Source organism: Zea mays, chromosome 1, assembly GCF_902167145.1.
Source record: "Zea mays cultivar B73 chromosome 1, Zm-B73-REFERENCE-NAM-5.0, whole genome shotgun sequence".
Lineage (NCBI taxonomy): Eukaryota > Viridiplantae > Streptophyta > Magnoliopsida > Poales > Poaceae > Zea > Zea mays.
In genome coordinates this window covers 17,773,313-17,835,703 of record NC_050096.1, presented here as the reverse complement: position 1 = coordinate 17,835,703, position 62,391 = coordinate 17,773,313, and the positions used below count along the sequence as shown (strand labels likewise).

The 62,391-nt window shown below is 45.0% G+C and overlaps 2 protein-coding genes and 2 long non-coding RNA genes across 5 annotated transcripts; all 4 read left to right on the top strand.

The window, feature by feature from the left end:
• The first annotated feature begins 6,376 nt into the window (after positions 1-6,376).
• On the top strand, positions 6,377-6,979 carry LOC103631810 (uncharacterized). The gene is made up of 2 exons (XR_555499.3): positions 6,377-6,525; positions 6,630-6,979. It is a non-coding gene; the product is annotated as an uncharacterized lncRNA (long non-coding RNA).
• A 2,907-nt stretch (positions 6,980-9,886) lies between these two features.
• LOC103631809 (uncharacterized) lies at positions 9,887-11,072 on the top strand. Its single transcript, XM_008653452.4, has 2 exons — positions 9,887-10,485; positions 10,632-11,072. Exons 1-2 carry the CDS (start codon positions 9,971-9,973, stop codon positions 10,816-10,818), a joined length of 702 nt encoding a protein of 233 aa, XP_008651674.1. The 5' UTR covers positions 9,887-9,970; the 3' UTR covers positions 10,819-11,072.
• A 2,728-nt stretch (positions 11,073-13,800) lies between these two features.
• LOC103650390 (uncharacterized) lies at positions 13,801-14,496 on the top strand. The gene is made up of 2 exons (XM_020547100.1): positions 13,801-13,962; positions 14,046-14,496. Exons 1-2 carry the CDS (start codon positions 13,858-13,860, stop codon positions 14,331-14,333), a joined length of 393 nt encoding a protein of 130 aa, XP_020402689.1. The 5' UTR covers positions 13,801-13,857; the 3' UTR covers positions 14,334-14,496.
• Positions 14,497-20,415: 5,919 nt separating this feature from the next.
• On the top strand, positions 20,416-21,660 carry LOC109942749 (uncharacterized). 2 transcript variants are annotated; one of them, XR_002265504.3, is made up of 4 exons: positions 20,416-20,573; positions 20,677-20,769; positions 21,410-21,511; positions 21,597-21,660. It is a non-coding gene; the product is annotated as an uncharacterized lncRNA (long non-coding RNA). The 2 variants fall into 2 exon arrangements; XR_002265505.1 differs by lacking the exons at positions 20,416-20,573; positions 20,677-20,769 and adding an exon at positions 21,118-21,132.
• Positions 21,661-62,391: the final 40,731 nt, after the last annotated feature.

Here is a 62,391-nt window from a genome sequence, read left to right as displayed (position 1 = left end):
TCAAACTGACAGGAACTTGTTTGCAATATGATTAAGAATGAGCATTGGGAGGTGGATATGGGCCAGGCTGCCCGGCCTACAACCCAGTGCGTGGCCCATGTTTTATAGGAGCAGTTATTCAAAAATAAAAAAGCGAAATCAGCCCAATAGCCCTCCCTCGGCTCACCAACCCTGCCCCGGTCCCGCACGGCCTTTAGCGTTGTAGCTTAAGTTTGTGCTTTGTGTGGGTGTGCATGGTTTTGTACCGTGTTAGGCTGTTTGTCTCTATATATGTGTGTTCATGTGGTCTGATGTTGAGGTTGAGGCTAGAGTACTAGTGTCGTAGGCTTAAAAACCTACTTGTTTCCCCGGCATAAGCCAATCATGGATAAGTAAAAAAAAAAACTATGTCAATTATGCAATTCTTATGACTAATAAAAAAACTATATCTTTCCTATTATTTTGATATTGCAAACTAATTATGAGCATATATTGATTCCTGCTGCAAAATTAGGTAGGATAATTCACCGAACACCTATTGATGATTCCTAGAAGTAGTACGACGCGAGGGGGGGGGGGGGGGGGGGGGGGGGGGGACGACGTCGGGGATGCGGGCGAGCAACGTATGAGAGGAAGAGGAGGAGCAAGGGAGAGCAACGTTGCACATCCCATTATATGTTCAATAACTTTTGATGGCTTCAGGCAATTAACTTTTGGCGGCTGTCTAGGTGCATGCCGTGGAAAGTTACATGGTCTTCTGAGGGTTATAGAGTTATCTATCGAATGTTATACTAATATGATGTTTGGTTTGAGGAATCACTCCATCTAAATTGAGGTAGTGCATTATAAGTTCATTTCTTAAATTGAGTATGATGACTTCATTCCTCATATTAGTACTAAATAACTAACTATGAGGGATAAGATGGTGATGGATTAATTCATTCTGTTTCACAAATCAAACAAAAATAGTGAGGAGTGAGAAGATAACGGACTATCTCATTCTTCAAACCAAATACCTCATAAGTTTGTACGGCTAATCCTAGAGCCGTCGAAAGCGAGGCTGTTTACCGTTCTATAGAGACGAGAGTGGTGGGATTTGACATTCTCGTCCATCATTTTTTTGTTGCAACTGCGTGCGGAGTTTGTAGGCCGGCAAGCTCAGTCGAGGTGGAATGAGCGGCATGTGGGCAGCAGGGTTGGATTAGAGCAAGAATTATATATGCAGGACAAGCTTGGAGGACACCACGTGATATATGCAGGACAAGCCTGCAGGAGGACACCGTTGAGCATGATGGCGTTGGTCGGAGTGTTAGAATCTATACTGCCTAGGATCGATTCCTAAGTCCCTAGAATACCAATCTGACTGTAACTGAAAGTAAAATCTTGATGACGTGTAGATCTGATCTACTATCTACCGAGAGGAACGGGAAACACACCTTTATTGTTGTTGCTATCTTCATACCGTCGCCCTGAAGAGAAGCAGCAGGCATCGGGATCCGAGCTGCTGTAGGTTGTCGCGTTTCCAAACACTCCGACGCCTAGGCAATGGGGGCCTATGAGGACTAGGGTTTTGGGGCGAGGTACTAGCGTTAGTTTTTCCTGCGACCCCTTAGTCCTATATATAGCGTCGTGTGTCTGGGGGCTCCAACCGAGGTTAGCGTGGGCCCTCCCGATCAAGGGCCCGATTAAAGGAACGATAGTTGGGTTAAGTCCAATCCAGTCTCTATTGACCGGCTGTAGAGGACACACCCAACAATCTCCCCTTTGTTCTCTACATTCCTTGTACTCAACTTTTCTGGATTCCATCCCTCGACAAGTTTACACATAGAGACCAATGCGTGACAATAACCGATTAAGTATCATCGCACTCATTGACTACAACATGCTTGCCTGTTTTAGAACGAAAAGAGACTTTATTTGGTTGCAATCTGTAGCCCCTTTGATTCAAGATCATAGGTACTCCCTTAAACCCATGCCGGCTGCGTGCTTACTAAACACGCTGGGTGGAAGACCTTTTGTGAGCGGATCCGCTAGCATCTGCTATCTTCTGTTATGCTCATCTTTTATGGTTTGATCCTGAATCTACTCCTTAACAACATAATACTAAAAGTCAATGAACTTGGCAGCGCCACATGACTTGCTGTTATAGGAGTACGGTACCGCTGGCTCATTATCGCAGTAAATTCTCAGTGGTCGCTCTATGCTATCAACCACTCTTAATCCGGGTACAAATTTCTTTATCTTTATTGCCTGCCCATTTGCCTCATGCATGGTTACAAACTCAGTGTGCATTGTCGACGATGCTCTCGCTGTCTGTTTGCAACTTTTATAAGAAATAACTCCCTCAGATATAGTAAATTTATACCTCAAAATAGGGAACTAGATCTTCTGTTTGTTAGCATGAGGCCATTTTCGTACCTTGGAGGTACATTAGAGCCTTCTTAACTGCCTAACAGTGTTCTATGCTTGGGTTGATCTGATATCTCCCAAGCATCCCGGTAGTGAATTCTAAGTCAGGGCGAATATATATATTTGAGCATACAAAATGCTTCTGATAGTAGAAGCATGTGGTACTGACTTTATCTGATCTTTCTGACACTGAATCTGGGGACACTGATGATTCCCAAACTTATCACCCTTGACTTTTGGCGCAGGCGCGGCCTTACACTGATGCATACTGTACTTCTTTAGTACTTTTCTATGTATGACTTCTGTGAGAGTTCTAATACTTCATTATGTCTATCTCTGTGAAATTCTATTTTAAAACGTAAGAGGCTTCTCCTATGTTTTTTTATATCGAAGTTCGAGGAACGAAAACTTTCTGTTTCCGCTAGTAGATCTTTATCACTACTAGCTAAAAAATATGCCATCGACATACAGAACAAGGAAGATATACTTTCCTTAGACTTCGCATAAATGCAATTGTCTTCCTCGTTTTCCTCGAAACCAAGACTTTCTGATAGTCTAATCAGATTTGATGTACCACTGTCTGGAGAAATGTTTTAATCCCTAAATGGACCTCCATAAGTGACATCCCTTGATTTTCTTTTACTGCTCATGACAAAACCCTTTGGTTGTGCCATGAACACGTTTTCTATTAACTCTCCATTTAGTGATGTTGTCATAACATTCATATTATGGAGCTCTAGATCAAATGAGCCACTAGTGCCATAATGATCCGAAATTAATCTTTTGTTAGGACAAGTGAGAAGGTTTCATGGTAGTCAATGCCTTCTCACTGTGTGAACGCCTTGGCCACATGTCCTTGTCTCTTTCTATATTCCCTTTGGAGTCACGCTTGGTCTTCTAGACCCACTAATTTGCGCTTCTCATAGCTATTTCATATGTAGTGGGATCACCTTCTGCATCGATGTCCTCACACATATAAATCTCATCGCTTTCTATGTCTACACTTGTGTAAACTCTATAATCATCAGGAATCACAGATCGTCTAGACCTTTGAGACCTTCATAAACTATGTTTCTAGTTCTGGTTCGTTCTGGGGCTCCTGCATTAGTGCATCACTTGGCGTGACACTACTACTGTCATGTGAACTCTCCTGTGCAACCGACTCAGAAGAGCCAGAATGTGCAGAAGGTGTAGTGACTTGCTCTGTAGTAGTTGCACTTGGTGATACAATATTTGCAGCAGGGGTTTCACCTCGAGTCGTTACAACCGTTGGTGGAACCACAGCGGGTATCGAGAAGTATGGTTCTTCAACCATCGGAATCGGGACATGCGTCCTCTTTCTTGAAGGTCAACCTCTCTGAGTACCTTACTCCCCTTGATCATGTCATCTTCTAGGAAAATGGCATCTCTGGTTTCTATAAACTTGGTTTGTCTGCCTGGGCAGTAGAATCTGTAACACTTCGATCTCTCAGGATAGCCAATAAAATGGTAGCTAGTGGTTCTCTCATCTAGCTTTTCCTGCCCGGGATTAAATATTCTAGCTTCTGTTGGACAACCCATATGTGGAAGTAGTTGAGCGTGAGCTTTCTGCCAGTTCACAACTCATATGGAGTTTTAGCCACTGATTTGCTAGGAACTTTGTTGAGTATTTGCATAGCGGTTTTTAAAACCTCCATCCAAAAACCCAATGGTAAGTTAGAGTAGCTAAGCATACTCATTACCATGTCCATCATTGTTCTTCTTACGCCTTTAGGCAACCACATTCTGTTGCGGTTCACCAGGTGTTGAATACTGAGCTACAATACTGTTTTCACTTATGAATCTCACGAAAGGATCCTGGGACCTGTCCATACTCAGTATGGTGCCCTCAGTACTCCCCCACACGATTTGATATGACAATCTTTGTGTTCAAATCGTGTTGTTTTTCTACATCAGCATTGAACTATTTAAACTTGTCTAAATCTTATGATATGTCCCTTAAAAAAAGGGTAAATATAATTTCTAGCACTCTCGTACTGTGCATGCAATCTTTGCATTGCACTAAGTCTGTCAAGTCTAGGTGATGGAGAATCCGTCCCTTAACGAGACTTCTTTTCCCCCCCTCGAAATATGGCCCAAACGATAGTGCCATAATTTCGACGAGGTTTCTCCATAACATTGTTTTCTTACTCCTGCCGATGTTGGCTAGTTTGTTTTCTGGTGTATCTAGCACCACTGTGCGAAGATAAATAAAGCATGTCTCGTCAGATGACGAGACCAACATCTTTATTATCAAAACTGAATAACACAGTCTCTGTCACCGAAGTGATAGTGGATGTGCTGATTGTCTAATCACGGAACTGAAGTTAAGTGTCTGCGTGCTTTCCGTTAACCACTGTAACTGTTTTTAGCCCTCTAGGAGCCTTAGGTTTATACGGAATTGCATTCTGTAGCATCTATTGCAGGAATTCTGAACACTTTCTATTGTATGCCCTGTCTTCTTGCAATAGAGGCAGGTCTCAGGGGATCTGAGAAACAGTCTGATTGTTGCATATAGAAAACATCGTGATCATGTTTGATCTTATTCTTGAACCTTTCTTAGAGGTCTTGTTATGTTTGAGGATTCTTGGTTTGGGAAGATTGATAGAATCACTTATTTGACTTATCAACCTTTCCTCCTTCTAGACAAACTATGTCACGAGTTGATCTATATAGCACTTGTCCATTTAGACAGGTGTTTTACTGATCATGAAATGTCTCATATTCTGGAATAGCACCCTCAATAGGATCCTGGATGAGACTCTTATTGTGATCAAGTACATTACACTTGGATCTTTTTCAGTTGACCTTATAGATGCTATACTGCGCCATCTTAAGGTCATCCTAAGGTGAGCCTACTGTAGGCTTAGTGGGTTTCTTAAACCACAGTGAGGAATCTATTTCATTCACTGTAGTTATCATTTCAATCTTTTCCCGCCATAAGTGACAATAAATACCACATAGCGGTTTAATCTACCTTATCTGACCAACTAGTAGGCCAATATGTGCACTTTTGCAAAGTAAAACAGAAAATATTTAGGACATCTGAAGTAAATACTGAAACATAGAACTTGCATGAATTAAATATTCGACGTTGGTCAAATAATAACCATGTCTGGTCTACAAAATTTTTCTTGTTCTAAAATTCTAAACCATCGTTGGATGATCTAGAAAACTTAATTCTTGTATAAAATGTGGCAACAATATTCGACGTTGGTCAAAATATTCAATCACCACAAAAAATCTGACTTTCTATGCACTTAAAGATAATTAATCCACATAGGCTTCATAATAAACAATAAGACATAGAAAAAAAATAATAATCTAGTTCTAAAATTCTAAAACCATCGTTGGATGATCTAGAATATATATACTTCTTGCTCAAAATGTGGTAATAATATCTAACGTTGGTTAGAATATTCAATTACCGCAAATTTTCTGAATTCTATGCAATTTAAACAATAAATTAATCCACGTTGGTTTCATAATTAACTGAAAATTGCATAAGATACTGAATAAAATGCCAAAGTACGCAGCGGAATAAAAAAATAGTCCATAAATATCTCTGTATTTTATATAACTGAGAAAATATTTCTCAGATTTTCTGAATTTTCTTCACTATTTCTAATTTCTATTTAGTGTTTCTATTCCAGGAAATAAATAAATAAAATTTAATTCGCTGGAAATTAAATTTGCCAAAATGGCCTAACTAGCCTTACGGCCCAGCTCTGCGTGGCCCATGCCTGGCCACTGTGGCATGGCCTCCAACGGCCTAGGAGCCTGGCCGCCGGGCAGCCCACACAGGCAAGGCGCGCCAGGACACAACCTGGGCCTAGGCCACCAAACCGGCCCATGCGCGGCACCCTCCAATCCCGCCTCAATCCTGATCATCCGTGGGCATCCGACGGCTCCAGATCAACACAGGTACTGTAGGCGGTCTATAAGGGGCGGAGATTTCGGGCTAACTGAAACCCTAGCTATTTTCTGTATTCTCTTCCTGCCGGCCGCCAGAGAGATCGCCAATTTGACTGAGTCCCTTTCGTTTCTGTACGCCGTCAGGGAGCTTTCTCCGGCCGCCGTTCTTCTCGGTTGCCAGGGAGAACCAGCCGTTGGCTGAACGTCAGATCCTCTCTCCCTTTTTTTTCTTTGTTTCTAGCAGCTGGCCGCTAGTTTCTCTTCAACTCATTCTTTTATTTTTTTATTTTTATTTTTTTTTCTAGCAGCTGACCACTAATTTCCTAGCCGAGCCCAGGCAACTGACCGTACGACCGTCGATGAATCGGCCGGCAGCCATACTCGGCTGTTCAGTCTGCGCGGCGAAGCGGGGCCCTGCGGGCTCTCCCGCCGGCGTGCGCGTCCCCTAGTGCGGGCGCGCCGCCGTCGGTAGAGCGGTCAGCGGTGGTCCCTGCAAACCCGGCTAAATCTGTTGTTACTGTGACTTTCTGTTTTCTCGCCCGGATCTAGCCTCTATCTCGAATCCCTCTGAGTGAATGAATGTATGAAATGAAACTATATGTAATTTTGGGATTGAGTATGGAGGTCTAAAGTGTGGATCTGGTTCCCTTTGCGTTTTTCCCTGTGATTCACGCTTGGATCCAGTCACTGGATTAAACGAACATTGCTCTGTGCAATTTGACCGATCCAGATTTTAGGGTTAATTAGATTAAGGTTGAACCCTAACTCGTTCTGCGTTTCTGTTACTTTTCTTGACTTTGTTCTTGGTCGTGGATCGTTGGATCCCGAGCCATTGTGATATCTGTTGACCCAGATAAAACCAATTAGGGTTAGGTTACTAAAACCCTAACCCTAAAACGTTGATCTGTATTTACTATCTCGGATTCCATGCCATTGACCGAGACCAAGTCTCTGACAGTGGCAAAAAAAAAACTAGATTTATGGTTAGGTTAAAACCCTAACTCGAGAGAAACAACCTCTTTCTATCTATTCTTTCTGGATCTAATCTGTCTGTTCTCGAAAAAAAAGAGTTCAATCATATTGAACCGAGACCTTTCTGTGATCTCCTGATGCGGATTAGGAGTTCTAAGGTTCGTAGGACTGCCTCTGATACCATTGTTAGATTCTATACTGCCTAGGATCGATTCCTAAGTCCCTAGAATACCAATCCGACTGTAACTGAAAGTAAAATCTTGATGACGTGTAGATCTGATCTACTATCTACCGAGAGGAACGGGAAACACACCTTTATTGTTGTTGCTATCTTCATACCGTCGCCCTGAAGAGAAGCAGCAGGCATCGGGATCCGAGCTGCTGTAGGTTGTCGCGTTTCCAAACACTCCGACGCCTAGGCAATGGGGGCCTATGAGGACTAGGGTTTTGGGGCGAGGTACTAGCGTTAGTTTTTCCTGCGACCCCTTAGTCCTATATATAGCGTCGTGTGTCTGGGGGCTCCAACCGAGGTTAGCGTGGGCCCTCCCGATCAAGGGCCCGATTAAAGGAACGATAGTTGGGTTAAGTCCAATCCAGTCTCTATTGACCGGCTGTAGAGGACACACCCAACACGGAGATCCACATTATTGGCATCATATCGCTAACTCCATCAGGAGAGGCAAAGAGGGCGGCCAAGAACACACTATTAAATTAAAAATCGAAAGGTGCAGGATGAACCACCGTGGCGAAGACGACAACACCGAAACATGTCTTACATGTGTCACAGGATACATACGGAGTATGCGTGGCACCAAGAAGACCATGGGCATGTTTGGTTCATCTTTTTTCTGACCAGCTTTTCTGAGAATCTGGCTGTGGAGAGAATCTGAGTATCATTACGATTACGTGTGGAGAAAGATAAAGTTATTCATAGGGCTCAGGATCTAAAAAGTGACGGATTCCTACTATTAAAACGACTCAATCGATTATGTGTTTATGTTGATTTTGGATGATTTTTGCCCCCAACGAATTTTATAGAAGATAGCTGAAAAGCTGAGCGTTTGACAGTCCACATCAGTTTTTTGTGACCAGAAGCTGCCAGAAGCCGAAATAAACAGGGCCCATGTGTAACCGCAGATCCCTTTCTCGTACGAGTATTTACTGAGCAAACAACAACACCGAAGTACGTATTAATTGTTAATTTTTTTTTTTTGCTTTCGTTGGAAGTCGACAAAACCTACCGATCGATCGAGTTGACCGGCGGTGCTGGTGCATGAGCTAGAGGCCCGCACGTAAGGATGGCAATAGGTACATACCCGTCGGGTAGTATTATTCCATACCCGTATCTATCAAAAAAATCTATCCGTCGGGTTACCCATATATACTCGTGGGTATAAAATCTTACCCATATCCGTACCCGCGCGGGTATTTTTACCCGTCGAGTAACCCGTACCCGCTAGGAAAGTCTTAAATTCCAATATATCAATCACTCAAAATATTAAATAAACATATAGAAACGACTTCAACTTCACATATAACAAATCATATGATTACATAACTTGGTATCTAGACAAATGATAGCTAGAGAAGAGTTTTTATTTTAGCTAAGATGTGCTCTATTAGATGGCTATAGTTGTATTGATGTGGGTATATTTTATCCATGGGTAGACGGGTATGGGTAGTTCCAACCCGTACCCGTACCCGTCTACCCAACGGGTAGAGGTTTTTTCTCATTAACATACCCGTGGGTAGAGAAATTATCCCGTACCCGCCTTCATATCAGGTGAAACCTGTCGGGTATTCGGGTTTCGAGTACTCATTACCATCTCTACCCGCAGGCACTGGCGAATCCACTTCGTTGCCAACGTGTCTCGGAGAAGACTTCGCTTTCAATTGCAAGCACGTGCTGCACGAGGACCTGGTGGTGCGCGGCGCACGATGTTCATAGGGAGACGCGGCCGCGCGCCATGGACAGAGCGACCGCGAGCATCGCATCGGATGCACTCGTCTGCAGGGCGAACCGCACACGCGCTTCCCGTTATAATTATTTCTCGGTGCGTCAATACCATACGCGCGCGCGGTGGAGGAGATTGAACGAAGCAACAGAACTTTTGTAAACTATCCTCCCCTAGACCCTAGCTACTACCTACGTACCACTCCGCCGAACTCGAACGTACGCGCGCCTCACGTGGCATGCCATAGCTTTCGGGCGCTCTCGGTAGGAGTCAAATGAAGCACGCTTTGGGCCGTTTATTTTATAGCTCAGTCGATGGATAATTCATAATTCGAACAGCCGCAGTGGCCTGCCGTGTGGCTACCATCGCGTGGGCATTTGCTTGCGGTTGCAGCCTCTTCAGGATCATGACAATGAAAAGGCGTCCCGGTCGAAAGGACGCTTTGTTCTTTGTCTCGATCGCCAGAGTGGAGACGGCAGATAAACACCATGTGTAGCACGTGCGGCATTCCTTGCCATTACAAAACAAACATTCCTCACTCGGCCAGGACGCACACGGCGGGAGCCCTTTTTTTAAATAATTCGAGGCTAGTTAACTAAACTTTAAAACTGTGTCCACAGTCCACACCACACCACACACACAGGAGCTAATAGAACACGTTTGCATTGTGTGTGTGTGTGTGTGTCCACAGGCCACAGCACGAGCGATGCGCACTAGTATAAATGAGCGCAGGGCATCCCCCTCCCCTCCCCGGCAGTGCAGCTGGAGGAGCACCTCACCAGTGGACATTGCTCCAGTCCCGCGTTCGTCTCCTCCCGCGAAATACCTTCCTTCTCCGGGTACACAGAAGAGAGTCCGAGACCGCTAGCTACATTAACGCTAGTCCCGCACACGCAGAGTACGTAATGATCCCAAGAGCGCCAGGTCTCTTCCGCCTCGAGGAGGGAGTGGGTGCCCGTGCCTCGACCTCGGCGCCAGCGGCGATGGCGGCGCCCGCCGGCGACCCGCAGCTCGTCGGGCTCCGCCTCATCATCCAGCCGTCGCCGAGGAAGCAGCAGCTGCCCGCGGTGCTCAGGAAGTCCGCGGTGAGGATTGTTAACCCGGCCACGGCGAGCGCGGTCAAGTGCCACGACGACGACGACAGCGGCCGGCGGGTGTTCGCGGGGCTCGAGTTCCTCAAGCGCTGCTCCTGCTGCCACAGGGACCTGGACGCCACCATGGACGTCTTCGTGTACAAGTAAGATATCGATAGACGAGTGACGACTCATCATCCCTCTCTCTCTCTCTCTCGAACCCGGTGCCGCGCGCCGCAGTCCGCAGGCAATCGGTTACTCGTGTGCAGGGCAGGGGGTTTCAATTTCAATTGTTTCTTCCTTCCCGCAGAGGAGAGCAAGGCTTTTGCAGCGCCGAGTGCCGGTGCCGCCACATAGCCAAGGAGGAGCGGCGGGAGATGGAGATGCTGCTCAGGAAGCGCCGCGACGCGTTCCACAGGCGGCACGCGGCGGCGGCGGCGCCCAAGATGCAGGCATCAGATCGGCGCATCACGCTGCAAATAACCGCCGCACGATGATATATGTGGGTGCAACTTTTTTTTTTTTGTTGTTGCCCTCTTCCGTCCGCTCTACGGTGTACCACTACATACATAATAGGAGAGGAGGCACGATCTCTCTCTGTGAGTGTGGAGTATGAAAACCGAACAACACTGGCAGCTTGCAACGGGTAGCTCATGCTCACTTCCTGAAGAACCAAATCTTTTTCAGACCAGATATATATCAAAGAATATGATTTTTTATAATATATAACGTAGATAAGTGTTTTCAAGTTCGACGATTTGCTGATCGTTCTGGCTGATGGACTTGGACGATTAGTCATGATTAGTCGAATGGCTCGGTGATTAATCGTGATTGGTCTAAACCGACTTAGACGATCAATCGCGATTATTAATTGGACGACTTGAAAACATTGATGTATAGATCCTAGAATCTATTTGCATAGTAAATTTAGTTCGAGATACAAATATTGCTAATGTTTTCTAGAAACATATTCAAACTTAAATAAAAATGTTTAACAAGCAAACATTTATATATAGTAGCACATGACCAACCAAATGATGCAATCAGCCATGAGAGCAATATTAGCAACGAACATAACTTGAATTCTCAAGTAATCTAAAACTCGGAAGCTCATGAAACTGTTGGAGCAAAACGTGGCCTCATACTAAAACACTAGAACATGTGGATTGCAAAGCAAAACCTTGCGGTGTGGTAAGATAAAACTATGTGATATGGTTTGTGAAATCAGATAACACGTTTTTTTTGCTCTCAAGTCCAAAGCATAGGTGAATCTCACCATTCCGTAGTTGAGGATAGCTGAGTTTATAAACGGAAGACCCAATGAGGCGGCAAAAGTGGTGAATGAGAGCCAATTAAATTTTGGTGCTAAAAACTAAAATTGAGCACTTAACATCAATTGAGATGAAGATGAAGACATCACTCAAACTAAAATTACATCAGCCAAACAATGATCTTATGATTTTAAAATGTTCCTAAATCTCACACGAAACCAACAAATTGAACAAATCTCAAATCATACACATAAAAGTCCAAACCGGCCTAAAATTGTGTCCATATCTAGTGTTGTTTCCATCAGCTCGATTTTTCAGTTTTTTGGATGCGAAACTGAACCAAACGGACTCAGTTTGAGCTAAAATTTTACATTCACCTTGACAACTGAGTTTCCAAGGTATTCATAAATTTTGAACTCAAACAGATTTGTAAATCAATCGTAGATCAAAAAGCACATATTAGACTAGGGTTTTTTTTGGGTGTTTTCAAAACGAGTTTAGATAGGACTTGCTCAAACCATATGATTGCAGAGGTCTAGAGAGTGATATTTACCCCAAGGAAATCCTAAAACAATCCCCAACTAAAGAAATAAATGATTCTTTCAAAATCCAAAGGAGAGGGGAGGAAATGAGAGCAAAGATAAACTCGAATAAAAAACTACACCGCAAATAAAACTGAGTACACGATTCAAACTACTCTTTGGATGGATCTGTCCACTCTTCCTTCGGATACAAATTTGAAGATTACAAGCACACATATGAGAGCAAAACACATGTGGATCTCGGCTAAACTAGAGAATGAAAAACTAGGGTATTCTAAATAAAAACACAAGAGTGCCAGCCCAAGAGTTAGCTATCCAAAACAGCTCATCCATCTATTTATAAAGGGTTATTTCACTAGTATAAACGATCTCTAGATACATAGAGCCTATCCACTTAGTCAGGAGCGAAATAGACCAACTCCTGGGATTTTGTTCTGAATACCTTGCGTTCCACACGGAGTTGCTTCGCCTTGACACACCCTTTACGATGACGCCACGTGCCACCTCCGATTTCCGGCCGAACCGCACCATCAAGCTTTGAGGCCCAAACTCAGCAAAACCAACAGTTGGGTAGTTTTGAGGCTCAACCATTGAAACTTTCATGAGTAGCGCACCGCATGCACGACCCTACGTTCTGGACACATGTCCCACCAGTCCTCGACTACATCGGTGACACGATCCTGAGAGCACCTAGAAGGGAGGGTGAATAGGTCATCCTACAAAAATGATTTAAAACAACACAAACTTGATCTAATAATGAAGTTAGTGTAAACTAAAACCAAGTTTGCGATAAGAAGAGATAAAAGTTCCCTTCACTCACTACAAGAAATTTGTCCTTTTATGACAAAATACCTAATGACAAGGTCAGTTATCGTCATATAATGTCACATAATATGATGGAATTTTTTGAGTCGTCATAATTTCATGAGGCCATGAAGATTTTATGACGATAGTGTTTTTGTTGTCACATAAAGGTACTAAGATTCGTCATATATTGTCAGGCGCCAGGAGCCGGTAGACGGTTTTACTTTTATGACGCTTAGATGTGCCTTTATGTGATGATTTGGCGGCGTCACTTTATGTTTTTTCCAAAAAAGGACCGTACCCCTTTCTGTTGACCGCATTCACTTTCCCATCTCCCCCACACCACCGAAGACGAAAACGAGCGGAGGGCGGCCTCTGGCGGTGCGGAGGACGGCGAGCGGTGGGCGAGCGTCATGCGGCTGGTGGCATCTGGGCTGTGCACGGCCGGCGTTGGGTAGGCTCCGGGCGCAGCTGGCTCCCCGTCTCCCCAGGTGACGGCGCGGTAGCCTGGGCGGAGGCAACGCGAGCTCCGCTGCCAGGCCGCCCGGAGGAGCGCGGATCTCCAGTGACCGCCGCGACTAAATCAGGTTGGTAGGTGGCGTGCTCCTACTCCCCACTTGCTCGTGGTGGGCACTGGTGCCGTCAATCCCCTCCTTGTCCCCTTGGATTTGGTTGGCAGCGGCGCCCTCATCCCCTCCCTGTTCATCTTTCAATTGGAATCACAGTTGCTAATCATTCCCATGTGCATCAATCAGGGGTCATGTCGCAGGCTTGGTCATCAACTGTGCGCTCTCGGCGGCGAAGCACAGCTAGGGATGTCGTAGAACCCAGACCCCTTGTTGTTGTTGCTGTAGGAACTGTGCCCATTGGCGTCGATCTGGAGGCGCCGATCGATGATGTGACCGGGTTGCCGTTGATAATGTGCCCAGATTGCAAGGATGTGAGGGTGTTTGCTGCTAATACCACGTACTCCAATAACGTTGGAAAGAGATTTTTCAAGTGTCCTAGGAAGAACCGTAGAAATGTCAGTGAAGTGGTTGAATAATTTGCATTGCCCAAATTTCATTCTTGTTTGCAGTGGTTGACTTTGCTGAAATTTGGATGCAGGGGACATGTGATAGGTTTTGGTTCGAGGAAGAATATTTGGTGTTCCTTCAGGATAATGGATATCTACCGTCAACATCCTCCACCATTGCAGCAGGTTCGACAACCAAGGTTCCTGAGCTCGTGGGAAAAATTGATAGCTTAGAGCAAAATCTGAACAAGGTGACGGAAATGGTTAGCAAGAACAGAGATGGCATGGGAAGCTTGATTTGTCTCGTGTGTGGATGTGTGAATGTAACAGTACTCCTGGTGTTTGCCATCTTCTTGGTTGTAGCTTTTGTGTTGAAGTAGGCAATGTTGATGAAGTATTGGCTTTTGTGTTGAAGTTGTAGTACTATTGAAGAACAAGTTGTATTGAACCTGTTGTGGTGGATGTATGTGTACTTCGTAGGAAATATGGGCCTTCGTGCTCTTGGACATCTCTTGTGTAATCTGTGTCTTTGTGATGTATGTTGGAAATAAAGATATCTATTGCTTATGATGATTTACTTGTGTGCGATGAAATTTTTGTGGCCTGCATGTTTCTTCCAGCCTATACATTTTGTGACAGATTCTATACATTCCATGACAGAAGCTGGGCATTCCATGACAGAAGCTGGGCATTCCATGACGATGAAATTTTTGACTATATGTATATATAACATCACGTGAATCAATTCTGGGCACTGTAACTTGCATCATACATCTAGTATGCACTGAAAACAGAGTCATTGCATATAAGGTCTTACAAATTCAGAATTCAGATACAAATGTAGTAGCATAATTGAAATACACAACAGAATCACTAATAGAAAAAGTTCATGGTTCATAAGTCTAAAAAACCTTCCTTCAGCATAATATCTTCCTTCATCTGTTGTAGTGCATCAACCTTTAGAGTTTTTGAGCAAAGTTGTCTAAAAAACCTACCCAATTCAGCAATTACTTCATATACATCTTTTCTCACCAAACCACGAAGGCCAGCTGGTAAAATACGTTGCAGTAGTATATGATAGTCATGTGTTTTTAGCCCATGCATTGATCCTCCTCCCTCCATATTAACACATCTTGATATATTGGAGGCATAGCCATCTAGAAACTTAACATTGCTCACAAATTGCAAGAACTTCTTCTTTGCTTCTGGTGTTAGAACGTAACAAGCTTTCAGCTTTGAGGATGCATTACCACTGTCATCTAGCAAATGAAGCTCTTTTCTTATACCTCTTTCTTCCAAATCTACTCTAGCAGCAATTGTGTCCTTTGTCTTGTTTGGAATATTGAGTAGAGTTGACAAAATATTTCCACATATGTTTTTCTCTATATGCATAACATCAAGGTTGTATTGTAGCTTCAATTTTGACCAATATGGCAAATCATACAAGCTAACCTTCAGATGCCATACTGGTTCTCCATCACGGCGTTGTTTTCTTGATCTCGGCTTATCTGGATTCTTGCCAGGAACATAGCAAACTTCATCCAATATTGCCATAACCTCATCTCAACTAAATTTCCTTGGTGGTTCTCTATTTTCATGGTGGCCATTGAAAGATCTATTTTTCCTCCAAGCATGGTCGCTTGGGAGGAACCGTCTATGTCCTATGAATCCAATTTTGTTTGTCAGACATTCAGAGCATGGATTCTCATCACAGTGCACACATGCGAAGTAACCCTTAGTGGTTCTGCCTGACATGATACCTAATGCAGGATAGTCATTGATTCCCCATAGAATCGCTGCACGCAGGGTGAAGTCTTTGCCTTCATATGCATCATAAGTAGAGACACCATTCCAAAGAGTCATCATGTCTGCTATCAAAGGTTGCATGAACACATGGAAATCTTTGCCCGATGATTTTTTGCCTGGAATTAGTAAAGCAAGCATGTAATTGGGTTGGTCTATACACATTCAAGGTGCAAAATTGTATGGAACCACTATCACTGGCCATATGCTATATGAATTGGTCATCTGACCAAATGGGTTAAATCCATCAGTAGCAATGGCTAACCTCAAACTGCGGGAATCATCTGCAAAAGACTTGAAACTATCATCAAATTCTTTCCAAGCTTCTCCATTAGCAGGATGTCTCATTTCATTCTCAACCGGTACCCTCTTTTCCTTGTGCCATCTTGCATACTGTGCCTGCTGCTTTGAGATAAAGAGCCTTTGGAGGCGTGGAATTATTGGAAAGTAACGGAGGACCTTGTGAGGCACTTTCTTTCTGCCCTCCTTGTTCACTTTCCATCTTGTGTACCCACAAATTGGGCAATGGTCATCCTCTTCATGATCTTTCCAAAATAGAGCACAATCATACTTGCACACATGAATAGATTCATAACCAAAACCAGGCTTCCGAAGTAGAGATTTCAGATCATTATAGGGCTTAGGGAGGCCGGTCACATTCTTCAAAGATGACGAAAGCAACTCAAGGATTGCATCAAACCCAGAATTTGGTATCCGATTGTACACTTTTATATGCAGTAGTTTAATAATGAAACTTAGCCTAGACTCCTCGGTGCAACCTGGATAAAGTTCACGCTTTGCCTCTTCCATGATTTGCTGATATAAGTTGCCACCGACACCATGGCTTGCTACGGTGTACAGATTTTGAATCAAACCTTGAACTCCCCGTTCACTATCATCTAAAATGACATCTTTAGCTTGTCCTTCATCATCAGGTGGAGCCTGGTCATTTCCATCCCATGACATATATTCATAACCAACAACGAGTGTGCCATCATCATCTTCTTGAACATCAATATCTCCCTCTCCATGGTAAACCCACATTGTATAGCACCTAGAAATACCATTGATTTTGATATCCTCCTATACCTCATCTTGACTTTTTTCTATATGGTTCAGGCATTTTCTACATGGACACTTGATTTTCTCATTTGCACTAAATCTACTTTTGACATGTGCCATGAATTGTTCAACACCAAGCATATATGGTTCACTAAATGGCACACTATTGTATACCCAACTTCTGTCCATCTCATCCTGGAGAAACATACGTGACAAAATTTTAGAAATCGAGATGGATAGAAATCAACAAAACACTTTTGATAGCTTGCTTACCTAAAACAATGGCCACGCTGAGGCTTCAGCTCCGACCACCGGTAGTTGTCGAGGGAGCAGATCCTGCTGGCAACTAATCTTGCTGGCTAGGCTACAGTTGGGGTGCTTATCGAGGGAGCAGATGGCCAGAGGTGGCGTGCATGGCGAGGCTGTAGGTGGAGGAGGGGGAGGGCGGCTACGGACAAAGCAAACCGAGGTCGGCGACAAGGGAGCGCGGCGGGGCTTCTGCAGGGCCAGCGTCGTTGCTTCTGCAGGGCCAGCGTCGGGCGTCGTTGCTTCTACAGGGACTAATTCTATCACTGACATACGACCCCTCCTGTCAGGACCCAAGATGGCCAGCTCTGGTTTCTCCCACTGAGTCACTGACATACGGCCTCAACACGACTCCCGCCCTACCTTATCCTCTCGGCTGCTCACCACCGCAGACAAGTCCAGTCCTCTCCCTCCCCTAAACCTAGCGCCGCCACTCGCGCCCACCACGTCGCCATGTCCTCCTCATCACTCCCCTCAACCTAGCTCCGCCACTGGAGTCGAAGATCCACGGGCCGAACATCAACGAGCCGGCATCCCGGACCTCCACGGATACGCCTCCGCACAGGGAGTCCTGCTTAGCTCCGCAGATCCGTTGTAACACCCCGTCCAATCCCTGGACCGGCGGTACTTACTCCTGGCAGCTCTTTAGGATCATATATTGTCCCCACAGACCAACACGAGTCTTTTGTGCGCACTTTGTCCTCACTCATGCGCACCCGAGAAAACTTCACGGTCGGTCACCCATCCCAAATTGCTCCAAGCCAAGCACGCTTAACTTGGAGGTTCTTTCGAGATAGGCTTCTGAAAAAGAAGATGCACCTTGTTGGTATGATTACACTATTAATTCTATTAAGCCTTGGGCCAGGACATCCCATCCCAGGGGCCAGGATATCACAATCCACCCCCCTTAGAAGACCGACGTCCTCGTCGGTCAACCCCAATCCAGGAACCTCCCCTCTTGGCCACGTCTGTATGTCTAGTGTCGTCATATGCCATGCCATGTGACCACTCCGGGCCCACATGCGCCATGCGCCATATACCCGAACCCCCTAGCCCACACACGCCCGTGAAACCTCGAGGGTCGGCTCTGATACCACTTGTAACACCCCGTCCAATCCCTGGACCGGCGGTACTTACTCCTGGCAGCTCTTTAGGATCATATATTGTCCCCACAGACCAACACGAGTCTTTTGTGCGCACTTTGTCCTCACTCATGCGCACCCGAGAAAACTTCCCGGTCGGTCACCCATCCCAAATTGCTCCAAGCCAAGCACGCTTAACTTGGAGGTTCTTTCGAGATAGGCTTCTGAAAAAGAAGATGCACCTTGTTGGTATGATTACACTATTAATTCTATTAAGCCTTGGGCCAGGACATCCCATCCCAGGGGCCAGGATATCACATCCGTGTAGGCCGCGACGAAGGCTGCCTCACTGGCCACCACCAAGGCTGCCTCGCCGATAGACGCAGGCCCACAGCCCCCGACCTCTTCTACTGGCATCAGGAATCTGGTATTGTACCATGTGGTTTACTGGTAGTGCATCTCGTTCTAGCATTTATATATGTGTTCTTTCTAGCGTGTTTGTAGTTTTGTATTCTTTCTACCATTAACCAAAATACTGATGCGTTAGTTGTTTCTTCAACTCATGTACAGAAACTGGATTCAGTTTTTGCTCTTTCTACGTTTCTATGTAATAAGTAATAGAAGAAATGGAAAAAACCAAGTATGAGGTGGCAAGGGACGAGACTGTAAAGCATGTTCAGCAAGTTTTTAAATCTTTGGGCATTGATGTCTTAGCACAGACTGTTAGAGATGTTATTTCACCAAAAAAGAAAGAGGGAAGAGGGAAGGCTATAAATTCTGACAATGATTACGATCCATGCTCTGACATTGAAAACCAATCTGACACTGATGATGACTATGATGATGACCTCAATAATGAGGTCAATACTGAGGTGAGATGCATTGCTAACCAAATTCACATGGTCATGGCCTGCCTATTTCATACATATACTCCATTGTACCTAATAAAACATATACTTCTTTCATAATTACTCACCTACATTTTTCCTCTTGATAGGCGACACAGATGGTTCCAGGAACTCGCCCTCACCAAAAGAAGCAAAAGGCAGGAACAATGCCGGCTGCCAACCACCAGCCACCACGCACACCAGTCAGATTGATAAGGCAAAGTGCAGCCATGCCTTCGCCTGGAGGCCGCCCGCCACCTAAGCCAAGACATCCCTTGCCTCCTAAGACCACTTCGAAAGCCACCCCTAAAAGAAATGCCATTTCCAGTAGTACCCAACAACAGGTCCAGGCCAGTACAACAACTACTGAGACCACTGAAACTACAAACCCAGTGTCTTTTCCTCCAAAAATGACCAGGTCCACTCAAGCAATGTCTTCACCAGTTCGAAACACAATGCCTAGACCTACTAGACACACCATGCATAGTCCTCCTAGATTCACTAGGGCTAGTGCAGCCATGTCTTCTCCTGGTGCAAACCCTCACCATAGTCCTCCTAGATTCACTAGGGCTAGTGCAACCATGTCTTCTCCTAGTGCAAACCCTCACCATAGTACTCCTGCAGCCACTGCTATCGTATCTCATCAACCTAGTCCCACAACTAGTGTTAACAAAACAGTTCCTACGGACAACTCACCAGGTGGGCACAACTCTAGGCAAAGCAATGCCATCATTGAGTCAGCTAAGCAATTTGATGCTACTACTTCAGAGGGTAATCCGAATGAAGGAGAACCAGTTGGTGACTTAGTTCCAGCCCTTTTAGGTAAACAATAAATGTTCCAAGCATTGGTTTGTTCATTTAATATCTACATTTGTTACTGCTATAATAACACAATTTTATTATTATTTGCCAATGTAGCGCCCAAAAAGAATGTCCACAAGAAAACCATGGGTCATGGCTTAGAGAAGATGCTTAATAGGGGAAACCAGTTGGCTATCCACGTGGCTGAAGGGAAGAAAAGACCGGAGGTCCCACTTCAAGCAGCGAAGCTGGCATCGAAAACTGGTGTTGCCCTTAGAGACAACCTACCTATCTACAAATCTTGGAAGCTTTATGACAATGCCGTGGGGCAGGAAGAAGTACGAAAAGTGCTTGACAAAGTCGCTATGAGACAACTATTTAACTCCTCATAATAATTTTTAGCATTAATCTACTCATATGCGATATAACTGTTTCTAATAAGTCGTTTGTGTGGCTTTAGTCAAGGTTGGATGTCGATGTTAAGAATGAGGGACCAAGCAAAGATGCATGCACAGATATCATAAAGAGGGGAGTGAGGCAGACGAGGTATAACCTAAAAAGGAAGTACTTCGACGAGTCACTGACAAAAGAACAGTTGTTGGCCATGCAACCTCCACCTAAAATGAAGAAAGAGGATTGGACTGGGCTGGTAGAGTATTGGTGTGACCCAAAGAATCAGGTCAATAACTACATTTTCTGCTTTTGTTACTATGAAATGCAAACTAATATGTAATGCAAAATGTGCATGTGAATGAAAAATCTGTATTGCATTTGTGCTGTAGGAAAAATCTGCTAAGAACAAAGCAAACTGAGGCAACATGCAGCTTCACCAAAGGACTGGAGCTAGGTCCTATATAGCCCATCGTTACAGCCTGGTATGTATACTATGTCTTTTCTAAAACTAGCTTCAAAGATGGGAAATATGTAGCATAATAATTACCATGTGCTACTGAGATGTAAAGTTACCATGTGCTCCAATTACTTCTGAGATGAGCTAATAAGTCATGAAATGAATAAGTGCAATATCTCTTTGGTCTGAAGGACTTACATTTTGGAGTGTTATTGACTATTCATTTCATCAGATGTGAGGTTTATGCCAATAGGAAAGTTGTGATATGTCATGAAATGAATAAGTGCAATATCTCTTTGGTGTTGATTGAGTAGCTAATTCTGAGATTGGCCATCTGATTTCTGAGATGAGCTCCCATGTTCATAATATTTGCGCCGTGCTAAATGAGGTATAATCAATCGGTGCTTATGCTCCAATTCTTTTATGGTGACCATCTAAAATAGAAAACAACAGGACAATTGCTATGTCATCAAACATGATCATCATCAGTACTAGGGTTTCTTTAGGCCATGTTATTAGTCTTGACCTGTCTAGGCAGCATTGATGCATGTTCATGTGTTCTTTTTCTTAAACTGTCAGTCATTATTTGACTATGTTGTATTGCTGTTGGCATGTACCAATATTTCATGGCAAATCTTATATCCCAAGTTTTTTATATGCCGCAGAGGACTAAGTACAACAACATGGAGCCGGATGCTGTTGATTTCTTTGGGGAATGTATGAATAGTCCCCGAAATGGTCGTACTCCGCTTGCAAATGAGATATATGTAAGTTACATGTACTACACTCAAGTAAATGCCTGGTTCAACACTTTTGTATGGCCTTGTTACTAAGTACATTCATTTTATGTAGGAGCAAATGGTTGCAGAGAAGGATAGAGAGCTAGAAGAAGGAGAAGCACAAAAGTCACCCTCCAAGATTGTTGCTAATAGTCTCAGCCAGATCATCCGCTCATCCACCTTCCTTCCAAACATTGGTGTCCCTACAACGTCCAAGACTGGTCGATCCACATCGCTAGCTGCACAAGCACGCATGCAAGCTCAGTTTGAGGAAAAACTCCAAGCTGAAAGAGAGGAAGCTGCTAGGAAGCAAGAAGAGTTGCAAGCACAACTACAAGCTCAACAGGCCGCACTTGAAGAAAACCAAAGTTTGCTGCGCCAGACCCAAGAGGAAGTGAAGGGGATGCATACCAAGTTTGAAGAGACCAATGCACTACTACGAGCTGTCCTGAAACTTCAGAAAGATTGAGGTAGGGATGCATACCAAGTCTGAGGATGATGCCTTTGCGGTTTTTCTACCTTGCTAGAACATATCTGTGGTTAGAACTTTGTCAGAACTACGTGCAATCTGTTTGAATGCTTCAAACCTTTGTGGTGGAACCTTTGTATGTTTGAACCTCTGTTGTGGAAGAACTAGTGTGCTGGAATTGTGTATGACTTGTGATGAGAATGTTGTGTATGATGGCTTTTCAGTGTATTATGATTCTGTGAGCTATCATGAGAGCTCAGTGTGTCGTCACTGTATGTGGGTGCCATATTAAACTAAACAAAACTAAGTTGTCACATTATCCACAGACTAATATATGACGGTCCTGCATCGTAAAAAAATACACAAAACTGTGACAGATAACAACGCCATAAGTGACGATCCCAACATTAGGTGACGCGTTGACTGGAAAAAATGGGACAGATAACACCGTCATATATAGCAACAATATGTGACGGACGAACGCAGCCGTCACAAAAGGTGATGACATTATGTGATGGTACTCTGAACAGTCGTCACAAGGTACATAATGTGACAATTGTTATATGACGACCCTTATGACGCAACATTTTCGTCATAAGATGCTTTTTATGACCAATTTTGTACTAAACATGACACTTTACTTTTGTCATACAAAACCATTTTTTTGTAGTGACTTGATTGCTCTTCCAAGATATGAATTATACTAAGAGAAATATCACAAATGAGAATAGAGAACTTGGGAATAAGAAAAATCGAAAGACAGTAAAAGGCAAGAGAGACACACGATTTTTATCGCTTGGTTTCGCAAAGCTTACATCCATGTTGTGGTGTTCTTCTTTGGACAAGAGTTGCAAGTAACCCCTCTCAAGTGATCACGTAAATCAAACTTGAGTGTCATGAATCTTCCTTATATCACAAGCATTTGTTGATGGGAGGGTGAATACCACAAACCAATATATAAGTGGAAGGGTAGGGACTTGTAGGTTGCTATAAAGTTGCACAATTTAACCAAATTTATAGAATATTAAAATACGTTTAATTATCGGTTTGCAAGAACGATGTGAAGATATTTTTCAAAGAAAATAAAGTCTCTAGATATCTTTTCGATGCGTTTGAAGTATAAGTAATCTACACTCGTGCCAACTACTACAACTACAACACTTACTAGAGGCTTGAAATAGACACACTTGTTGGCCTTCTTGCACTAAGCAATTAACGTTCCTCATTGTTATGTTACAATTGTTACACCCTCTATTTTTTGTTTCATATTTTGGTCCCAGACACACACTAACTTACTAAACCACTAGCAAATGTTCCAATAGCTTATGCCTATTCCAGTATTTAACTAGGCATGTGTTGTCTCTTGTTCTTATTGAAAGTTCCCTTTGGCCCGGGAATAGGATCTGGATGTCGCCTAGAGGGGGGGGGTGAATAGGCGAATAAAAATTATCACTTTAAAACTTAAATTCTTACTCTACTCGAAGACAGGATCGCAGTGGAGTGAAGAACCCTTCGAGTAGGTTGCAGCGGAATTGAAGTTCATGTCTTAAGAATATCCTGCACTTCAAAGAAAGCTAGTACCACAAGTAAGCAGTGAAGTGCAGAACTAAGAACTGAATAAGACAGAATCAGCACACAGAGCAGAGCACGTGGACACAGGAATTTATCCCGAGGTTCGGCCAAGCCTGAAATGCTTGCCTAGTCCTCGTTGGAGTTAGCCACACCTGGGCTTGGAGTCTATTTCAACTCCTTCCTCCGTTTGCTCAGATCTGTCAGTCAGACAGATAGAGCCTACCACTATGTTGAGTTGGTTACAACGAAACCGCGGCTGCTTACAATCTTCTTGGCAGCACTCCGGCAGAGTAACGATATGCTCAAGACCTTGCTCTAGCTCTTAGCAGCTCTTCTCCACTCTCTAAAGGCTTATAGCTTTGCCTTCTACACAAACTGGAGAGTTACACACAAGAGGGAGAGTGAGAATTGATCAGAGTGATGTCTACACTTGTTGGCTGCTCTTCTATGTTGCTTGAGGCGCCTAGGGGTCCCTTTTATAGGCACAAGGGGCCTAGGAGCCGTTGGAAGCAATCTAGGAAGGCAAATCTTGCCTTCTGTCGGTTGGCGCACCGGACAGTCCGGTGCACCACCGGACATTGTCCGGTGCCCGATTTCCTTCCAAAATTAGCGCAGTCGACCGTTGCAGTCATGGAGCCGTTGGCACACCGGACACTGGGTGCACACCGGACAGTCCGGTGCCCCCATCTGACCGTTGGCTCGGCCACGCGTCACGCGCAGATTGCGCGACCGACCGTTGGCTCACCGGACAGTCCGGTGCACCACCGGACAATCCGTTGAATTATAGCCGAACGTCTCCAGACTCCTCCCGAGAGCGACGACTTCGCCGTAGCTTACACACTAGACACTGTCCGATGCACCACCGGACAGTCCGGTGATTTATAGCCGTACGCCGCCGACTTCTCCCGAGAGCGACCTGTTCACCAGAGTTCAGCCTGGCGCACCGGACACTGTCCGGTGCACCACCGGACAGTCCGGTGTGCCAGACTGAGCTGAGTCTTGGCTGTACACAGCCAAGCCTTGTGCATCTCTTTTCTTTTCTCTATTTCTAACACTTATACAAATATGTTAGTACACAAAAACCAATGTACTAAGTCTAGAAACATACCTTCTCTTGGATTTTCACCTTTCTATCATTTGACATGCTTAAGATTGATGTTGGACTCATAAATCATCAAGTCAGCTTAACTTGATCTATACTGACATTTCTGAGCTCCAACATCTTGTAAAGGTCACATAGAATATCTCCAAACATAGGAACAACCCAAACTAAAGGTCAGAGTGCACTTAGCTCTTTTGGGCTGCTTCCAGGTCTGTTTTTAACATTTGTTCTCGTTCTAGTGACCTTGATCTCCTACTTAGAGCTTGCTCTTGAACCTTATGACTTACACCACATAACTATAGACATTTCCTCATTGGTTGTAAGTCATGTCCTTATGTAGTGATCCTTGATGTGCCGTAGCTGTTCTCAACTTGACCACCCTTGACTTTGCAAGCCTTCTTCTTCACCCTTGGCTTTGGGTTCCTCAGCCTCTTTGACCTTCTCCCGTGCACTTGGTACCTCGAAGCTCTTCTTGCCTCCATCCTTGGCTTGATCAGTTGTCTCCGAGCTACGCACCTGAGTATCACTTTTGCAATATACATCTTACTTGTGATGTCCATTATCTATCCATAATCCAGTTCTTGGACCATCACATTTGTTCATTTGTGTTGAAGTTTGTCAGCTTTACATTAATCCCTGTTCAACACTTAACACACTTGTTAGTCCTTTAATTGGGTTGTCATCCAAACACCAAAACTCACAAGAGATCTTTCAATCTCCCCCTTTTTGGTGATTGATGGCAACACAATTAAAGCTTACATAAGAATAAGATTTGAAGCACAAATTTTGAATTCTAAGTTTATAGAATGCTCCCCCTAAATATGTGCTTACTTCAAAAACATAATTTTGGCCACATACGCCAATTTGCACATACTTAGGCAATTCGAAACATTTCTACACCTTAGCACTTTTTGGAATGCATTGTGTCAAGAATCAAATCATGATGCTATAACACACAAATGCCAGAATCAGAGTTAAGCACCATTCGTTGAGTGGATATAACACAGGAATATCAACCTACCACTATTCACCATTAAGATACCAATTTAAAGAAATCTTAGAGCACCATTAAGCTTAAAGCACCATTAATCTCATGTATATCTATTCCAGAATAAACATTATAGAGGCCAATTAATTCATAGCAACAGAAGCACTAGTCCATATGATGCAACACATATAACCATATGATGCAACACACATAATACTGCAAGAAGCATATGATAAGAATTATCAATAACACACTAACAATGCTCAAACTAACACATCACCCCTTAGGGTAATCTTTCCTCTTTGGTTGAGATAAGCTTTAATGCACAACTTCTCCCCCTTTGACATCAAACACCAAAAACCATACTCAAGCAAGAACATAGGATGATGTCAAGGGACAACAGGGTGTTAAGGAGGAAAAACGCACTATCAAAACTCCCCCTTATTCATTAAACATATGCACCAGAGATATTAGGATACATTTACGCAAAATATCAATACTTCCTTTTGTACCTTTACCATGTTGTGGTGTACTTCCCATCTTGAAAGTATTAATCTCTCGGGAGCTTCTCCACACTTGTGCCTGATCCTTTATCCTAACCTTTTCTTGTTGCTAAGACACCAAGCTTAGAGCAAGTTATAGTATTGGCACAAGATGAAGCTACTATTCTAGTGATTATCAAAAGATGTCAATTGAAGCAAACTATCACAGCTACCAATTGAAAGGTCATTTATTATCATAGCTCCATGATATTTAAGGATAAGCATCTAGTATCACCAAATATTATAGAGCATGAGCAATCTAAAAATATGCAATTACTCACGACTTAAGATACCAATTTCTTGACTTACAGAGGTACCCAAGTCCTGATTGCTCCATTTCTTGCTCATCTTCTCTTTTCCACCTTGAGACTATACAAGATCGCTCAAGAAACAATTAGTCTCAAAAGACACAAGTTATGTGCGCTCCCCCTAAACTTGTGCATCAAGTATTTGAATAACTTGTACTTTGCACATTCTAGCTTTCTCAGAACTAGAGGGGATCACAACATATCTTGGTCAAGGCATACTCTCAATTTCATCACGAAAAGATACCAATTGAGTACTAAATGAAAGGTTGACTTAATACAATTATGCATGCCTTAAGAAGTATAACATTTTACAAGCAACCTAGGCATGCGTCATACTTGACAATCATTGCACCACATATACCAATTGAAAAACAACACGATCATGCATATAAAGCGCAATGTCTAAGCACATCATAATTAAGAAGGTTCCTTAGGTACACTAAAAGAAACAACATTTTAAAGTAAGGAGCACTTAAGCCAAGATACTACCAATTCAGAGGCAAGACCATAGCTATGATCATAATCAATGGAACTTCAAGATATTCAATGAAATTGCATAGTTCCATTCTCCATACCTTTGCCTTTTCCTGAATTGCCATGAGAGCACCAATTATCACTAATTGAGGGCTCCTTTTGTTTATGCACCTTATAGCTCAAAAGGGTGCATTAGAGGCACAACATGGATTTTGGTATTCACACAATACCAGACTAGAGTAATCATGTGAACATAAACTAAACAAAATGTCATATTTGCACAAAGGTTAATCAATAACTCACAAAGGGATACATGTTTATTCACGAACACAAAAAGAGTTAATCGTGGTGGATATATCTAATGAAAAACTACCCATTAAATGATTCAAGAGACATAACCTCTAAAGCACACAATCATGATTAAGCACGCATGGTTACGATTTTGGAAACCATTAATCATTGATTGAGAGGTACTCAACACAGGCAATCAAAAAAGCATAACTGCTCCAAGGACAGGTAGCACAACAATCAGACTTAAGAGCAGTACTGATAATGTACTTAAGAAGCACAGGTACCGTCCTTTGGAGAGCCAGATGCACAATCAAGGTCCTTTGCTTGATTCACCAATGATGATTAAGGACCTCTACAACTTATTTCACTTGAGATGAACATGGGATTAGTGTCTCACAATAATTCAACCTTGGGTCAATGAATAAACACCAAAATAATTAACAGCTTAAGCATAGAGTTTGAGTTAACCGTATTAAGCTCTCCCATGGTCTCCAGTCCATCTCAAGGCACCTGCATGGTCTAGTTAGCACAGTTTGGTACCCATCTCGGGATGGGTCCATATCGATCATCCAAAAAAGCCTTTGGTACCCAAATAGCATTTGTGCTAGTCCTAGGTGATCTCATGATTGATCTAGCACAAGAGTATGATTTGGGTCTCCTAAGCGAATAAGATTGAGACAAATTTACTTGCTTAGGAACCTCACCTTTATTACATACCTTGGATAGATGACCCTGCTCACCACACTTGTAGTAGAAGCGTCGCTCAACCTGACATGACGCTTGCTGTTTGTCATTTTCCTTGGTGAGAGTCATCTTGGAGAATTCACATGCTTGATTCATCAATAGAGGACAAGAAGTGATTGTGTGGTTCTTGTCATTGCATCTGAAGCATCTCCTTATCCCTTCTCCCTTGTCGTTGTATGGACACGACACAATGAGGTGTCCTGCCTTATTGCACTTAAAGCACCCCCTTTTCCCTTTTCTCTTTTTGTTCTTGGATGACATAGAGAAATGGTCAGTGCAAACAACATGATTAATTGAATCTTTACCTTTTTCCAAGCTCATGTTGATTTCTTCATCTTTAGGAACATCCTTCTTATGGAGCTTAACACTTGCTTCAGTTTTTCCCTTCTCAAGCTTCTTACCACGCGCCCGTGGATATCTTGAGAATGTTGAGCAATGCGTCTTCTCCTTAATTGTCTTTGCTTCTTGTTCCCACACAATTTCTTTTGTGACCCTACAACTTTTTGCTCATTTAAACACTCGCTTCCTTTTGAGCGACAGGGGTTAGCACATGGTGATAGATTATCCAAATGTGTACTTGTGCACGAATGAGGTTCACATGAATTTAAGTTCGTAATTACGACCTTATGAGCAACATCAAGCATGATATGGTCATCAACTAATTTATTATGAGAATATGACAACATATCATACTTTTCACCTAGAGCAAGTTTTTCTAAGTTTATCATTTCTACTTGACTCCTAAGCTTAGAATTTTCAGTTTATTTTCAGTTTTAAGTTGAGCAGCATTAGATAATACATCATGATTATTTCTTTGCTCAATTAAAACAGATTCATACCGTTGGACCAAATTCTCATGAGAGTACTTTAGCTCCTCATGTTTTTTGGTCATCTTCTCCAGGATGTCGTTGGTTTTGATGAGAGTCTCCTCTAGCCTGAGAAGCGTCTCGCCTTGTTCCTTGTTCCTTCTCAACAGCTTAATCAAGAGCGCTTTGTCTTCTTTGTTGAGATGGATGTAGAAACGACGAATCTCCTCTTCCACATCGTCGGTCTCATTTTCCCTGTCATTATTATCAGTGGAAGCAAAACAGGAAAATGTACCTTGTGATGATGTAGACTCCTCATCCTCATATTCTTCCTCATCATCGCTTTTGTCTCCACCATCATTGTTAGCAATAAGACATTTATTACTAGTGGAAGACAAACCTGTTGATGAGGTGGATTCATCGTTTGGTTGCCATCGTTCTTGTTCTTCTCCCTTGGACAAGTTAGTATCACCAGCAATAAAGGGAGCAGAGGAAGTGCATATGGACTTAAAAAATTTCAACTTAAGTTTAGTCCATAGATCATGAGCATCAACAAATAAGTCACTATCACTACTCATGATGGCAAAATAGGCACCTCTAGAAAGAGAATCAACTAAGATGTTGCAAGCGTGGTGATTTAGAGATAGACATCTTAGTTCATCATTAGAAGGATTTTTACTAACATTAGAGGGAAAAATACTTCTACTAAAGACCTGTCTCAAATCAGGATCAACACTCATGAAAGCATTATAAATAGAGACAGACCAAGACTTGTAATTAGAGCCATCGCCTAAAAGAAGTTCTACAGTTACCTCTTGTGACGACATCGTCATCTCCGGACGGCTAAGCCCACACTGGAGAGGCCTTGCTCTGATACCAATTGAAAGTTCCCTTTGGCCCGGGAACAGGATCTGGATGTCGCCTAGAGGGGGGGGGGTGAATAGGCGAATAAAAATTATCACTTTAAAACTTAAATTCTTACTCTACTCGAAGATAGGATCGCAGTGGAGTGAAGAACCCTTCGAGTAGGTTGCAGCGGAATTGAAGTTCCTGTCTTAAGAATATCCTGCACTTCAAAGAAAGCTAGTACCACAAGTAAGCAGTGAAGTGCAGAAGTAAGAACTGAATAAGACAGAATCAGCACACAGAGCAGAGCACGTGGACACAGGAATTTATCCCGAGGTTCGGCCAAGCCTGAAATGCTTGCCTAGTCCTCGTTGGAGTTAGCCACACCTGGGCTTGGAGTCTATTTCAACTCCTTCCTCCGTTTGCTCAGATCTGTCAGTCAGACAGATAGAGCCTTCCACTATGTTGAGTTGGTTACAACGAAACCGCGGCTGCTTACAATCTTCTTGGCAGCACTCCGGCAGAGTAACGATATGCTCAAGACCTTGCTCTAGCTCTTAGCAGCTCTTCTCCACTCTCTAAAGGCTTATAGCTTTGCCTTCTACACAAACTGGAGAGTTACACACAAGAGGGAGAGTGAGAATTGATCAGAGTGATGTCTACACTTGTTGGCTGCTCTTCTATGTTGCTTGAGGCGCCTAGGGGTCCCTTTTATAGGCACAAGGGGCCTAGGAGCCGTTGGAAGCAATCCAGGAAGGCAAATCTTGCCTTCTGCCGGTTGGCGCACCGGACAGTCCGGTGCACCACCGGACATTGTCCGGTGCCCGATTTCCTTCCAAAATTAGCGCAGTCGACCGTTGCAGTCATGAAGCCGTTGGCGCACCGGACACTGTCCGGTGCACACCGAACAGTCCGGTGCCCCCATCTGACCGTTGGCTCGGCCACGCGTCACGCGCGGATTGCGCGGCCGACCGTTGGCTCACCGGACAGTCCGGTGCACCACTGGACAGTCCGTTGAATTATAGCCGAACGTCTCCAGACTCCTCCCGAGAGCGGCGACTTCGCCGTAGCTGACACACCAGACACTGTCCGGTGCACCACCGGACAGTCCGATGATTTATAGCCGTACGCTGCCGACTTCTCCCGAGAGCGACCTGTTCACCAGAGTTCAGCCTGGCGCACCGGACACGTCCGGTGCACCACCGGACACTGTCCGGTGCACCACCGGACACTTTCCGGTGCATGTAACACCCAAAATCCTATTTTGAATGTACAAAAAATGATTATTCTAAGGTCTAAATAAAAGGTCATGAATAAAGAATTTATTAGCTTAGTAATTATTTCTTGGAAATAAGTAAATAGTAGTATTATTTTTCTTTATCAAAGATAGATTTGGGTCTCAAAACTAAAAGTAAAAAAAATTGAAAATCTTTTAATAAACATAAAGAGTTCTAATTTCTGATATGAGAGAATTATTCTCTTCTTCGCTCTCTCTCATGAATTAAGCATCAATATTATTTAAAATGATAAAGTAAATAATAAAATATTATTGCATCATGCTGGGATTATTTTGTTTGTCAAAACTCAGATTTGAATTTGTTTGAAAATTTAAATTGAAACTTGATAATAAAATGAAATAGAGGAAAGGAATTGAAAAAAATAGAAAAATAGAAAAATAGAAAAGGGAAAAGAAACCGGACCACGGTTTGGGCCAAATTCTCGTCCTCGGCCCAGCTCGGCCTCCACGCTGCTGGCCGTGCGCCCTGGCTCGCTGCTGGCCCAGTCTCTCTGGCGCGTAAGCCTCCCACTTACATGCGGGCCCGGGGCGTCAGAAGCTTCTTCTTTCCCCGTTCCGGATCCATCGTGTCGTGCCTGCGCCCAGAAATAGGATCGCGCCGCCTATACTCCCGGGTGGTTCCACTCGATCCGAAAATCACGCCGAGCTCCCGGGCTATGTCCGCCGCCCCTGTGCGCTAGTACCTCCCCTCTCGGCGCCCTACAACAGATTTGCGCAATCCGCGATTCGCGCGACCGGCTCAACAAACTCCGTAAAACGCCCGTCGCCACCAGGATTGGTGCAACGGGGAACCTCGGACATCAGGGTATAAATGGGAGGCCGCGTGACTCTTCCCCTCGGCCATCGAGAAACACCAGGGATTGAGAGAGAGGGTGAGGGTGTAGCTCGTGAGCGTTCACTGGCGGAAAAAAAGGAAGCCGCCCGCGACCAAACTCGTGCCCCGCCATCGCCAAGACCTCTAGATGGGGCCCAGGGTGACCGCCAGGGCTTGTGGATGATTGTGTGGCGTTCGCGGGCACAGTCGACCGATCGAGGCAGTGGAATTTCTCATCGGGACAACGGATCCACCGCATTGCCGCCATGCTTCGTGGCCGGGGCTTATGGCTGTGTGATTCACGTTATGGCACCCACCCTCTTGCTCGCATGGCTACCCGCTTCGTATAGCGCTGTTCGATTTGGTGTTTGGGGAGACTGGGGAGCTCAGCTATGCCTCGCCGGCCATGGCGCCGCCGGGGAATACTCATGCGCCGCCGTCCGGGTGGCTAGGGAAGGAGGGAACCCTGTGCGACCGTCCGATTTCGAGTGAATGACTGTGATTAAAACACATGTATCACTTCAACCTAATAGATCAGAACCGTCGATGCACTAATAGGTGGCCATGATTTAATCTAGCATACCCTTTCGATCAAAAGAATCGCGGCCGTTCGATCAGAATCCCGTGACCCAGATTCGATCTCGGGCGTTTTAAATCAATGCCGTGGATCGGCGATCCTGCAGCTGAGATTAGAACCAACTTACCCCTTCGTTTTATAAAATCTGAACCATCCACTTTTAATCCAACGGCCAGAATTAGTCGATACCCCTTCGACCGTGAAAAATTATAAAAGAGCCCCCACACTTTTATACAATCAACCCGCCGTCCACCAGCAGGTTGTCTGAGTCTGGGGAAAACTTATGGATTTGCCCCCAGGGTTCTCTGTAATTAGTGCTCGGTCCAGAGAACAATGAAAATGGATATTTATTTACAGAAATTAATTTTTAATACAAAAATAATTCTAGAAACTTGTGAAATTCATAGTTAATTCATTCTAACTCCAAATTGAGTCATTCCAGTTGCAATAATTTTGTATTAATATTGTTTATCACCTAGTACCCTTGTTTAGCCATGAAACTTGAATTAAAATTATTCATTTGAATTAATCTATTCTAGGTGCTAAAAAAACTTCAGAAATTTGTAACCCAATAACCGTAACTCCGTTTTGATCCATTCTAGTTGCATTAGTCTCACAATAATATTCATTATCATCTGGTAACTTTGTTTTGCCATGTAATATAGGTTAAAATGTTGCACTTAATCTATTCTATATTTAACCACATAGATCTTTGGAAAACCATAACTTCTTAACCGCAGCTCCGAATTTAGCAGTTCTTGTTTCTCCGATCTCGTAGCAGCGCGTAGATTATTATTACGCAGTTTATTCTTATGTTTGGTGTGATGTTAATTTTGCCTATACCATGCTTGATTATATTGCTACGACTAGTGTGAGGTCACGAGTCATCTGAAGATCATCCTGGTACCTGGAATCTCAAGTCTCAGGCAAGTTGTGCCCTTGATCACTTCTTTTTACCTACTCATGTTCTGATTAATCATAATGATCTGCATAGGTTAATTTTGATGGGACCCAATAGGTTACCCTAGTTTGATTATCTTTATACCTTGTTTACCACTGAACTTTTTGGGTAGTACTTGCTAGTGCTTTATGTGGTTTTGGGTATGAAGATACATTATTCATGATTACACTTTTATTATCAGTTTATTATTTCTGTTCTTGATAAGATCATTATGTTAATTGGAACATGGAGCGACCACCCGGGAAAACAGTGCTACCACAAGGGTTTAATGGGACACCCTTGGCTGATTAATTAGGAAAGCTAGTGGAAGACTACCTTACCTGAAAGGGGCAAGGGCAGTAGGGGAGTGGTCAGTGTAGGGAGGCCCTCGGGAGGATTTTGCTGCGATGGCGGTCCTGCAAGGGATTCCTGCATTGGAGCTTCCTATAAACTGTAGCGGGTTTTCTGAAGCTAGTGGAACTTTGTAAAGGCCTCGTAGTGTTACCCTGCCTCGCCTCCTCGGTAGAGGTGTATGGGAAGTCGCGATCCCTTGGCAGATGGGTAACATGACTTGTGGGTAAAGATGCGCAACCTCTGCAGAGTGTAAAACTGGTATACTAGCCGTGCTCACGGTCATGAGCAGCTCGGACCCTCACATGATTAAATTATGGAACTTAAACTCAATTTGTCATATGCATTGCATCGCAGGTGATGTTGTTACTTTTGTTCTACTTCTTAATTGGGTTGGTATTTACTTATACTTAGTAATTGCTAATAAAATTTTGACCAACTTTAAAAGCAATGCTCAGCTCTAACCATCCTTTTTGGTAAGCCTTACACTTCACGTGAGCTCCCACCTTTGGCGAGTTCATGCACATTATTCCCCACAACTTGTTGAGCGATGAACGTATGTGAGCTCACTCTTGCTGTCTCACACCCCCCCCACAGGTCAAGAACAGGTACCGCAGGATGAAGCGCATGGAGGGTGCTGTGCGAGTTCGTGAGAGGTCTAGGCCGTCGTCTCCCAGTCAACTTTGGGTTGCTGGACCGTTGTCTCCTTATATTGTAATTATTTATTTATTTTGTATAGAACTCCTGTTATATAGTAAAGATGTGACATTCGATCCTGTGCCATGAATCATCATATGTGTGAGACTTGGTCCCAGCACACCTGGTGATTATGTTCGCGCCCGGGTTTTGGACCCCTAAAATCCGGGTGTGACAGAAGTGGTATCAGAGGAATGTTGACTGTAGGACGAAACCTAGATAGAACTGGATAACAATACTTACTTACCTTTGCTACTCTGATTCTTTTCTAAACTTTTCTTAATCTTTTCTCATCTATTTCCGCTTTACTCTGATTATTCTTACCTTTTCATTCTAAAGACAAATGTGGATTTCACACTTTGAAATCCTGTGCCTAAAGTGACTTTTAGGAATAGGAGACCTATTCATAGGAACAAAAACATAACTATATTTTCTTTATAGGTATCTAGGCATTTGACTGTTTGTTCTTATGATACTTGTTTGATTTGGATCTTTGATTGAATGTGATGAGTTGTGGAGTAATGTCCACAATTACATCTGCATATACATATAGGAAAAAAATACTCATCAAAATAACTAGACAAACTAGATTATTCCCCATTAATGTAGCTAGCCTAAAAATATCTATCTCATCTTAAAAGATTCTATCCTACACTCATAGATCCATCTCCTCTCAAAAGATCCTAACTTATCCTAAACTAGCTTAATAGATTTACCTTATCTTAAGAGATACTCTATTGCCTTAATAGAATCATCCTATCTTGGAAAAGATTTCATGTCATCCTAATAGATCTAACTGACCTCAAAAGATTCTATGTTATCCTTAGGGATTCATCTTGCCCTATTAGCATATTTATCCCACTCTAGAATAACAACCATGAGCTAATCTAAAATTTATTTAGATCTTATCTAGTCTAAAATAGTCATATCAATTTATTCTGGATATGATCCAATCTAATAAGTTAATCTAACCTTAAGTTGACCTAAACCTAAGGATAGTCCCTTAACAAGTTAACACTAGTAAAAAAACTGGATCCTATAAACTTGTTCTCCCCTCATGCATTTAAATCTAAAATTAGTGCATTAGACAAACTCAACCGTGAGCATAAGAACTAACCCAACCAATAGTGTCATGATGGATTGCATAATCTGTTTATCCTCACCTAAAACAAACTTTTGACCTACATCAAGCAGCCTATCTCACCCATATCTATCTTAACCATATTCCCAAACTCCGATGACATACACTAACCTCGAATCAATGAAACCAAGACTGGAGAAGAAAAGATCAACCTTGTCAAGGAAGGAGAGAAGTCAAACTCAATCTTCAGATGCATTACCACCCAACACGGAGTTCTTTCTCACCATAAACTTTCTTACCCCTGGCTATTCTTTCCCTAACCTACCCATCTCTTATATCCCACATAATAAGTAGCCGGATACCTATGCTCTCCTAATCACCCACTATTGACTACAAAAAAATGAGACTCTGGAAGTTTGAACCAATTATAGACTAAAAGCTTAATTACAAACCAATCCTTATGTATCCCTTTCTTACAAATCTCGAGGACGAGATTTCTGTTAAGGGGGTAGGATTTGTAACACCCAAAATCCTATTTTGAATGTACAAAAAATGATTATTCTAAGGTCTAAATAAAAGGTCATGAATAAAGAATTTATTAGCTTAGTAATTATTTCTTGGAAATAAGTAAATAGTAGTATTATTTTTCTTTATCAAAGATAGATTTGGGTCTCAAAACTAAAAGTAAAAAAAAATTGAAAATCTTTTAATAAACATAAAGAGTTCTAATTTCTGATATGAGAGAATTATTCTCTTCTTCGCTCTCTCTCATGAATTAAGCATCAATATTATTTAAAATGATAAAGTAAATAATAAAATATTATTGCATCATGCTGGGATTATTTTGTTTGTCAAAACTCAGATTTGAATTTGTTTGAAAATTTAAATTGAAACTTGATAATAAAATGAAATAGAGGAAAGGAATTGAAAAAAATAGAAAAATAGAAAAGGGAAAAGAAACCGGACCACGGTTTGGGCCAAATTCTCGCCCTCGCCCCAGCTCGGCCTCCACGCTGCTGGTCGTGCGCCCTGGCTCGCTGCCGGCCCAGTCTCTCTGGCGCGTAAGCCTCCCACTTACATGCGGGCCCGGGGCGTCAGAAGCTTCTTCTTTCCCCGTTCCGGATCCATCGTGTCGTGCCTGCGCCCAGAAATAGGATCGCGCCGCCTGTACTCCCGGGTGGTTCCACTCGATCCGAAAATCACGCCGAGCTCCCGGGCTATGTCCGCCGCCCCTGTGCGCTGGTACCTCCCCTCTCGGCGCCCTACAACAGATTTGTGCAATCCGCGATTCGCGCGACCGGCTCAACAAACTCCGTAAAACGCCCGTCGCCACCAGGATCGGTGCAACGGGGAACCTCGGACATCAGGGTATAAATGGGAGGCCGCGTGACTCTTCCCCTCGGCCATCGAGAAACACCAGGGATTGAGAGAGAGGGTGAGGGTGTAGCTCGTGAGCGTTCACTGGCGGAAAAAAAAGGAAGCCGCCCGCGACCAAACTCATGCCCCGCCATCGCCAAGACCTCTAGATGGGGCCCAGGGTGACCGCCAGGGCTTGTGGATGATTGTGTGGCGTTCGCGGGCACAGTCGACCGATCGAGGCAGTGGAATTTCTCATCGGGACAACGGATCCACCGCATTGCCGCCATGCTTCGTGGCCGGGGCTTATGGCTGTGTGATTCACGGTATGGCACCCACCCTCTTGCTCGCATGGCTACCCGCTTCGTATAGCGCTGTTCGATTTGGTGTTTGGGGAGACTGGGGAGCTCAGCTATGCCTCGCCGGCCATGGCGCCGCCGGGGAATACTCATGCGCCGCCGTCCGGGTGGCTAGGGAAGGGGGGAACCCTGTGCGACCGTCCGATTTCGAGTGAATGGCTGTGATTAAAACACATGTATCACTTCAACCTAATAGATCAGAACCGTCGATGCACTAATAGGTGGCCATGATTTAATCTAGCATACCCTTTCGATCAAAAGAATCGCGGCCGTTCGATCAGAATCCCGTGACCCAGATTCGATCTCGGGCGTTTTAAATCAATGCCGTGGATCGGCGATCCTGCGGCTGAGATTAGAACCAACTTACCCCTTCGTTTTATAAAATCTGAACCATCCACTTTTAATCCAACGGCCAGAATTAGTCGATACCCCTTCGGCCGTGACAAATTATAAAAGAGCCCCCACACTTTTATACAATCAACCCGCCGTCCACCAACAGGTTGTCTGAGTCTGGGGAAAACTTATGGATTTGCCCCCAGGGTTCTCTGTAATTAGTGCTCGGTCCAGAGAACAATGAAAATGGATATTTATTTACAGAAATTAATTTTTAATACAAAAATAATTCTAGAAACTTGTGAAATTCATAGTTAATTCATTCTAACTCCAAATTGAGTCATTCCAGTTGCAATAATTTTGTATTAATATTGTTTATCACCTAGTACCCTTGTTTAGCCATGAAAATTGAATTAAAATTATTCATTTGAATTAATCTATTCTAGGTGCTAAAAAAACTTCAGAAATTTGTAACCCAATAACCGTAACTCCGTTTTGATCCATTCTAGTTGCATTAGTCTCACAATAATATTCATTATCATCTGGTAACTTTGTTTTGCCATGTAATATAGGTTAAAATGTTGCACTTAATCTATTCTATATTTAACCACATAGATCTTTGGAAAACCATAACTTCTTAACCACAGCTCCGAATTTAGCAGTTCTTGTTTCTCCGATCTCGTAGCAGCACGTAGATTATTATTACGCAGTTTATTCTTATGTTTGGTGTGATGTTAATTTTGCCTATACCATGCTTGATTATATTGCTACGACTAGTGTGAGGTCACGAGTCATCTGAAGATCATCCTGGTACCTGGAATCTCAAGTCTCAGGCAAGTTGTGCCCTTGATCACTTCTTTTTACCTACTCATGTTCTGATTAATCATAATGATCTGCATAGGTTAATTTTGATGGGACCCAATAGGTTACCCTAGTTTGATTATCTTTATACCTTGTTTACCACTGAACTTTTTGGGTAGTACTTGCTAGTGCTTTATGTGGTTTTGGGTATGAAGATACATTATTCATGATTACACTTTTATTATCAGTTTATTATTTCTGTTCATGATAAGATCATTATGTTAATTGGAACATGGAGCGACCACCCGGGAAAACAGTGCTACCACAAGGGTTTAATGGGACGCCCTTGGCTGATTAATTAGGAAAGCTAGTGGAAGACTACCTTACCTGAAAGGGGCAAGGGCAGTAGGGGAGTGGTCAGTGTAGGGAGGCCCTCGGGAGGATTTTGCTGCGATGGCGGTCCTGCAAGGGATTCCTGCATTGGAGCTTCCTATAAACTGTAGCGGGTTTTCTGAAGCTAGTGGAACTTTGTAAAGGCCTCGTAGTGTTACCCTGCCTCGCCTCCTCGGTAGAGGTGTATGGGAAGTCGCGATCCCTTGGCAGATGGGTAACATGACTTGTGGGTAAAGATGCGCAACCTCTGCAGAGTGTAAAACTGGTATACTAGCCGTGCTCACGGTCATGAGCAGCTCGGACCCTCACATGATTAAATTATGGAACTTAAACTCAATTTGTCATATGCATTGCATCGCAGGTGATGTTGTTACTTTTGTTCTACTTCTTAATTGGGTTGGTATTTACTTATACTTAGTAATTGCTAATAAAATTTTGACCAACTTTAAAAGCAATGCTCAGCTCTAACCATCCTTTTTGGTAAGCCTTACACTTCACGTGAGCTCCCACCTTTGGCGAGTTCATGCACATTATTCCCCACAACTTGTTGAGCGATGAACGTATGTGAGCTCACTCTTGCTGTCTCACACCCCCCCCACAGGTCAAGAACAGGTACCGCAGGATGAAGCGCATGGAGGGTGCTGTGCGAGTTCGTGAGAGGTCTAGGCCGTCGTCTCCCAGTCAACTTTGGGTTGCTGGACCGTTGTCTCCTTATATTGTAATTATTTATTTATTTTGTATAGAACTCCTGTTATATAGTAAAGATGTGACATTCGATCCTGTGCCATGAATCATCATATGTGTGAGACTTGGTCCCAGCACACCTGGTGATTATGTTCGCGCCCGGGTTTTGGACCCCTAAAATCCGGGTGTGACAGAAGTGGTATCAGAGGAATGTTGACTGTAGGACGAAACCTAGATAGAACTGGATAACAATACTTACTTACCTTTGCTACTCTGATTCTTTTCTAAACTTTTCTTAATCTTTTCTCATCTATTTCCGCTTTACTCTGATTATTCTTACCTTTTCATTCTAAAGACAAATGTGGATTTCACACTTTGAAATCCTGTGCCTAAAGTGACTTTTAGGAATAGGAGACCTATTCATAGGAACAAAAACAGAACTATATTTTCTTTATAGGTATCTAGGCATTTGACTGTTTGTTCTTATGATACTTGTTTGATTTGGATCTTTGATTGAATGTGATGAGTTGTGGAGTAATGTCCACAATTACATCTGCATATACATATAGGAAAAAAATACTCATCAAAATAACTAGACAAACTAGATTATTCCCCATTAATGTAGCTAGCCTAAAAATATCTATCTCATCTTAAAAGATTCTATCCTACACTCATAGATCCATCTCCTCTCAAAAGATCCTAACTTATCCTAAACTAGCTTAATAGATTTACCTTATCTTAAGAGATACTCTATTGCCTTAATAGAATCATCCTATCTTGGAAAAGATTTCATGTCATCCTAATAGATCTAACTGACCTCAAAAGATTCTATGTTATCCTTAGGGATTCATCTTGCCCTATTAGCATATTTATCCCACTCTAGAATAACAACCATGAGCTAATCTAAAATTTATTTAGATCTTATCTAGTCTAAAATAGTCATATCAATTTATTCTGGATATGATCCAATCTAATAAGTTAATCTAACCTTAAGTTGACCTAAACCTAAGGATAGTCCCTTAACAAGTTAACACTAGTAAAAAAACTGGATCCTATAAACTTGTTCTCCCCTCATGCATTTAAATCTAAAATTAGTGCATTAGACAAACTCAACCGTGAGCATAAGAACTAACCCAACCAATAGTGTCATGATGGATTGCATAATCTGTTTATCCTCACCTAAAACAAACTTTTGACCTACATCAAGCAGCCTATCTCACCCATATCTATCTTAACCATATTCCCAAACTCCGATGACATACACTAACCTCGAATCAATGAAACCAAGACTGGAGAAGAAAAGATCAACCTTGTCAAGGAAGGAGAGAAGTCAAACTCAATCTTCAGATGCATTACCACCCAACACGGAGTTCTTTCTCACCATAAACTTTCTTACCCCTGGCTATTCTTTCCCTAACCTACCCATCTCTTATATCCCACATAATAAGTAGCCGGATACCTATGCTCTCCTAATCACCCACTATTGACTACAAAAAAATGAGACTCTGGAAGTTTGAACCAATTATAGACTAAAAGCTTAATTACAAACCAATCCTTATGTATCCCTTTCTTACAAATCTCGAGGACGAGATTTCTGTTAAGGGGGTAGGATTTGTAACACCCAAAATCCTATTTTGAATGTACAAAAAATGATTATTCTAAGGTCTAAATAAAAGGTCATGAATAAAGAATTTATTAGCTTAGTAATTATTTCTTGGAAATAAGTAAATAGTAGTATTATTTTTCTTTATCAAAGATAGATTTGGGTCTCAAAACTAAAAGTAAAAAAAAATTGAAAATCTTTTAATAAACATAAAGAGTTCTAATTTCTGATATGAGAGAATTATTCTCTTCTTCGCTCTCTCTCATGAATTAAGCATCAATATTATTTAAAATGATAAAGTAAATAATAAAATATTATTGCATCATGCTGGGATTATTTTGTTTGTCAAAACTCAGATTTGAATTTGTTTGAAAATTTAAATTGAAACTTGATAATAAAATGAAATAGAGGAAAGGAATTGAAAAAATAGAAAAATAGAAAAGGGAAAAGAAACCAGACCACGGTTTGGGCCAAATTCTCGCCCTCGCCCCAGCTCGGCCTCCACGCTGCTGGTCGTGCGCCCTGGCTCGCTGCCGGCCCAGTCTCTCTGGCGCGTAAGCCTCCCACTTACATGCGGGCCCGGGGCGTCAGAAGCTTCTTCTTTCCCCGTTCCGGATCCATCGTGTCGTGCCTGCGCCCAGAAATAGGATCGCGCCGCCTGTACTCCCGGGTGGTTCCACTCGATCCGAAAATCACGCCGAGCTCCCGGGCTATGTCCGCCGCCCCTGTGCGCTGGTACCTCCCCTCTCGGCGCCATACAACAGATTTGCGCAATCCGCGATTCGCGCGACCGGCTCAACAAACTCCGTAAAACGCCCGTCGCCACCAGGATCGGTGCAACGGGGAACCTCGGACATCAGGGTATAAATGGGAGGCCGTGTGACTCTTCCCCTCGGCCATCGAGAAACACCAGGGATTGAGAGAGAGGGTGAGGGTGTAGCTCGTGAGCGTTCACTGGCGGAAAAAAAAGGAAGCCGCCCGCGACCAAACTCATGCCCCGCCATCGCCAAGACCTCTAGATGGGGCCCAGGGTGACCGCCAGGGCTTGTGGATGATTGTGTGGCGTTCGCGGGCACAGTCGACCGATCGAGGCAGTGGAATTTCTCATCGGGACAACGGATCCACCGCATTGCCGCCATGCTTCGTGGCCGGGGCTTATGGCTGTGTGATTCACGGTATGGCACCCACCCTCTTGCTCGCATGGCTACCCGCTTCGTATAGCGCTGTTCGATTTGGTGTTTGGGGAGACTGGGGAGCTCAGCTATGCCTCGCCGGCCATGGCGCCGCCGGGGAATACTCATGCGCCGCCGTCCGGGTGGCTAGGGAAGGGGGGAACCCTGTGCGACCGTCCGATTTCGAGTGAATGGCTGTGATTAAAACACATGTATCACTTCAACCTAATAGATCAGAACCGTCGATGCACTAATAGGTGGCCATGATTTAATCTAGCATACCCTTTCGATCAAAAGAATCGCGGCCGTTCGATCAGAATCCCGTGACCCAGATTCGATCTCGGGCGTTTTAAATCAATGCCGTGGATCGGCGATCCTGCGGCTGAGATTAGAACCAACTTACCCCTTCGTTTTATAAAATCTGAACCATCCACTTTTAATCCAACGGCCAGAATTAGTCGATACCCCTTCGGCCGTGACAAATTATAAAAGAGCCCCCACACTTTTATACAATCAACCCGCCGTCCACCAACAGGTTGTCTGAGTCTGGGGAAAACTTATGGATTTGCCCCCAGGGTTCTCTGTAATTAGTGCTCGGTCCAGAGAACAATGAAAATGGATATTTATTTACAGAAATTAATTTTTAATACAAAAATAATTCTAGAAACTTGTGAAATTCATAGTTAATTCATTCTAACTCCAAATTGAGTCATTCCAGTTGCAATAATTTTGTATTAATATTGTTTATCACCTAGTACCCTTGTTTAGCCATGAAACTTGAATTAAAATTATTCATTTGAATTAATCTATTCTAGGTTCTAAAAAAACTTCAGAAATTTGTAACCCAATAACCGTAACTCCGTTTTGATCCATTCTAGTTGCATTAGTCTCACAATAATATTCATTATCATCTGGTAACTTTGTTTTGCCATGTAATATAGGTTAAAATGTTGCACTTAATCTATTCTATATTTAACCACATAGATCTTTGGAAAACCATAACTTCTTAACCACAGCTCCGAATTTAGCAGTTCTTGTTTCTCCGATCTCGTAGCAGCACGTAGATTATTATTACGCAGTTTATTCTTATGTTTGGTGTGATGTTAATTTTGCCTATACCATGCTTGATTATATTGCTACGACTAGTGTGAGGTCACGAGTCATCTGAAGATCATCCTGGTACCTGGAATCTCAAGTCTCAGGCAAGTTGTGCCCTTGATCACTTCTTTTTACCTACTCATGTTCTGATTAATCATAATGATCTGCATAGGTTAATTTTGATGGGACCCAATAGGTTACCCTAGTTTGATTATCTTTATACCTTGTTTACCACTGAACTTTTTGGGTAGTACTTGCTAGTGCTTTATGTGGTTTTGGGTATGAAGATACATTATTCATGATTACACTTTTATTATCAGTTTATTATTTATGTTCATGATAAGATCATTATGTTAATTGGAACATGGAGCGACCACCCGGGAAAACAGTGCTACCACAAGGGTTTAATGGGACGCCCTTGGCTGATTAATTAGGAAAGCTAGTGGAAGACTACCTTACCTGAAAGGGGCAAGGGCAGTAGGGGAGTGGTCAGTGTAGGGAGGCCCTCGGGAGGATTTTGCTGCGATGGCGGTCCTGCAAGGGATTCCTGCATTGGAGCTTCCTATAAACTGTAGCGGGTTTTCTGAAGCTAGTGGAACTTTGTAAAGGCCTCGTAGTGTTACCCTGCCTCGCCTCCTCGGTAGAGGTGTATGGGAAGTCGCGATCCCTTGGCAGATGGGTAACATGACTTGTGGGTAAAGATGCGCAACCTCTGCAGAGTGTAAAACTGGTATACTAGCCGTGCTCACGGTCATGAGCAGCTCGGACCCTCACATGATTAAATTATGGAACTTAAACTCAATTTGTCATATGCATTGCATCGCAGGTGATGTTGTTACTTTTGTTCTACTTCTTAATTGGGTTGGTATTTACTTATACTTAGTAATTGCTAATAAAATTTTGACCAACTTTAAAAGCAATGCTCAGCTCTAACCATCCTTTTTGGTAAGCCTTACACTTCACGTGAGCTCCCACCTTTGGCGAGTTCATGCACATTATTCCCCACAACTTGTTGAGCGATGAACGTATGTGAGCTCACTCTTGCTGTCTCACACCCCCCCCACAGGTCAAGAACAGGTACCGCAGGATGAAGCGCATGGAGGGTGTTGTGCGAGTTCGTGAGAGGTCTAGGCCGTCGTCTCCCAGTCAACTTTGGGTTGCTGGACCGTTGTCTCCTTATATTGTAATTATTTATTTATTTTGTATAGAACTCCTGTTATATAGTAAAGATGTGACATTCGATCCTGTGCCATGAATCATCATATGTGTGAGACTTGGTCCCAGCACACCTGGTGATTATGTTCGCGCCCGGGTTTTGGACCCCTAAAATCCGGGTGTGACAGTGCACCACCGGACAGTCCAGTGTGCCAGACTGAGCTGAGTCTTGGCTGTACACAGCCAAGCCTTGTGCATCTCTTTTCTTTTCTCTGTTTCTAACACTTAGACAAATATGTTAGTACACAAAAACCAATGTGCTAAGTCTAGAAACATACCTTCTCTTGGATTTTCACCTTTCTATCATTTGACATGCTTAAGATTGATGTTGGACTCATAAATCATCAAGTCAGCTTAACTTGATCTACACTGACATTTTTGAGCTCCAACATCCCGTAAAGGTCACATAGAATATCTCCAAACATAGGAACAACCCAAACTAAAGGTCAGAGTGCACTTAGCTCTTTTGGGCTGCTTCCAGGTCTGTTTTTAACATTTGTTCTCGTTCTAGTGACCTTGATCTCCTTCTTAGAGCTTGGTCTTGAGCCTTATGACTTACACTAGATAACTATAGACATTTCCTCATTGGTTGTAAGTCACGTCCTTATGTAGTGATCCTTGATGTGCCGTAGCTATTCTCAACTCGATCACCCTTGACTTTCCAAGCCTTCTTCTTCACCCTTGGCTTTGGGTTCCTCAGCCTCTTTGACCTTCTCCCGTGCACTTGGTACCTCGAAGCTCTTCTTGCCTCCGTCCTTGGCTTGATCAGTTGTCTCCGAGCTATGCACCTGAGTATCACTTTTGCAATATACATCTTACTTGTGATGTCCATTATCTATCCATAATCCAGTTCTTGGACCATCACATTTGTTCATTTGTGTTGAAGTTTATCAGCTTTACATTAATCCCTGTTCAACACTTAACACACTTGTTAGTCCTTTAATTGGGTTGTCATCCAAACACCAAAACTCACAAGAGAGCTTTCACTTATCTACAAAATTTGCTTTTAAAGTAGTAGTTAACTACATTATTATCGCTATATCTAGAAAGGCTTCACACAATTCCACTACTACTTTTTTATTTTTAAAATGTATTTAGCTATAACTGAAAGGATCAAGACGTACAAAAGAGGGACTGAATTGGACTTGAATCAAACTTCTTGCATCAATTAAAACCTAATATCACTAATCCGCGCACGTGCTAGATGTCTTCCCCTCATTGTCCGCGCAAAGACCAAGTGCTCGCTACAATCAGGTTCTTCCATGCCCTATCATAGTGAACCATTTACAACTATGGTGCTGTTTGGTTGGGTGAATGGAGCGGTAACGGTAGTGGAATCAACAACCGGTGTTATCCGATGCAGAGTAATGATTACTGCCCTTTGTTTGGTTGTCGTGGACAGCGTTTTCTGTTTTTACGGTATTGGATGACGATAGGTGGGGAGTGGAAATGAGATTCTACAGGCTTGTATCCGATAAAGCTGTTATCAATTACGGAGTGCGCTAACCAAACTCCAAGAAACGGTATCAACTGTTACAGGGAATGGTTACGGGTCTAAAATGGCTGAACCAAACAGCTCCTATGTACAAGTCAGAGTCACATAAGAACCAAGTGCTCGCTACGATCTCGAGAATGATGCTTAAGACTTCATGAAGGCATCCAAACATATTGAAGCTACATCCCTAAAGACTAGTCTAGGTATATGCAGACAACCAAATATACTATAATACATGTGATTCCCTAAATAGGATAAGACCTAGAGCATGGTCATATTCTCATGGTTTAAGGGGTGTGACAACTCCAAAGGGTCAATTTTCACATACACATGGGATCCCTTGCACAATTGGTACTTGAAAATCCACAAGACAAGCTTTCACCTCTACATGTCATGGTAGATTGCCAGCTCGTGCAATCAGACCAGTTCCTTTAGAACAATTAATAAGGTGGCGTGGAGGGCCGAAAGAGATAACACATTAGATTTAATGTGATGTGGAAGAGAGGAAAATGGAGAGAGAGAAGGGAAGCTGACTCCTTATTAGTCAAGATACTTTGTGAGGAAAATAGGTGGACCAAATATTAAATGTACAACTTGTGTCATGAGAGAGTTATTGTATGACAACAGTGGCAGATCCATGATTGATCCAAGAGGGAGCTACTAAGCTAAGGCTATAATTTTTTTAAACCAAACAAAAAATATAAATGATATTTAATATGACACAAGAAGCAAGATATAATTTAAAAATTTAAGAAATATGTAGCCTAAAAATAAGTCGATACGAATTCTAGAAATACAATAATTAATACATACCGTTCATGAGTTGATATTGCGAGGTTAATCTATCTTCCGAGTTCTTAAGCCTTGAAAATGCTTCAAAAACTTTTCATCTTTAATATCTACAAACATATCCCACTCAATATAGCATAGCTTGCTGTAATTCATCCATTCATCACCCATTTTATTTCTTCTTTCAGTCTTGATAATGTTCATAGCAGAGAAGGCCCTCTTGAAAGTCGCCTAGAGGGGGGTGAATAGGCGGAATCTGAAATTTATAAACTTTAAGCATAACTACAAGCTGGGGTTAGCGTTAGAAATAAAACCGAGTCCAAAAGAGAGGGCGAAAACAAATCACAAGCAAATAAAGAGTGTGACACGGTGATTTGTTTTACCGAGGTTCGGTTCTTGCAAACCTACTCCCCGTTGAGGTGGTCACAAAGACCGGGTCTCTTTCAACCATTTCCCTCTCTCAAACGGCCACCTAGACCGAGTGATCTTCTCTTCTCAATCAACGGGTCACTTAGACCCCTCACAAGGACCACCACACAATTGGCATCTCTTGCTTTGATTACAAATGTTGCGGGAATAAGAATGGGGAAGAAGAAAAGCGATCCACTCGCAAGAGCTCAAATGAACACGACAAAACTCTCTCTTCTAGTCACTATTGCTTTGAGTGGAATTGGGACTTGGAGAGATTTTGATTCACTCTAATTGTGTCTTGTATTGAATGCTATAGCTCTTGTATTAAATGTGTTGGCTAAAAACTTGGATACCTTGAAGTGTGGTGGTTGGGGGGTATTTATAGCCCCAACCACCAAAGTGGTCGTTGGGAGAGGTTGCTGTCGTATGGCGCACCAGACAGTCCGGTGCGCCACTGGACACTGTCCGGTGTGCCAGCCACGTCACCCAACCGTTAGGGTTCGACCGTTGGAGCTCTGACAGGTGGGGCCACCGGACAGTCCGGTGGTGCACCGGACAGTCACTGTTCACTGTCCGGTGCACCTTCTAGCGCCTGCTCTGACTTCTGCGCGCGCAGTTACACTGTTCACTGTTCACTATAGACTTTTGCAGATGACCGTTGGCGCAGTTAGCCGTTGCTCCGCTGGCACACCGGACAGTCCGGTGCTACACCGGACAGTCCGGTGCTACACCGGACAGTCCGGTGAATTATAGCGGAGTGGCTCCCCAAATTCCCGAAGCTGAGCAGTTCAGAGAGGATCTCCCTGGTGCACCGAACACTGTCCGGTGCGCCAGACCAGGGCAGCCTTCGGTTGTCTTTTGTTCTTTTTATTTGAACCCTTTCTTGGACTTTTTATTGGTTTGTGTTGAGCCTTTGGCACCTGTAGAACTCATAATCTAGAGCAAACTAGTTAGTCCAATAATTTGTGTTGGGCAATTCAACCACCAAAATCATTTAGGAAAAAGGTTTGACCCTATTTCCCTTTCAATCTCCCCCTTTTTGGTGATTGATGCCAACACAAACTAAAGCAAATATATAAGTGCAGAATTGAACTAGTTTGCATAAGGTAAGTGCAAAGGTTGCTTGGCATGAAATTAATATAATTATTTCTACTAGATATGCATGGATGTTTTTCTTCTTATTTAAAATTTTGGACCACATTTGCACCACGAGTTTTGTTTTTGCAAATTCCTTTGTAAATTATTTTCAAAATCCTTTTTGCAAATAGTCAAAGGTATATGAGTAAGATTGAAAGAAGCATTTTCAAGTTTTGAAATTTTCTCCCCCTGTTTCAAATGCTTTTCTTTTGACTTAAACAAAACTCCCACTCAATGAAATTCTCCTCTTAGTGTTCAAGAGGGTTTTACAAATTTTTGAAGATACTAGAACTTTCTCCCCTTTTGAAAACACATTAATATACCAATTTGAAAACTTCATTTTAAAATTCGGTGGTGGTGCGGTCCTTTTGCTTTGGGCTAATACTTTCTCCCCCTTTGGCATGAATCGCCAAAAACGAATACTTAGAGTGAAATATAAGCCCTGTTACTTTCTCCCCAATGGCAAACAAATAAATATGAGTGAAGATTATACCAAAGTGGAGAACTATGCGGAATACCGGCGAAGAGTAGATAATACCGATGAAGTTGAGTGGAAGCGTCGTCTTTGCCGAATACTCCATTTCCCTTTCAATTCTATGACTAAGCATAAGAATACACTTGAAAACAGATTACTCATAGACATAAAAGAGATATGATCAAAGGTATATAAATGAGCTATGTGTGCAAAGAATCAATCAAAATTCCTAGAATCAAGAATATTTAGCTCATTCCTAAGTTTGGTAAAGGTTTTCTCATCTAAAGGCTTGGTAAAAATATCGGCTAATTGTTCTTTGGTGTTAATATAGGCTATCTCGATATCCCCCTTTGTTGGTGATCTCTCAAAAAGTGATACCGAATGGCTATGTGCTTAGTGCGGCTGTGTTCAACAGGATTATCCGCCATGCAGATTGCACTCTCATTATCACATAGGAGAGGGACTTTGCTAAATTTGTAGCCAAAGTCCCTAAGGGTTTGCCTCATCCAAAGCAATTGCGCGCAACAATAGCCTGCGACAATGTACTCAACTTCGGGGGTAGAAAGAGCTACTGAGTTTTGTTTCTTTGAAGCCCAAGACACTAGGGATCTCCCCAGAAACTGACAAGTCCCTGATGTGCTCTTCCTATCAATTTTACACCCTACCCAATCAGCATCTGAATATCCTAATAAATCAAAAGAGGATCCCTTGGGGTACCAAAGACCAAACTTAGGTGTATGAACTAAATATCTCAAGATTCGCTTCACGACCCTAAGGTGAACTTCCTTAGGATCGGCTTGGAACCTTGCACACATGCATACAGAAAGCATAATGTCCGGTCGAGATGCACATAAATAGAGTAAAGATCCTATCATCGAGCGGTATACCTTTTGATCTACGGATTTACCTCCCGTGTCGAGGTCGAGATGCCCATTGGTTCCCATGGGTGTCTTGATGGGCTTGGCATCCTTCATTCCAAACTTGGTGAGTATGTCTTGAATGTACTTTGTTTGGCTGATGAAGGTGCCCTCTTGGAGTTGCTTGACTTGAAATCCTAGAAAATACTTTAACTCCCCCACCATAGACATCTCGAATTTTTAACCATGATCCTACTAAACTCTTCACAAGTAGATTTGTTAGTAGACCCAAATATGATATCATCAACATAAATTTGGCATACAAACAAATCATTTGCAATTGTTTTAGTAAAGAGAGTATGATCGACTTTTCCGACTTTGAAGTCATTAGTGATAAGAAAATCTCTTAGGCATTCATACCATGCTCTTGGGGCTTGTTTGAGCCCATAAAGTGCCTTAGAGAGTTTGTAAACATGGTTAGGATACTCACTATCTTCAAAGCCTAGAGGTTGCTCAACATATACCTCCTCCTTGATTGGTCCATTGAGGAAGGCACTCTTCACGTCCATTTGATAAAGCTTAAAGCCATGGTAAGTAGCATAGGCAAGTAATATGCGAATTGACTCAAGCCTAGCTACGGGTGCATAGGTTTCACCAAAATCTAGACCTTCGACTTGTGAATAACCCTTGGCCACAAGTCGTGCTTTGTTCCTTGTCACCACACCATGCTCATCTTGCTTGTTGCGGAATACCAACTTGGTACCTACAACATTTTGATTAGGACGTGGAACCAAATACATACCTCATTCCTCGTGAAGTTGTTGAGCTCCTCTTGCATCGCCAGCACCCAATCTGAATCTTTAAGTGCATCCTCTACCCTGTGTGGCTCAATAGAGGAAACAAAAGAGTAATGTTCACAAAAATGAGCGACTCGAGATCGAGTGGTTACCCCCTTATGAATATCGCCGAGGATGGTGTTCACAGGGTGATCTCTTTGAATCGCATGGTGGACTCTTGGGTGTGGCGGTCTTGGATCTTGTTCATCTTCCTTGTCTTGATCATTGGCATCTCCCCCTTGATCATTGCCCTCCTCTTGAGGTGGCTCATCCTCTTGATCTTCATTTTCATCATCTTGATCTTGATCCTCATCTTGGGTTGGTGGAGATGTTTGTGTGGAAGATGATGGTTGATCTTGTGCTTGGGGAGGCTCTTCGGATTCCTTAGGACACACATCCCCAATGGACATGTTCCTTAGCATGACGCATGGAGCCTCTTCATCATCTAGCTCATTAAGATCAACTTGCTCTACTTGAGAGCCGTTAGTCTCATCAAACACAATGTCACAAGAAACTTCAACTAGTCCAGTGGACTTGTTAAAGACTCTATATGCCCTTGTGTTTGAGTCATAACCAAGTAAAAAGCCTTCTACAGCCTTAGCAGCAAATTTAGATTTTCTACCACTTTTAACAAGAATTAAACATTTGCTACCAAAGACTCTAAAATATGAAACATTGGTCTTTTTATCGGTGGGGAGTTCATATGATGTCTTTTTGAGGATTCGGTGTAGATATAACCGGTTGATGGCGTAGCAAGCGGTGTTAATTGCCTCGGCCCAAAACCGGTCCGGTGTCTTGTACTCATCAAGCATGGTCCTCACCATGTCAAGTAGAGTTCTATTCTTCCTCTCTACTACACCATTTTGTTGAGGTGTGTAGGGAGAAGAGAACTCATGCTTGATGCCTTTCTCCTCAAGAAAGCCTTCAATTTGAGAGATCTTGAACTCCATTCCATTGTCGTTTCTTATCTTCTTGATCCTTAAGCCGAACCCATTTTGAGCCCATCTCAAGAATCCCTTTAAGGTCTCTTGGGTTTGTGATTTTTCCTGCAAAAAGAACACCCAAGTGAAGCGAGAATAATCATTCACAATAACTAGATAGTACTTACTCCCGCTGATGCTTATGTAAGCTATCGGGCCAAATAAATCCATGTGGAGTAGCTCAAGCGGCCTGTCGGTCGTCATGATGTTCTTGTGTGGATGATGAATGCCAACTTGCTTCCCTACTTGACATGCGCTACAAATCCTGTCTTTCTCAAAATATACATTTGTTAGTCCCAAAATGTGCTCTCCCTTTAGAAGCTTATGAAGATTCTTCATCCCAACGTGGGTTAGCCGGCGATGCCAGAGCCAACCCATGTTAGTCTTAGCAATTAAGCAAGTGTCGAGTTTAGCTCTATTAAAATCAACTAAGTATAGCTGACCCTCTAACACTCCCTTAAATGCTATTGAATCATCACTTCTTCTAAAGACAGTAACACCTACATCCGTAAAAAGACAGTTGTAACCCATTTTACATAATTGAGAAACTGAAAGCAAGTTATAATCTAAAGAATCTACAAGAAAAACATTGGAAATAGAATGGTCAGGTGATATAGCAATTTTACCAAGTCCTTTGACCAAACCTTGATTTCCATCCCCGAATGTGATAGCTCTTTGGGGATCATGGTTTTTCTCATAGGAGGAGAACATCCTTTTTGTCAGGGACCATAATTAGGGGGTACCCCCAAGACTCCTAAAACTTGGCTGGTAAACACCATCAGCACAAAGCTGCAAAGGCCTGATGGGCACGATACAGGTCAAAGCCTCCGTCCACTCAAGGGACAGGATCTCGCCTCGCCCGAGCCCAGCCTCGGGCAGGAACAGTAGACCAAGGCAGATTCACGCCTCGCCCGAGGGCATCCTCAAGTAACGGGCGCACCTTCGACTCGCCCGAGGCCCAGCTTGGGCAGGCTTCGCAGTGAAGCAACCTTGGCCAGATCGCCACGCCGACCGACCGGATCGAAGGAGCATTCAATGCAAGGATCGCCTGACACCTTATCCTGACGCGCGCTCCTCAGTCGACAAGGCCGAAGTGACCGCAGTCACTTCGCCCCTCCACTGACTGACCTGACAGGAAAACAGCACCGCCTGCACTGCTCCGACTGTTGTGCCACCCGCCAGGGTGAGGCTGACAGCAACCAAGTCCAGCCTCGGGCGCCATAGGAAGCTCCGCCTCGCCCGACCCTAGGGCTCGGACTCAACCTCGACCTCGGATGACGGTCTCCGCCTCGCCCGACCCCAGGGCTCGGACTCAACCTCGACCTCGGACGACGGTCTTCGCCTCGCCCGACCCCAGGGCTCGGACTCAACCTCGACCTCGGACGACGGTCTCCGCCTCGCCCGACCCCAGGGCTCGGACTCAACCTCGACCTCGAACGATGGTCTCCGCCTCGACTGACCCCAGGGCTCGGACTCAGCCTCGACCTCGGAGGAGCCTCCGCCTCGCCCGACCTTGGGCTCGGGCTGACCATGTCGCAGGGGGTACATCATTACCCTACCCCTAGCTAGCTTAGGCTACGGGGAACAAGACCGGCGTCCCATCTGGCTCGCCCCGGTAAAACAAGTAATGATGACACCCCACGTGCTCCATGACGACGGCGGTCCTCAGCCCCCTACGGAACCAAGGAGACGTCAGCAAGGTCCCGACAGCCCCGACAGCTGTGCTTCTACAGGGTTTAAGCGCTCCTCCGATGGCCACGACATCACATGAACAGGGCACCAACACCTCTCCAACAGCCACGTCGGCATGTACATAGGACTCTGGCTCCTCTCTGCCGGACACGTTAGCACACTGCTACACCCCCCATTGTACACCTGGACCCTCTCCTTACGTCTATAAAAGAAAGGTCCAGGGCCCTCGTACGAGAAGGTGGTCGCGCGGGAGGACGGGCTAACGAGCTGGCTCACTCTCTCTCTCTCCCTCGCGAATGCTTGTAACCCCCTACTGCAAGCGCATCCGCCCTAGGCGTAGGACAACACGAGCCGCGGTTCCCCTTATTGCTTTTCCCCCTTGTGTTCCGTCTCGCGCCGACCCATCTGGGCTGGGACACGCAGCGACAATTTACTCGTCGATCCAGGGACCCCCCGGGGTCGAAACGCCGACAGTTGGCGCGCCAGGTAGGGGCCTGCTACGTGTTGACGAACAGCTTCCCGTCAAGCTCTAGATGTGTAGTCTCCAGCCACCTCTCCAGCCCGAGACGCTGCTCCATTTCGGGAGTCTCGAGTTCATGTCCCTTGACGGCAGCTACGACATGGTACTCCTTCCTCCGCCGCGCGACAATGACAATGGCGGCCGTCAGCTCGCCCGCCGGCGGTGGAATCGACGACGTCTTCCCCGCGTGGCGGAAGAACAGCATCCGAGCCTGTCTCGTCACCTTCCCTGTCGATGGAGGAGGAGGCGGGGCAACCATGGCCAAGTAGGAGGCGACACCTCGTCGGCTGTCGAGCGAGTCGATGATGCCGGCGCCCCAGCAGGGGATACGTCGGGCGTCGACCTCGCGTCTGAGACGAAGACGGGCGTCGTTTCCCCACGACACGCCAACCCCAAGCGGACGAATGACGCCTGCACGCTCGCGAAGGACCTGCTGGGCGTTAGCCTCGTACCTGAGATAACGGTGCAGTCCGTCCCCGACGCGACTCTGTCACCATCCGTCGATCAAGAGGTACCATCCGTTTTCCACCCTTTGCCTTTTAGATTCAGCTTCGACCCACCAAGCGACCCCGCTTCGGTGGACGCTTTCATAAAGGCATATCCGAACCTTCTGGGGTATCATATGTGGTCAACCTGGGACCGATTGATGGCCGTCTCGACCTACGGGCCCCCGGGTTCTGAGGAAGATGACGTGCCCGACTACGGTTGGGATTTCTCTGGGCTCGGGAACCCCAGTGCCATGTGGGACTTCATGACCGCATGTGACTACTGCCTCTCCGATTGCTCCGATGATAGCCACACCCTCGGTGACAAGGACTGTGGCCCAAGTCACGAATGTTTCCACGTCGATCTAGGGGTCTCGACGAAGGCAACCACCTTGGTATGCTAGAGGACGGCGATCCCCCTAGGCCTGCGCCTCGCGTTGACATCCTTCGGGAGCTAGCTGTGGTCCCAGTCCCTGCGGGGGGTCAGGACGCACAGCTCAAGCAAATCCGCGAGGTGCAGGCCAGGCTCGATGAGGAAGTAGGGCAACTTGTGCAGCTCCGGCAGAACATCGGGCAGGAGTGGGCAGGCCGAGCACCAGCCGGAGAAGTGCGTCATCTGCCCCAGGACGTCCAACACCGCGTTGCTGACGATGCCAGGGCAAGGCTGCCCCCGGCTCCCAGTGGGGTCGGCCAGAACCTGGCTGCAGCAGCAATACTACTCCGAGCGGATGCCGGAACCATCCACCACCGAGGGACGGCATATCCAGGGAGAACTCAAGAATCTCCTGGAGGATACCACGGTCCGACGGGTCGAAAGCTCTGCCTCCCGAAGGCAGGGGTACCCCCCGGAGCATCGCGCCGTGACTTCCCGATTCATGCGGGAAGCCTCGGTCCACACCGGGCGCACGCGGGACACAGCGCCTGTGGCCCCAGGTCGCCTCGGCGACGAGCACCATCGCCGCGACTGTCGAGCGTGCCTCGACGAGAAGGTGCGCTGAGGCTACCACCCCAGGCGTGGAGGACGCTACGACAGCGGGGAGGATCGGAGTCCCTCACCCGAACCACCCGGTCCGCAAGCTTTCAGCCGGGCCATACGACGGGCGCCGTTCCCGACCCGGTTCTGGACCCCGACTACCATCACCAAGTACTCGAGGGAGACGAGGTCGGAACTGTGGCTCGCGGACTACCGGCTGGCCTGCCAGCTGGGTGAAACGGACGATGACAACCTCATCATCCGCAACCTCCCCCTGTTCCTCTCCGACGCCGCCCAAGCCTGGCTGGAGCATCTGCCTCCTGCGCAGATCTCCAACTGGGAAGACCTGGTCAAAGCTTTCGCTGGGAACTTCCAGGGCACATACATGCACCCTGGGAACTCCTGGGATCTCCGAAGCTGCCGCCAGCAGCCGGGAGAATCCCTGCGGGACTACATCCGGCGATTTTCGAAGCAGCGCACCGAGCTACCCAACATCACCGACTCAGATGTCATCGGCGCGTTCCTCGCCGGCACCACTTGCCACGACCTGGTGAGCAAGCTGGGTCGCAAGACTCCCACCAGGGCGAGCGAGCTGATGGACATCGCCACCATGTTCGCCTCTGGCCAGGAGGCGGTCGAGGCCATCTTCCGGAAGGACAAGCAGCCTCAGGGACACCAGCAGGAAGACGTCCCCGAGGCGTCCGCTCAGCACAGTGCGAAGAAGAAGGGCAAGAAGAAGTCGCAAACGAAACGCGACGCCGCCGACGCAGATCTTGTCGCCGCTGCCGAACACAGGAACCCCTGGAAGCCTCCCGGAGGGGCCAACCTGTTCGACAAGATGCTCAAGGAGTCGTGCCCCTATCATCAGGGTCCCGTCAAGCACACCCTTGAGGAGTGCATCATGCTTCAGGGCTACTTCCACAAGGCCGGGCCACCGACAGAAGGTGGCAAAACCCACGACAACGACAAGAAGGAAGACCACAAGGCAGAGGAGTTCCCCGAGGTCCATGACTGCTTCATGATCTACGGTGGGCGGGTGGTGAACGCCTCGGCTCGGCACCGCAAGCAGGAGCGCCGGGAGGTCTGCTCGGTGAAGGTGGCGGCGCCAGTCTACCTAGACTGGTCCGACAAGCCCATCACCTTCGACCAAGGCAACCACCCCGACCGCGTGCCGAGCCCGGGGAAGTACTCGCTCGTTGTCGATCCCGTCATCGGCAACATCAGGCTTACCAAGGTCCTCATGGACGGAGGCAGCAGCCTTAACATCATTTACGCCGAGACCCTCGGGCTCTTGCAGATCGATTTGTCCACGATCCGGGCCGGTGCGGCGCCCTTTCACGGGATAATCCCCGGGAAGCGCGTCCAACCCCTTGGGCAACTCGATCTGCCCGTCTGCTTCGGGACTCCCTCCAACTTCCGAAAGGAAACCCTCACGTTCGAGGTGGTCGGGTTCCAAGGAACCTACCACGCAGTGCTGGGGAGACCATGCTACGCCAAGTTCATGGCCGTCCCCAACTACACCTACCTCAAGCTCAAGATGCCAGGCCCCAACGGGGTCATCACCGTCGGATCCACATAGCAACACGCGTACGAATGCGACGTGGAGAGTGTGGAGTACGCTGAGGCCCTCGCCGAGTCCGAGGCCCTCATCGTCGACCTGGAGAGCCTCTCCAAGAAGGTGCCAGATGTGAAACGCCACGCTGGCAACTTCGAGCCAGCAGAGGCGGTTAAGTCCATCCCTCTCGACCCCAGCAACGACGCCTCCAAGCAAGTCCGAATCGGCTCCGAACTCGACCCCAAATAGGAAGCAGTGCTCGTCGACTTTCTCCACGCAAACGCCGAAGTTTTTGCGTGGAGTCCCTCGGACATGCCTGGCATACCGAGGGATGTCGCCGAGCACTCGCTGGATATCCGAGCTAGAGCCCGACCTGTGAAGCAGCCTCTGCGCCGATTCGACGAAGAAAAGCGCAGAGCCATGGGCGAGGAGATCCACAAGCTGATGGCTGCACGGTTCATCAAAGAGGTATTCCATCCCGAATGGCTAGCCAACCCTGTGCTTGTGAAAAAGAAAGGTGGGAAATGGCAGATGTGTGTAGACTACACTGGTCTGAACAAAGCATGTCCGAAGGTTCCCTACCCTTTGCCTCGCATCGATCAAATCGTGGATTGCACTGCTGGGTGCGAAACCCTGTCATTCCTTGATGCCTACTCAGGGTATCACCAAATCAGGATGAAAGAGTCCGACCAGCTCGCGACTTCTTTCATCACACCCTTTGGCATGTACTGCTATATTACTATGTCATTCAGTTTAAGGAATGCAGGCGCGACATACCAAAGGTGCATAAACCACGTGTTTGGACAGCACATTGGCCGAACGATCGAGGCTTACGTCGATGACATCGTAGTCAAGATGAGGAAAGCCTCCGACCTCCTCTCTGACCTTGAAACGACATTCAATTGTCTCAAAGCGAAAGGCGTAAAACTCAATCCTAAGAAGTGTGTCTTCGGAGTCCCCTGAGGCATGCTCCTAGGGTTCATCGTCTTCGAGCGGGGCATCGAGGCCAACCCGAAGAAAATCGCGGCCATCACCAACATGGGGCCTATCAAGGACTTGAAAGGAAGACAGAGGGTCATGGGATGCCTTGCGGCTCTGAGCCGCTTCATCTCGCGCCTCGGCGAAAGAGACCTGCCCCTGTACCGCCTCTTAAGGAAGACCGAGCGCTTCACTTGGACCCCCGAGGCCGAGGAAGCCCTCAGGAACTTGAAGGCGCTCCTTACAAGCGCGCCCATCCTGGTGCCCCCCGCTGCTGGAGAAGCTCTCCTGATCTACGTAGTCGCGACCACTCAGGTGGTCAGCGCCGCGATCATAGTCGAGAGACGAGAAGAAGGGCATGCATTGCTCGTCCAGAGGCCGGTCTACTTCATCAGTGAGGTACTGTCCGAGACCAAAATCCGCTACCCGCAAAATCAGAAGCTACTGTACGGTAATTCTGACGCGGCGAAAGTTGCGACACTACTTCGAGTCTCATCCGGTGACTGTGGTGTCATCCTTCTCCCTGGGAGAGATCATCCAGTGCCGAGAGGCCTCAGGTAGGATTGCAAAGTGGGCGGTGGAGATCATGGGTGAGACAATCTCGTTCGCCCCTCGGAAGGCCATCAAATCCCAAGTCTTAGCGGATTTCGTGGCAGAATGGGTCGACACCCAGCTTCCAGCAGCTCCGATCCAACCGGAACTCTGGACCTTGTTTTTCGACGGGTCACTGATGAAAACAGGAGCGGGCGCGGGCCTGCTCTTCATCTCACCCCTCGGGAAGCATCTCCGCTACATGTTGCGTCTCCATTTCCTGGCGTCCAACAACGTGGCCGAGTACGAGGCTCTGGTTAACGGGTTGCACATCGCCATCGAGCTAGGGGTTCGGCGCCTCTGAGAGCACCTAGAGGGGGGGTGAATAGGTGATCCTGTAAAAACTTAAACTTCAAGCCACAAAAACTTGTTTAAGTGTTAGCACAATAATGCCAAGTGGCTAGAGAGGAGTCTTAACAAAACACAATAACCACAAGAGATCAACACAGAGATGGCACAGTGGTTTATCCCGTGGTTCGGCCAAGTCCAACGCTTGCCTACTCCACGTTGTGGCGTCCCAACGGACGAGGGTTGCAATCAACCCCTCTCAAGCGGTCCAAAGACCCACTTGAATACCACAGTGTTTTGCTTTGCTTTTCTATATCCCGCTTGCGAGGAATCTCCACAACTTGGAGTCTCTCGTCCTTACAAAGATGTTCACAAAGAAGCGCGGACTAAGGGAGGGATGAGCAACTCACACAAGACACAAAGATCACAGCAAATACGCACACACAAGACCCAGACTTGAGCTCAAGAGACTATCACGAGTTTCTCACTAGAACGGAGCTCAAATCACTAAGAATGTCGAACAAGTGCGCAAGAACGAAGTGTGAGTGATCAACTATGCTCAAAGAATGCTTGGATGACTTCTCCATGCGCCAAGGGGTCCCTTTTATAGCCCCAAGGCAGCTAGGAGCCGTTGAGAGCATTGTAGGAAGACAATTCTTGCCTTCTGTCGACTAGCGCACCGGACAGTCCGGTGCACCACCGGACACTGTCCGGTGCGGATTTCTTTCCTTATTTGGCGAAGCCGATCGTTGCAGATCCAGAGCCGTTGGCGCACCGGACACTGTCCGGTGCACACCGGACAGTCCGGTGCCCCCTTGTGACCGTTGGCTCGGCCACGCGTCACGCGCGGAATCCTTGGCCGACCGTTGCCCCGGCTGACCGTTGGCTCACCGGACAGTCCGGTGCCTCATCGGACAGTCCGGTGAATTATAGCCGTACGCCGTTGATGGCTTCCCGAGACCGACGACTTCGCCTGTGAACGGCTCACCGGACAGTCCGGTGATTTATACTGTACACCGCCGTCGAAGTCCCGAGAGCAGCAAGTTCGCTAGAGCCAGCCTGGCGCACCGGACACTGTTCGGTGCACCACCGGACAGTCCGGTGCACCCAGACTGCGCAGACTTTGGCTGAACAAAGCCATCTCTTTTCCAATTCGATTTCTCCTGTTTCCAGCACTTAGACACAATACATTAGTTCATAAAACAATGTACTAAGTCTAGAAACATACCTTTTGACTTGATTTGCACTTTGTCCACTACTTTGCATAGATTAACACAAAAGCACTTGTGTTGGCACTCAATCACCAAAATACTTAGAAATGGCCCAAGGGCACATTTCCCTTTCAATCTCCCCCTTTTTGGTGATTTATGCCAACACAACATAAAGCAACTAGAACAAGTGCAATATCAATGCAAATGAAAACTCAAAATTGTTTTGATTCAAATTTGGCATATATGGATCATACTTTGCCACCACTTGGTTTGTTTTTGCAAATCAACCTTAATTTCCTATCTCTAAGTCAAACACACTTGTAGAGACATAAAGAGAGTTGTTCCAATAGAAATTGATCACAGTATCAAAAACTCCCCCTATTTCCCATAATCAACCATTCTCCCTACAAGAGACCAACTTTTGACAAAAAGAGCCAATAAGAGTATTTTGACAAAACAAAAAGCTCTATTTTATTATTTTCAAAATTCTCAAGTGGTAGCTGATCCATTTATTGCTTTGGCCTTATTTTCTCCCCCTTTGGCATCAAGCACCAAAACGGGATCAATCTTGGCCCTTAAACCCCATTGTCTCACCAAAATCTTCAAATGAGAATACAAAGGCAATACAAGTACACGAGATGAAATTGGAATAAGTTACCCTCTCATCGGAGTGCAGTGGAAGTCTTTCATGGTACAAGTCCACCTTTTCCCTTTCAAACCTCCTTTGAGACTAAATTAAGCAAACTCAAGCACACGGTTAGTCTCAAAGGGTCAAGTTGTAGCACATCTCCCCCTAAATATGTGCATCACTTGCAAAAGGACTTGTGAGGTCCGGGGAGTGTTTGTACAACTTGAGCACCACAAGTAAACAACAAAATGCATAAGGAACATGATCAAAGGCATAAACACATGTATGATATAAATCAATCCAAGTTCCGCGAATCTAGGACATTTAGCTCACTATGCAGCCTGCAAAAGGTCTTCTCATCTAAAGGCTTGGTAAAGATATCGGCTAGCTGGTTCTCGGTGCTAACATAAAACACTTCGATATCTCCCTTTTGCTGGTGGTCTCTCAAAAAGTGATGCCGGATGTCAATGTGCTTTGTGCTGCTGTGCTCAACAGGATTTTCCGCTATGTGGATAGCACTCTCATTGTCACATAGGAGTGGGACTTTGCTCAGATTGTAGCCAAAGTCCCGGAGGGTTTGCCTCATCCAAAGTAGTTGCGTGCAACACTGTCCTGCGGCAACATACTCGGCCTTAGCGGTGGATAAGGCAACAGAAGTTTGTTTCTTAGAATTCCATGACACCAGGGACCTTCCTAAGAATTGGCACGTCCCTGATGTACTCTTCCTATCGACCATACATCCAGCATAGTCAGAGTCTGAATATCCAATCAAGTCAAAGTTAGACCCCTTTGGATACCAGATCCCGAAGCAAGGCGTAGCGACTAAATATCTAAGAATTCGCTTCACGACCACTAAGTGACACTCCCTTGGATCGGATTGAAATCTAGCACACATGCATACGCTAAGCATAATATCAGGTCTACTAGCACATAAATAAAGTAAAGACCCTATCATTGACCGGTATGCCTTTTGATCAACGGACTTACCTCCTTTGTTGAGGTCGGTGTGTCCGTCGGTTCCCATCGGAGTCTTTGCGGGCTTGGTGTCCTTCATCCCAAACCGCTTCAGCAAGTCTTGCGTGTACTTCGTTTGGGAGATGAAGGTACCATCCTTGAGTTGCTTCACTTGGAACCCAAGGAAGTAGTTCAATTCGCCCATCATCGACATCTCGAATTTCTGCGTCATCACCCTGCTAAACTCTTCACAAGACTTTTGGTTAGTAGAACCAAATATTATGTCATCGACATAAATTTGGCACACAAACAAATCACCATCACAAGTCTTAGTGAATAAAGTTGGATCGGCTTTCCCAACCTTGAAAGCATTAGCAATTAAAAAGTCTCTAAGGCATTCATACCATGCTCTTGGGGCTTGCTTAAGTCCATAGAGCGCCTTAGAGAGCTTACATACGTGGTCGGGGTACCGTTCATCCTCGAAGCCAGGGGGTTGCTCCACGTACACCTCCTCCTTGATCGGCCCGTTGAGGAAAGCGCTCTTCACATCCATTTGGAACAACCTGAAAGAATGGTGAGCGGCATATGCTAGCAAAATACGAATTGATTCTAGCCTAGCCACAGGAGCGAAAGTCTCCTCAAAATCCAAACCTGCGACTTGGGCATAACCTTTTGCCACAAGTCGAGCCTTGTTCCTCGTCACCACCCCGTGCTCGTCCTGTTTGTTGCGGAAAACCCACTTGGTTCCCACAACGTTTTGCTTGGGACGAGGCACCAGTGTCCAAACTTCATTCCTCTTGAAATTATTGAGCTCTTCCTGCATGGCCGACACCCAGCCCGGATCTAGCAAGGCCTCTTCTACCCTGAAAGGCTCAATAGAAGAGACAAAAGAGTAATGCTCACAAAAATTCACCAATCTAGAGCGAGTAGTTACTCCCTTGCTAATGTCACCCAAAATTTGGTCGACGGGATGATTCCTTTGAATCGTCGCTCGAACTTGGGTTGGAGGTGCCGGTTGTGCTTCTTCCTCCCTCACATGATCATCTTGTGCTCCCCCTTGATCACACGCCTCCTCCTGATGAACCTGTTCATCGTCTTGAG

What these genes read in the sequence shown, in the direction of transcription:
- LOC103631809 (XM_008653452.4), top strand. Translation starts at nt 9,971, where the DNA reads ATGAGCGCAGGGCATCCCCCTCCCCTCCCCGGCAGTGCAGCTGGAGGA. An exon ending in ATGGACGTCTTCGTGTACAA is followed by an intron (nt 10,486 to 10,631) that starts GTAAGATATCGA and finishes TCCTTCCCGCAG; the next exon opens with AGGAGAGCAAGGCTTTTGCA.
- LOC103650390 (XM_020547100.1), top strand. Translation starts at nt 13,858, where the DNA reads ATGTGCCCAGATTGCAAGGATGTGAGGGTGTTTGCTGCTAATACCACG. An exon ending in CTAGGAAGAACCGTAGAAAT is followed by an intron (nt 13,963 to 14,045) that starts GTCAGTGAAGTG and finishes ATTTGGATGCAG; the next exon opens with GGGACATGTGATAGGTTTTG.